Source organism: Oreochromis aureus, linkage group 9 (genome assembly GCF_013358895.1).
Source record: "Oreochromis aureus strain Israel breed Guangdong linkage group 9, ZZ_aureus, whole genome shotgun sequence".
Lineage (NCBI taxonomy): Eukaryota > Metazoa > Chordata > Actinopteri > Cichliformes > Cichlidae > Oreochromis > Oreochromis aureus.
Window position 1 is genome coordinate 12735833 of NC_052950.1, and position 72089 is coordinate 12807921.

The 72089-nt window shown below is 39.6% G+C and overlaps 3 protein-coding genes and 2 long non-coding RNA genes across 5 annotated transcripts; 2 read left to right on the plus strand and 3 right to left on the minus strand.

Moving 5' to 3' along the window:
- Nucleotides 1-27648: 27648 nt before the first annotated feature.
- On the minus strand, nucleotides 27649-29306 carry LOC120441819 (pituitary homeobox 1-like). The gene is made up of 4 exons (XM_039617266.1): nucleotides 29276-29306; nucleotides 28454-28800; nucleotides 28280-28363; nucleotides 27649-28139 (listed from the first exon to the last, which is right to left on the minus strand). Exons 1-4 carry the CDS (start codon nucleotides 29304-29306, stop codon nucleotides 27858-27860), a joined length of 744 nt encoding a protein of 247 aa, XP_039473200.1. The 3' UTR covers nucleotides 27649-27857.
- Nucleotides 29307-33575: 4269 nt separating this feature from the next.
- Nucleotides 33576-35871, plus strand: LOC120441911. The gene is made up of 3 exons (XR_005614372.1): nucleotides 33576-34371; nucleotides 34458-34527; nucleotides 35004-35871. It is a non-coding gene; the product is annotated as an uncharacterized LOC120441911 (long non-coding RNA).
- A 3343-nt stretch (nucleotides 35872-39214) lies between these two features.
- Nucleotides 39215-40451, minus strand: LOC120441820 (paired mesoderm homeobox protein 2-like). Its single transcript, XM_039617267.1, has 4 exons — nucleotides 40421-40451; nucleotides 39699-40063; nucleotides 39513-39596; nucleotides 39215-39364 (listed from the first exon to the last, which is right to left on the minus strand). The coding sequence occupies exons 1-4, from the start codon at nucleotides 40449-40451 to the stop codon at nucleotides 39215-39217; spliced, it is 630 nt and encodes a 209-aa protein (XP_039473201.1).
- Nucleotides 40452-57998: 17547 nt separating this feature from the next.
- Nucleotides 57999-59299, minus strand: LOC116311580 (paired mesoderm homeobox protein 2-like). The gene is made up of 4 exons (XM_039617268.1): nucleotides 59269-59299; nucleotides 58498-58862; nucleotides 58312-58395; nucleotides 57999-58163 (listed from the first exon to the last, which is right to left on the minus strand). Exons 1-4 carry the CDS (start codon nucleotides 59297-59299, stop codon nucleotides 57999-58001), a joined length of 645 nt encoding a protein of 214 aa, XP_039473202.1.
- Nucleotides 59300-65315: 6016 nt separating this feature from the next.
- LOC120441910 lies at nucleotides 65316-68128 on the plus strand. Its single transcript, XR_005614371.1, has 4 exons — nucleotides 65316-65461; nucleotides 65536-66962; nucleotides 67054-67137; nucleotides 67290-68128. It is a non-coding gene; the product is annotated as an uncharacterized LOC120441910 (long non-coding RNA).
- Nucleotides 68129-72089: the final 3961 nt, after the last annotated feature.

A 72089-nucleotide genomic window follows, 5' to 3' on the forward strand; every position in this document is an offset into this window, starting at 1 on the left:
ATGAGAAACAGGTTATAGGGGGAGTGAAGAGATGGCGCTTTAGTGAGGCTAACTGGGATGTATTTAGGGTAATTAACGAAAAAGAATTTCAAAAGATTGATATGGATGTAGGGGTGGACAATTTAAATGATTCAATTTGCAAAGCTATTTTAGAAGTGCTGAGCAGAGCGATCAAGAGAAAAGGGAGTAGTGGGAAAAGGAAGATTGTGCCATGGTGGACAAAGGAGTGTGATAAGGTGATTAAATATTGAAATAAGGCTTTTAAGAAATTAAAGGGAAATCTTAGTTATCAGAATCTTGTGGAATTTAAGCAGTTACAAGCCAAGGTAAGAAGAACGATTAAAAATGCAAAGAGGGACATTTGGAGGGGTTTTTGTAATTTAGTGGGGAGGGAGACAAAAATTCACAGCGTATGCGCTATGATTAGAAGGATGAATGGTTTAAAAAGGGATATGGCTATCCAATCTTGATGGACGAAGAGGTAACAGCAGTAAATGACGAGGAAAAGGTTAACATGTTGTGGAGAGGAGGAAACTTTGGAGCATGTTATTTTGCAGTGTCGGAAGTGTAAGGTAGGGAGGAGACAACTGGTCCAAAGTCTCAGTAACATTAACGCGAAATTGGATGTTATTAAGTTATTGCAAAAGAAGTCGGGGAATAAAAGTTATCGGGCTTTGTTTCAGTTTTTGAGAGAAGGAAGATTGTTTGGAGGGATATGAAGTAGGTTTTTTTTAATTGGTGGTAATGCACCATTCAGTTGTTTGCCAACCGCCAATAATACTCACAAGAAGAAGAAGTGTCAGTTGGAGCAGAGAGGATCGATGTGTGGCTTTATGTTTTGGGATTGCTGAGTTTGTGATTCTTTTGTATGCTTTACATTAGACTTGTTTCTCTTAGTTTTCTTTTATTGCTAAATATTTGAAAAAAACATTTCTGTCTCAGTGAATCACTCTTTTTGGAGAAAACATCACACAAGTATTCAGGCCCAGTCTCACCTTCTCAGCAGCTTTACATTTCTTTCTGAAGTTGCTGAAATTTGCCAAAAAATCCATCTATGGAAGAATCTCAACATGGAGCATGGCATCAAGGATGCAGAGGATTTAAGTCAGCAAATATGGATCCAGACACGGAGGTAGGCCCTGGCTCTTAAATGATTGCTGAAGTGAAGTTAGAAGCTTCATTTACTGGTGGATGTGCACAATAAGCTGCCCTGATGTTAATAGAAAGGATTTTGGATGCAGGTCCTGTTTGGGGCTGTTTGTCTGCAGGAGGATTCTTTGATGCTGATTGCTGAGTTGAATGTGCGTGGGCACAGATGATTGTATGTTTGTACTGAAATCTAGACACTGCTCTCTCCCTCAACTATTGAATAGAGTGCACTTCAATCCAGTTTGAAGAAACTAATTTAAGCTGTGGGGATGCATGAAGCAGATGGTTGGGTGTAGAGCATCTGTTCAAATCTCTTTGGCATATTTCAACACCAATAGATCCAGTCAGAGGTCAGAAGATCTTGCACATTGTAATCAGGAAACTAGCTGCTAAATCATTCAAAGGGAGACGACGGACTGTTCTGACCCTGAGGACCACCATACCCACTCTGACCTCAGTTAAAAAGGCCCTCAGCAGTCATACTGGTTTGGTCAAGAATGTGTTGAGTTTGACCCACAGGCCTTTAAAAGAGAGCTTCAGCTCTCCCTGCAAGGATCTGGTAGAAACTCTTAAAACATTACACTGTCTTCAACTCGCACTGAGCTGACATCAGTGTGGTTGTTGATGCTGCAAAACAGGATGGTTTAAACAGATGCTTCGAAGCCTCTGCAACAAACCACCTGCTCCAGCAGAGATACTTAAACCAGTTTTGTCTTTTAGTCTGTGAAGCTGGCAGACGGGTAGACCCGGATGACTTTCATCAATCTGAATTTCTCAGAATCTCAACAGGTATGTACTCAGCATTGTTGCCCAGTGAGCTAGGTTCAAGTGAAATCTGGTGGCAAATTTGACAAATGCAGCCAAAATGCAGAGTGTGTATAGGATGCTGTTCTCTATAAGAGTGAGCAATTTAGCCATTATTTAATTTTTATTTTTTTTTGTATTATTTTCTGTTCTAAAGTGACTTGTGCCAAAGCATAACAGTAAATATGCTGACCCATGTGGACCATATAGTTATGACCATTCCTTTTTTTTTCTCTCTCGTCTTTTTTCAGGTGAAGACTTGTTTTTTACAACTTTAAATGATGCAGATATTCACTGATTCTCTGTTTTCTGTTAAAATTACAATAAGATAAAGTTTACCGAAAAAAAAGCGAGACAGTACAAAACAGGAATCAAAATGTAATTCAATTGCATTCTGTTTTGTTTGTAACAAAAAAAATAGATTATTTATTTATTTATTTTAACCGCATCTTTAAGCTCCTGTATAACTTAATTCCAGCAGGTAATGGTATGGGATGAGATTCACTTTTATTAGCTGAATCAATGTTGGTTCCTATATCACCATTATTAATAATATATAAAAACAACAGTTCATGCAATTTAAAGTGGGGCTGTTTTTAGAGGTTTTTTTCGGGATAACCCTAACCCTTTGAGAGACACTTGAAAAGTCCACGTCCTTCAGATTCTTTAGCTTCACTTTCTCATACTGTGACTGTGAATATAGAGGATTGATGCTCAAGTTAACATAGACAGTTGGATGCCTGAAGTCTGAAGAATATTTGGATGTTCAGTCTCTGACAGCACATTTGGAGTCATGTAGACAGTTCAGTGTTGCAGGTGGGGGATTTGTTTTATTTCCAGCTTCTCATACACAAGGCACATCATATCCTAAAACAATCTAAATCAGGGGTCGGCAACCCTAGGCACGCGTGCCGCAGCTGGCATGCGAAGGGTTAACTGATGGCACGACCAATGCTGGACTGGCCATTGGCCCACCGAGCAAATGCCCGGTATGCCCGATGGTGATTTTTCGTTTTTGTGGGCAGATGATTTTTTTTTTTTTTTTTTTTTTTGTAACGGTATAAACAATGAAAGGTGGTGGATTGGCCAGATGCTGGCCGGTTTGTAAAAATAACTCAGTTGTTTGGTGATGGCTATCGCGGAGCTTCCACAGATTCAGTAAGCGCAAACTTGTTGAGGGCTTGGCTGTTAGTTCAGTGAGAGAGTTATTTGTAAAGAAAACAATTTTCACTAGCAGTCAAAACTAATGTGCACACTTATGTCTGCATTTTTATTTTGTTAAATATGAACAAAAGAACTGAAGGTATAGAGCCACGTGATGTGGATCGGCGCGAGCACATCACGATAATGACTGGGTAACAGACGTCTCCGAAAACGTCGGAGCACTTTTGCAAATATGCGATGTCTTGATAAACCAAATAGATATTTGAAGTTTATACGGCTACTTTCTCGCCTGAAAATATGTTAAAAGTTTATTTTGTGACGCAGAAAGATAAATAAGAGTAATATTTAAACTTAGTAGAGGCCGCCATTGTTGGAAACTGTTGCACTGAAATGTGAGATTTTTAAAAGGTGAATGTGGCTGTTTCCTGTGACTTGTTGGTTTTTGGGGATGATCCTCAGTTTGAGTTTCTTATGTTCAAATCCCAGATGAGCCCATTTGTTGTTTAAGACTTTGCCGCCTCCCTGTTGCTGTAATTTGTTACTATCAGGATGTCCTTAAAACTCCATGGAAAGCATTTAGCTTCAGAGAAAAACTGTCAGGAAACAGAAAGACAGAGCATTTTTCTCTTCTATTGACTTTTCTCCACTGGATTCCTGTTAAATCCAAAATTGAATATAAAATACTATTTTTATATGACTATTTTTACTTTTAGCTTCTACTTTTTTACATCACACTGTGCACAATCTCTATGGAATTAATCCTAGAATAAAAACTAGAATCAAACACAGAAACTTGACTTTCTGAGCTTTCAAAACAATCTTTCATACATTCTTCTTCAATTTCTTTTACTCTGATGTGTGACTTTGGGAAAATGACACAAAGAATTGTTTGGCTTGTTGGTCTAGTTTCAATGGGAGAAATGTCCCTGTCTCCCTTGAAGGGAGTCGTCCCTTGGAAGAACTCGCTACACGGGTGGAGAGTGCTCTTGAAAAGGAGCTGAGCAACAAAACCGGTGATACTTCTGAGGCTGTTTCCAGCTCTGTCTCAGAGCAGAAACAGGTTTTTGCTGTCCCAAGAAGCCAGGATGGCAACATCACTGCCACTCTGCACAATCCCAGCACTGCTCCAGAGAAACCTAAAGGAAAGGCCCGGGTGGTGTTCACAGAGAGACAGTTAAATATTCTTGTCTTTAATTTGAAACATTAGCTTGAGCCAAGAGAGATTAAATCGTTGGAAGAGATGACAGGACTGACCTACAAACAGGTGAGTGTTTTTCAGCTTACTGAACATAAGAAATTGAATTCGTGTTCAATCTTGTCTCCATTGTACTGATTAGATGTTTTCTATTTTCTTCCATCTTTGGGTAAAAACTTGGTTTCAAAACAGAAGGAGAAAGTTTAGGAGGAGTTCACATCCTCAGCATCTCAATCAGGGCGTCCCATTTCATGTAAGTATCTCCTATTATTAAACTTTGATTCAGACAGGTGGGTAATTCATTCATTAATTTCATTTGAAATGTATTGAGTATAATTTGAAACAAGAACTTTGTATTGTACTTTTACTGACTGTGCTGTCTGTGATTCAGTTTCAGGGAGAGGGACAGCCCCCACTCAAGCAGCAGTACACCCAGCACCTGGAGATCAATTTAATCAGAAGTGGTGCAAATTATCAGGCTGTGGGCAATTTTGCTGCTGGACCTCAATGGACCTTCCCCACCTCACCCCAGTTGTTTGGCTGGTCGATGCCACAAGGCAACGGCAATTATGAATTCAACCCTGTTGCCGGTATGAACAACAAAAACTTGGGTTTTCACAACACAAGTTTTGAAGGAGCAAGTGCAGTGCCTTGCCAGCAGCTAATGATCCTTTTATTACAAATATTGTAATTTATATCAGATTTTTTTGTATTAAGTTTGAATCTTCTTGTCTTCATGTAGCTCAACATAACAGAGTCTCAGATTTGATCAACAGTTTGAGCTTTGATTAGAAGATTCTTAGAAATTATTATTGAGCTCATCCTTTAAATTCTTTGAAATGATCACCTTGGGTGAATTTTCGGCCCTTTATTTTTAACCGTTGGATTTAAGAAATATTTGGATTCAGCAGACTCTGGCTATTGTAAATACATTTTAGTCGATCCAAAACACATACTGGGAAATCAGAGAGAACACATTCAGAAGTTTTGTATATAACATCAAGAGATGAATTCATGAAAATGTGTTTTGTTTCAGTTTGTTGTACTTCCAGTATTTGTAAAAAATAATGTACATGAAGAATATTATCTGCCTTGTGTTTGAGAAACTGTAAATAAAATATTCGTTTCACCAATTCAAAACTAACTTTCTACATGTCTCCAAACCTTCTGTCAGAGACTGAACATCCAAATGTTTTACAGACCTTAGACCTCTATCTTTCCATGTTAACTTGAGCTACAATCCCCTATCACAGTCAAAGTATGAGACCCCGTGTCAAGCTTGTTGTCACAGTCTACGTCTCACTATGTCTCCTGATTTATTTTTTACGAATATGTTTTACAAATAGAAAAACTCAATGTATCGACAACTGCTGCACATGTAAGATAAATCCACATAAATCAATCATCTTGCGGCCTGTCTGTTAGGGAGAGTATGAGTGTGTGTCTTTGTCACAATTGTATTTGATAATGAGGGTGGGAAGCTGCAATAATGGCCCCAGGAGCCCCAGATGGGGCTCCCCCAGACGAAGCCTGAGAATCCCAGAGAACCTCAGGCCAGGGGCAGCTGACTCCACTAGTGGCCGACCACCCCTTTGTACGAGCCTGCCCCAGGCGCCCAAGGACACCTGCCTCCATGACCATGTCCCACAGGACCCAGGCCATGAACGATCACACACAGGCTAGTCATTCTCACACACGCCCACCCACTAATGACACACAAACCGACACACACCAGGATGTAGCCTGAGCGCCCTACGAAGTGAAAGATACCCCACCACCAACTCAGTGTTAAAGGTGTTGTGTTGGGAAAAAGAGTGTTCAGATTTTCAGCTCCTTCCTCTTAGAATCAGCTGAAATCAACAAATACTGAAGGAACTGATCTCACTTAATGGATTTAAGGTGATTTTAAACTTGACTGACTTGGATGCAGCTACTTAAGCTTGCAAATGTTTGTCCTGAATATTATTACATTTGTTTCTGACATGAAACACTTTTCATCACATTCATGAAGGTTTTCATTCTTTTTAGATTCTAAAGTTTAACAAGTTTTGGTTGTTTTAGCTTCGAATTTTTATCGCCTGTGTTTAATGTACTTAATTTATATATTTGTTTGTATATATGTGTTACCAGTTTATGCAGCTTCATCGGTTGTTTTGCTTGAGGTTTTCAATCTGATGCGTTTTAATTTTCACACTTAAAATAAAATAAATAGATAAATTAAAAAATTAAAATAAATAAAATTCTTCGAGCTGACACTTCCTGTACTGTGGCATAAAGAGGAAGTGTGATGGCTCGCCTGGTAGTGGTGTGCCACACTGCAAAACATGAAATATAAATGAGTTTGTCTGAACAGCACTTTGTGCAGGGGTCTGGGTCTGTCTGAGAGGTTTCCCTCCTCACTGAGTTTGTTTTGCTGCTTTTTCTGGAAAGAAAAAACTTTTCTTTGTCGTCTCTTTTTCTTTATAAACTGGTGGTGTTGCCACAGTAGAGTGTCTCGCGGTTCGTGGGCTCATCTAAAGGTAAGCACCGAGCAAACTTTAATGTGAGTTCAGTTAATCTTGAGTTTAGCTCCTGAATGAGGTCTTCTGCTGCTCTCCTCGGTGTCTGTTCACAGTTTATTGTGAACACGTTGAGAGAAGAGTGAGCGAGTGTTTGGAGAAAAACACCAACTAATCATTAGCTCAACATGCTGGGAGAAGTTGAGCGTTTGCTCGCAGAAAGTTGGAGCAGAAAAGTCTTTTCAGCAGCCCTGCAGCTGTTTTTCTGCACGCACCAAACCTCTACAGCCTCATTTCTATTTGAAGTGATAACAGGAAATGGATCAGAGAGATCTGCTGCAGTATCAGGGTCACAATAAATTTTATTGTCCAGCTGCTGTGGATGAACACAAACGTGGAATTCAATTGATTATATTCATATCTCTGATTCCCAACGAGGATAAGGACATGACAGGATGTGGGGAATATAGACCAATGTGAAATTGAAAACTGAAAACTATTGTGCTGATGAAAAGAAGCATTACAGTTGGTTAGTTTGGGGTGTGAAACTGGAGCTTTGTGGTTTCAGTTAGTATCAAAACAAATGAAAGAAAAATCATTTTCTTCTAAACATTTGTTGGAGAATTCTTGTTGTAAAAAGTGAAAGTTATACAATCTGTAAAGGAGAATTAATTGGATGAGATTTTTGGAAAATTCTTATCAAAACTCTTAGTTGCCTCCACATTGCAGCTGCAGGCTTATTGTTCAGGAGTTGAATGTGGTTTTAACCGAGAAATATGTAAGATCTAATGTCTTCATAGAGACAGAATGCCATAGAATTACAGGCAGTTTGAAGGCCTGTAATTATCAGGCTGTACTCAAGCCCATTAATTAAATCTGAAAACTGTGCTGTGACTCCAAACCCAATTACCCTCCTGGGAAATTGTGGCTAATGTCACACTTGGATCTGCTGATAGAGAAGTGAGTCAGTGTAACCTTTATTAAATCAGGCAAAACAACACATACTTATTTACTGTGGCGGCCTGCAGAAAGCAAAGCAATAAATAAATGTGGGGAAAGGGTAAGCTGAAGCCATGTGATGTTTATGTTAATGAATATAACACACTGACACATTTTGTCTTTGTTTTTATTGTTTATTAAAATACTTTTAAATGTCTATTTTTAGTTTAAGAACCATCTAGTCCAGCAGGTGGCGGTAATGCACCTTAAAGCTCTAACCGCCAAAGAAAAACCCAAAAGAAGAAGAAGAAGCCGCAGAGTTCCCGCTTCATTGCATTTGTGTTTTAGTTTATTGTTCTTCCTCATCTAAAGTGAAGCACTAAGGTAACTTTGATCTGAGTTCAGTCAATCTTGAGTTTAGCTCCTGAGTGAAGTTTTCTGTTGCTCTCCTCGGTCTCTGTTGTCAGTTATTTGTTAACCTGTTGAAAGAAAAAGCCTCTACATCAAGTCAAGCTGCTATAAACTAATTTACAAGAAGATATCAACAAATGCTAATGAAACACAGAGAAGAAAACTGTTATTATTAGAAGAAAGCTTTTAAATTAGCTAAGTGTAACCAGAGTTTCTGTTATTTTATTAGTCTGTTACTAAGCGCTAGTTAGCATCTCTGTGTCACTGTGTGGCACCTGCACAGTTTTTGAATGCAGTGTGCTATCCAAGCTAGCTAGCTAGCCCCACCCTTCATCCATATAAGGTCACTTCCGGCTCCAAAAAAATCCCAACATGTTGGCGGTAAAAGTGCTATAATGAAATACATTTATGAGAAAGGTAAATATAAATATATTCCAGGCTAAAACAGAGCTGCCTTTGTCTTATCAGCGCGGGGACCTGTGTTCTAGTTTTATCAGATTTACTGCAGTTTTTTTAAAGCTCCAAACAAAACTGAAATGGAGGAACAAAGATATATAGAATAGAATAGAATAGAATAGAATAGTCTTTTGTACATATTCAGCTAAATTGTGGGTGCTCCACACCAACTGTGCATGGAAAACAATATAAATAGTAAGACAGTAAGAATAAATAACATATAAGAGGAGTATATACAAAGAGGAGGAAGGCACACATTAGAGGACAGGTGGACAGAATGCTTGAAAGTAGTGCAATGGACTTGATACAAGTAGAGAATCAGAGTGTGACTGAGTGATGAGGGTTACTCAGATCATGGCTCAGATTTCTACACCCACTCAGATGGGATAATCTTCCACGGCACACCTCATCATTTCTCGCGGCACACAGTGGTTGGGAAACACTGTACTCGTTTATGCAGCTCATTGATTGTTCTGTTTTCGTTCTTGGCCAGGGCCTTTTTTAAGGAGGAATTGCTCTCCTGGTACTGGTGTGCCATACTGCTGAATTTGGTATCGGTGCTCAAACCTTTTGTGTCTGTTTTAAACAAGTTGCCCACCCAAGGAAGCTAAAGTTTGTTGTTTGTGCTCTCAGATGAACATATGAGACACTTTGATTCTTCGGTGCAGTGTGGAGCCTAACAAAGTTCTGTTTTGTGTCCCAGCTGATCAGCAGGAGGAGAAGAGTCTGACGGAGCAGCAGAGGAACATTTAAGCTACTTGGACTCAGCTCAGCCACTGTGGAGAAAACAATGAGTTCGACACAGAAGGTGACAGAAACTAGTGTTAAGAAATACTCCATTAAAAGCTGAAGTACTGATATATATTTTATGCAAAACTAACTGAACCTTGTGCTATATTAATGTAATGTAATAATCATGTAATAATACAATGCCTACATTGTAGAGGGTGACTTTGCCTCTAAAGAGGAAAATGGGCAGGGAAGAGGATAAGTGGGATTCAGCAGGTGAGAACCCTAAAATCAGCTGTAGTGGCTCAGTGTGGGGAAAAGAGTCACAGCTCACAATCATTTCTATTGAGAGCTCCAGTAGATTTTCTTAATGTACAGGCTGTGATCAGCTGACCTGCTGCTCTCTGTGGATGTACACAACTGAATTCAACCAGATGTCTGCAGATGTTTGATGAGTTGTCCTGGCTGATTTCCATCCTCTACACCAGGGGTGTCAAACTCAATTGCACAGGGGGCCAAAACTCAAGGCACACTTTAGGTCGCGGGCCAAACAAGATAAACATTTATTGAACACACTAAAACAATATTTTTTAAACATAAATATGAATAAAAACAGACAGGAATATTATTCCAGAATAAATAAACCTAAAAAAATAAACTTTAACTTTAAATGTTTTGATCTTCATAAAAATATATCCTGTCAAAATTATGCAAGTTAGAAATATGAACATGCTGCCAAAAACCCAGAAAAAATAAATGAAAACATACACAAGGTTCGAGCAGCTTGTAGACGGAGCTGGGGCATTGCTGCAGGAATGGAACTAATAAACTGTGCGGGCCATTCAGTGTCGTACTTTGCCTTGAGTGTACCATTACACTGCAGCTCCATCTGAATCTGCACAGGTGCAGTTTCCACGTAAATGGGTTGCGAAGCAGCTCGAAATTCTCTTTTTGTGCTTCACAGTCACCAAAGCGCCGTGCGAACTCAGTGCGCTCAGTTTATCAGCAAAGTGCGCCGACTTGGTTCAACATTACTTGGCAACAGGGAAAGTGAGGCAGGTTGCACTGGCGCATTTGTGACAGCTTCACTTGAAATGCCTTCACCGCATCATACATGCCATGTCCATGAACTGACAGATTTCCTTGCTGAGCTCCAGAGTTTTCCCCAACTCAGCCAAAGGACCTCTGTATGATAAGGAATGTCGGCGAACTCTGAATCTATTTCCCACATAGAAGGATGAAATTGACGGTGATTTAAACCTTTAAACTCAGATAAAATTTACAGTTTGCGTTACGGTGATCGTTACATGCTCCATTTTTAGGACTTTACCACACAGCGTTTCTTGGTGTATGATGCAGGATTGGATTTCATGTGTTACTGTTTAGGCTCAAATCAATTTGATCGTTGTTGCCCGCAGTGATGAAATAACTCCCCTCAAATGCCTTAAACCAGAAGTAACAAGCCTGTTTTGAAAATGTAAGGAGTAGAAAATACAGATATATTTTTTTAATGTAACGAGTAAAAGTTAAAAAACCCTTCAGGTTACAATCAGACTCTGACATCATCCTTCACTGAACCAAGCTAGTAACTGTTACATTTGATTTATTATCATTTAATAAATTAGACAATTATAGAAATATAAAATAGGAAACAGCAACAGGAAATACAAAAAAGTACAGACCTGGTAAACATTTATTACTATTCTGAGTGTGTTAGCATTAATATTTGTGTACAAGCAGGAGGGATGGGCATGATTTTAGAGTGTTTGAACAGTGATTAATTATTTTTAACACCAGGTTGGATGTAATGTGTTACTACGACCAGTAGGTGGGGATAAGAGACCTTTAAGGTGTTTAGTGCCACACTCCACCTTCAGGTTTAAAACTAGTGTTAATGGAGGGAGTTTGAAGCTTCAGTTTGTTCAATGAATGCATTTCACTCACTGCCTCTGTTTGTATCTCTGTCACTGCAGGACCAACATGGACCGAGAAGTCAGCGCTCTCAGGAGGCCGACAAACCTCACAGAAGAAAGAGAGATAAAAAATACACCTGTGACGAGTGTGGGAAGGATTTTACAAGGAAGTCTGAACTAAAACAACATCAGCTCATCCACACTGGAGAGAGACCGTTCAGCTGTGACTTGTGTGGAAAGTCGTTTTCCTGGAAGAAAGTCCTAAAAACACATCAAGTCGTCCACAGTGGAGTTAAAGCTTACAGCTGTGATCAGTGTGGCAGAGCTTTTACTCGAAGTAGCCACTTACAGAGACATCTAGTTACCCACTCTGGAATTAAGGCATACAGCTGTGACATCTGTGGAAAAACTTTCAGCCGGCTATGGAGCCGAAATATACACCTACGCATTCACTCCGGAGAAAATGTGTACTGGTGTGATCAGTGTGGCAAATACTTTACAATAGACGCACAGTTACAAAGCCACATGTTTACCCACACTGAAGAGAGACCTTATCAATGCGACCTGTGTGAGAAGACTTTTAAAGCTCCGCGTCACCTGAGACGACACCAACAGATCCACACCAGAAAGAGACTCTACAAGTGCAGTTACTGTGAGGTATGTATTTATATTTTTATCTTGTAATTTCAGTCTGACTGTTTGGAACAAGTCTGCTCATTAAATTGTGTTAGCATGTTAGCACTTCTACTGCACCGAAGAGTAGCTCTGAGCCATTATTCAGATTTTCATTTCAGTTATGATTTTTGTTTACATAATCATGAAAAACTAAAAATGCTGATATGATGCTGTTATTTAATCTTCAGGCAGCTTCGTGTTATATCATGGTGTTGTTATTTCTGCATAAATGGCCTTTGGTTTACAGCGGCTCATTCCTCTGTCAGGTGTAAATGGAATAAAATAAAACATAAAATAAGTACAAAACCAAACCATTCAGTAATCTTCTCTTATGGTTAACGAAGTTGTATCGTTATGTAATGATATTGTAGTATTGTAGCTGTAGTATCATTGCTTCCTTATAGTTTTAGTACTTTTAAACATTAGTGTTAAAATATCCATTTAATGTTATAATTGCAGTGTCATTGGAGGTAATAGTGTTTTTCTTGTATCCCGGTCAGCTGAGTGTTATAACTGCACAATTACAGTGTTATTAATGCAGTGTTAAATTAGTATTATTGCAGTGTTACAGTAGTTTAGCATATGTACCCTAAAAACAGTAGCGTGGTAGTACTTGAGTGTAAGTGAGATGTTACTGTAATATTAAATAAGTATTACTGTAGTATTATGGTGGTAGTATTGTACTTATTGTAGCCCAGTAAACTGAGTGTGTTAATTGAAACAGTAAAATGTAATTGGACGTCTGCAGAGATGCTCTTCATTTCAGGCGATGTTCAGGATAAAAGTGTTGAAGGACTGACTTACACTGTCTTTGTGTCTTTGTTTAGAAGCAGAGCGACACAGATGGATCCACTTCTCAACCCTGTCATCGCTGTGGTGGTGGGAAAGACTTCCGTTGTGACATCTGTGGAAAAACTTTCAGTCGGCAAGCCGGCCTAAAAATACATCAACGTAAACACACTGGAGACAAACTGAAATACTGCAAAGAATGTGGGAGAAGCTTCCCCACATCACGTGAGTTAAAACAACATGAACTCTTTCACAGTGGGGTTAAAAAGCACCTCTGTGATCAGTGTGGGTCATCGTTCACCACTGCGGGTGACCTTAAAACACACAAACGAGTCCACACAGGAGAGAAACCTTACAAGTGCAGACACTGTGACAAAAGCTTCTCATGTTCAAGTAATCGTAACGAGCATGAACGTACACACATGGAAGGAAACTACAGCTGTGAGCAGTGTGACAAGAGCTTCAGTAATCTCAGTTCATACTCCGCACACAAACGATCCCACGTTACTAATAAACTGTTTCACTGTTACCAATGTGCCAAAACATTCACTTCATTATCTGCTCTGTGCAAACATCAGCGTGATCACGCAGGGCTGAAATCGTTCCCATCACAGGATGACAGCGAATCTGAAGAGAGAGAAACATCCTCTTCTGGTTTCAGAGTCCAACTTAAAACCCTGGAGATCAGGCTCCACAGAGTTCAGATCGGCTCTCCTTAAAGATCTAATGAGGCTATGAATCAAACTGTTCCTGTAGTTCCATTTTAATCTTTATAAACTGTTGTTCTGTAGTGTTTGTGTTCAGTGGTTACCTTTTTTTTTTTTTTTTTTTTTTCAGTGGTTGGATGAAAAATCAGTTTCCTGTCGTTCAAGTTTCTATTGAATGTATTTTATTAAAGTTCTTAAAGTTCTTTTTGAGTTTTTTTTGTTTAAGTTCTTAAATAAAGTTAAAAAAATGTTAAATAAAGAATTGGTTTAACGACAAAGATTTTGAGCCATGATGTCATTTCCTGTATTTCAGAGTAAAGACTGAAGTGACAAATGGAAACACGTTTACAGTCATGGAATAAACACCGATGGGTCACATGTAGGAAGTACTATTGCTGACCTGATAGACTCGACCTTGTTTACAAAGAAAGGAACTGATTACATGTGTCAGCAGAGGCTTTCAGGGTTGTTTAGAGTAGAGCTGATAGTCTTAAAGAGAACACGGGGATTATGACAATTTAACACAATGATCTGAGAAAAATCTGTTTCTTTCATTTTCACTGTATTCTGATCAAATTTCCAACATTCTTTTAACATTTCAAAAGAAACCTGCAAACCTTCCACTTTCACTCTGCTCTCCTACACTGACGCCTGACTGCTCGGGTGGATTCATTTAACCAGGGCTGTGGAATACGTTTTGGGCGCCTGGTTTTTAATGTGTTCACAGTGTTTAGGGTCTGAGTACAGGTTTCCTGGAACTGCGAAAGCAGCTCATCTGGGGTGGGCCCAATAAGTAATGTCAGGGTCAGTAAAGATTTTCTTTGTAAAAGTGGAGGAGAAGAGAGCAGCGGCGGGGTGGAGCTCGAGCTTTAAACTCATGCAAGAGAAACAAGAGAAACAGGTTTGTGATTAGAGAACACTGAATCCCCAATTTCCAAATTAAAAACAGATAAACCATATGATAACACCAGGTCAAGAGTGTGCTCCTGCTGGTGTGTAGGGCCTTCTACAGACTGTACAAGGTCAAAACACTGAATAAGATTTAAAAACTCCTGAGCAAGCAGCAACAGACATGAATATTAAACTCACCAACTATTATAATCTGATCCTATTTAGGCACAATTTCAGCCAAAAAACATGAAAAGTCATTTAAAAAATCTTTGTTAAACTTAGGCACCGATAGATTACTGCACACACAACCGGTTGAGACCGTCCCAGTTCAAATATGAGAAGTTCAAAGCTGGAGGGGAAACCAGTACATGGAGTTGTTTGTAGTGAAAGTTTTTTCTTAAAAACAGTCAGTATTCCTCCTCCTCTACCTGATCTCCTTGGAGCATTAAGAAATGAGCAGTCGGAGGGTAACGGTTCAGAAATAATGCTAGGCTCACCAACTCTCATCTGTGTCTCAGTCACAAACAGGAGATCCAATCCACTGGAAGAAAGAAAATCATTTATAAAACCACACATTTATCAGAGTCATCCCTGTTGGAGCTGGAGCCTGGGTAGAAGTTGTCTGTGTAGCCCACGTTAATGGGCGCAAATTCAAAAAGTTTATTCCACAACCCCTGTTACACCCCAGTCTAGGGGTACAGGAACATAACATAAGGGTTAGAAAGGAAGTGACCCCGCCCTGGTCCCCAAAACCACACCCAGAAGCCAATTTCTTAAGTGAAAGGTGATTTATTGTCTAAACTGAAGCTGAACTCTGGGGTGAACAAAAGCCAAAATTACAAACAAAAGCCTATGTGAAAGAAAAACCAAACAAAAGACAAATGCTACACCTAACTCTCTAACTGAAATAAACAGGAGAAAACAGTACAAGAAAATAATAAGGCAGCTCACCCCTTCTGCATCAGTGCCTATTTACAATGTACTATTTACAAGTGAAAATGTATCTACACACTATGTACAAAGCTCAGTAGGTCTCAAGAATCACACAGACAAACGTCACAGGGTTTGGAGGCCAAGGATGGGTCTGCTGCTGTCGGTTGCTGCCGCTGACAACTACTGGTGAGGGATCTTTTAAAACAGCCACCTGATGAGGGGACCAATCAGCCGTCGCCAGCTCTTCAATCAGGAAGGACCTGTAGATTCTTAAAGACACAGACAGAAACAAATTCTAGATGCCAGGGCTGTAACACCCCCAAGATGCAAAAACCAGTAGCTGGAGGCACTGAAACTCACCTGCTGTTTATATTTTAATGATGTAAGACCAAATGTCTGTCATCATATTATATAAGTATTCCTCACATATCAGCCATATGCTGTTTTTATACATTCTGACTGTAAACAGCTTGTACAGCTTTGATATTCTTTGACACCAGATGTGAGGTGATGGGACTGAATTTAAAGGTTTCTATGTCCCAATGAGACATTTACACTAACCAGTGACAGTATAACTGTAATATGTTTGTAATTTACATCCAAAATTTCTGAGAGAAATAACTGAATTTAAAAAATGGCAGACCTCAAGCCAGATTTAATTGATATAGATATATGCATGCATCATTAAATGTATGTATCCCAGATAATTGGTTTTCATCTTGTCATGGGAGACCCACCCCTTCCTCCCAAGTTAACTGCAGCCAAAGCTAACTAGTGGGGGTATTTACACACTCACAACCAGTGGGGTAAAAACAGCAACCAAGAAACTGGCAGCCTGCACGGCCACTGATGTGCTAGAAGCTCAAGAAACTAAGAGGGGACAGGAAGTTACATGACTACAAAGATCAAATCATAAAAGCCACCAGTACCCACACTGGAGTTCCCTGACACAAGAGCTCAATGACCATTAATGTGTACGTCCTCATCATTGAAAGAGTGGCCACTGACCTGTAGAATCAACTTTTTGGGATTTCCTTACCTGGATGATTGAGCACGCATCAAGGTATTTAAAGAAGCTACAGATTCTATTGAATTCTAATATTATCAGAATTCTAATTCTGATAATACCTTTATCAACATCCTTGTTTCCCATGACATGACTGGAAGCAGCAACTATGGGTTTCATTAAATTCACGACTTGATAGAGATAATAAATAAATAAATAAAAACATTTAAGAAAAAAAAGTGTAATTAAAAATATTTTTTAAAATTTAGGGACAAAATGCACAATGTGAGGAAGTTCAAGATTTACATCAGAGCATGTCAAAGTTTCTGCATGTGTTGGATTGTAAGAATAAATGATTTAACATATAATAAAAGAAATGATTAGTCGGAAGTTTTTCCTTTCAAAGCATCTTTCTAAACATGTGAACAGCTGCTCTTTAATAATCAATGTGAATCGAAGGCTTCTTTCAACACAAAATAAATGTAAGGAAACACACTTTACTGTTTCTACAGTTGACAACGAGCTTGGACCACAGTGATCTAAACTCATCCTCTACATTGGAAATGTAAACAGATGTAAATGTGGTTTTGACTGTACCAGAGCAGGGCTGTGTGTGTAGAGCACAGCCAGGCAGCTGAACACTGTATTGTTCTCTTCTTGGTCCTCTTTGAGTGGGAGACGAGCCACCAAAGCTGGCAACACCTGTCAGTGAACACTTTGCTAAAATGAAATACTTTCTCCATTTTTCACTTTTCTTGAGTCTCAAATATATTTGATATTAAAAAGTGAAATGAAATCTTGTGTTTAGTTTCTCATCACAGGTGGGTGTGTGCTTTCTCCTACACACATCAGCCAAGGTGGAGCGCCTTACCAACAACTAATGCTCAATATCACAGATATTGTAAATAGCAGCTAGTATCAATGACTGAGCTGACAGGATATCAGGATTCTGATCTGTTTTCTGTACTTTTAGTAAACGATGGGCATGGGGTGAATATTAGACCCTTTATCATAAAACCTGTTGATAAGAGAAATATTAGAATTCAATAGAATCTGTGGCTTCTGTAAATACCTTGATGCGTGCTCAATCATCCAGGTAAGGAAATCCCCAAAAGTTGATTCTGTTCATCTGGACGTAGCGTTTTCAGTAGGACAAACGTTTACAGAAACACGTACAGGTCAGTGGCCACTCTTTCAATGATGAGGACGTACACATTAATGGTCATTGATCAATGGTTGTTGATCAATGGTCATGACAATTTGCATATTAAGGATCAAGAAATTTACCTCACAGCCTTTGTTCACCAGTGATGGTAGTTTCAGTCATTATGCAAATGTACTGTTTAAATAGGTTGGGGAAACCTGCAGTCGACTGAATCTGTGGATTTTCTAAAACTTGAACTTGGTACTTGTGTCATACACTTGGAATATCACACTGAAGTTGATGAAGTGTTTTTATCATGTAAATAATTTGATTGTTTTAGAATATGATGTGCCTTGTGTATGAGAAGCTGAAAATAAAACACAAATCCCCCACCAGCAACACTGAACTGTCTACATGACTCCAAATGTGCTGTCAGAGAATGAACATCCAAATATTCTTCAGACTTCATGCATCCAACTTTCTATGTTAACTTGAGCATCAATCCTCTATATTCACACTCATAATATGAAAAGTTAAGCTAAATAATCTGAAGGACGTGGACTTTTCAAGTGGCCCTCAAAATAACGAAAAAGCCTCTAAAAACAGCCCCACTTTAATCACTTGAACTGTTGTCTTTATTAATTATTAAATAATGATGATATAGGAACCAACATCGATTCAGCTAATAAAAGTGAATCTCATCCCATACCATTACCTGCTGGAATTAAGTTACACAGGAGCTTAAAAATGTTTTAAAAATATAAATGATCTAATTATTTTAACAAACAAAACAGAATGCAATTCAATTACATTCTGATTCCTGTTTAACTAATATTTGCATCACAGAGTTTTCCTGTAATATAAGTTCAAAGATGACAGTATTAAAAGTGCAGAACTGTAATTTTGGGTGGACATTGCTGTAATTTTTTCAGAAACTGTACAATTCTGTGAGCAACAGCAGTTAATGATGGTCCATTTGAAGCTGAAGCTCCGGCACATGTGTCAAAGATAGCATCAGAGTGCTGCAGAAGCACTGTGTCGAGGCTTGGTACGTCTGTCCAGAGACCAGAGATCAGTGACGTCTGAAGTTTCATTCATTACTTCACTGCTTCAGTCCTTGATTCAATGGTTTATAAGTGAATCACTGGTGGGATTTGTGGTGTGTTTTACTGATTTTTTTTTTGCAAGAGATAAGTGTGCAACATATTGACAGATATGGAGTCAGCGAGGAAGAAAGGATGTTCTGCCCATTCCCAAATAAAATAGAATAAACTTATATGCTTTGTTTATATGTTACCAGTTCATAGGAATTTTCACAACCGAATTTATAAGCAATTCAATCTCCAAGGTCAAAAATATACATCAGGAACACACTATACATACAAGTTATGATATATTTTGTATAAACAAACTGGTCCATTGGTGAATTACATAAGCATGTGGGGAAGCGGCCTCACGGCGGTAGCATACTCCCAGCCTATAATAGGATTGTATATTATTATATATAATTTTTTTTTTTTGGTCTATTATGTTTACAAATGTCAAGAAGTCACAAGTGAAGGGAGACCACACCATGGCTCATGTTTAAACAAATTTACTCATCAAATTTATTCATGAAACAGACATAACATTGTGTCACACAGAAAATACAGGTTCAAAGCACCACAACGTTAGCCTGATATCAGACAGAATTATCACATGATATTAAACAGAAGCTGTGACTGGGCAATGATAATGAAGCAGTTCATTTCAAGTTGTAGATTCAAGCTGCTCTTCATACTTCTGGCCAATACAAGCTTCAACACTTCAGAAAGCTTCATTTGGCCATCAGTAACAGCAGTACTTTAGTCTACTTATACTCCAGACTACGAGTGCAATCAAATACACCTGCCGTCAATGAACCCAGCCCAATCACAGCCACTGGCTCACAGCAGTTGTGAAACAAACCCGCTCACACATCAGTGGCCATTTCCCACAGTAAATGTGGAGGTGAGTTAATATGCAGGTGATACCAGTCTACCATCTTACACAGCTGATTACAAATTTATAAATGAACTCTTGCAGCTCTCACTTTGACATCACTGTTATATAGAAATTGAAAACCTTCCACCCAATACTACAAACAGGTCATTATCTGTGAGATTACACTTTCTTTTCTTGAGACGTCAGTGGTTAAAATGAAAAACAGCAGACTTCCAATGATGAATATTTAGAAAAATAAGGTTTAAAGGTTTTAGTAGAGCTCATTTACTTGACTACTTGCTGAGTGCTTTTTTCAGTTTTCTAAATGATGAATCAACGAATGGGATCAATGAGGGGGGAGAAAAAAAAAAAAAAAAAAAAAAAAAAAAAAAAAGATTCTTTCAGTCCTGTGCATTCTTGTCTACACCAACTCTAGGCCTTAAAATCCACTCAGCAGTTTACCCTGGTATAATTGGCTTTTCTAAAGTGACTCATGGCAACACAGATGAGCTGAGCCATGTGGACCATATAGACTTGTGGATTTCTGGCAGCAGCCTTGAAGGGAGTCTTCCCATGGAAGAACTTGCTGCCTGGGTGGAGAGTGCTCTTGAAAAGGAGACGAGGAACAACATGTTTGAGACTGCTGAAGCTGTTTCCAGCTCTCTCACGGAGGAGGAACTGGGTTTTGCTGTCCCAAGAAACCAGGATGGCAGCAACACTGTCACAAGTACTACATGTGAGAAGGAAGAAAAGGCCAAGGTGCTCAAAGGAAGGACCCCGGGGCTGTTCTCAGACAGCCAGTTAAAAACGTCTATCACTTTAATCAGAAACATTACCCTGAGACATGGGAGATGACAGAGATGGCAGAGTTGACAGGACTGACCTACAAACAGGTGAGTGTTTTTCAAGGTTACTAGAACATAAGAAACTGAATTCATTTTGAATTTTGGGTCTATTGTACTCATTAAATTTCTTCCGTTTTCTTCCATCTTTACGTAAAGACTTTGTTTCAAAACAGAAGAAGAAAGTTTAGGAGGAGTTCAGATTCTCAGCATCTCAATCAGGGCGTCCCACTTCATGCAAGTATCTCCAATCATTAAACAGAACCGTTTCTAATTCAGTCATTATCTTGGGAATTCATTTAATTTGGTGAAATGTATTGACTATAGTTCCAAACAAGAACTCTGTATTTTGGTTTTACTGACTCTGTATCTGTCTGTGATTCAGTTTCAGGGAGAGGGACAGCCCCGACTCAGGGAGTACACCCAGCACCTGGAGATGAAGTTAATCACAAATGCTGCAAATTATCAGGCCCCCTATCATCATGTTGTGGGCAATTTTGCGGCTGGACCTCAATGGACCTTCCCCACCTTACCCCAGATGTTTGGCTGGCAATGGACATTATGAATTCAACCCTGTTGCTGGTATGAATGTACAACACAACTCCGGGCTTCACAATACAAGTTTTGAAGGAGCAAGTGGAGAGTCTTTCCAACACCTAATGCTCATTTAATTACAAATATTGTAATGTAGATCAGCTTTTTTGTATTAAGTTTTAATCTTCATGCAGCTCAACATATTAGAGTCTCAGATTTGATCTCTTTCAGTAAATTAAAGAAACAGGGTGAATTTTTGGCCCTTTAATTTTTAATCCATTGGATTTTAGAAATATTCGAATTCAGTCGACTCTGGCTATTGTAAATACATACTGGGAAATCAGAGGACACCATCAGAAGTTTTGTATATAACATTAAGAGATGAGTTCATGAAAATATTTTGTTTCATTTTGTTGCATCTTCCAATAATTGTAAAAATAATGTACATTATGATTGCAACACCAGTGTCTTCAGCACTGCATGGAATGTAAACAACCCCGGACTTCACAGTGCAAGTTTTTACAGAGAAAGTGGAGAACCTTGCTAACAGCTAAAGATGGCTGTAGCTACTGTTACTGCCCCCTTTTATTTGTGAATTATCATTCTGAAGCACAAGATGAGGATTTTTGCCATACTGGTCTCAAAAACAACATGGCAGAAATATGATGTGTGGAGGTCTGATTTTGAAACCACATGCTGGTGGTTTCCAGAGAAATTTAAAGAACTTCCACATCATCTGTTTTTCCAACATGGAATCTAGCTGGCACTGGCAGCATATCAGGTTTGCTGCGAATTTTATCTGATGGCTATTTTAAGTATTCTGTTCATGTTTGTTGACATGACAGAGGCTGTATTTGAAAGAGCACACATGTCTTAATTACACCTGTTAATATTTTTATGCTTAACATGTTTTAAGGCTGGAGGTTAGTCCAGGGTTTTTAATAAATATTTTAAGCAAAATGATCTAGACCTGCATCTTTTCTGCTATAAATATTGACTTTGTTAAATGAAGCACTGCCTGTTTCTCTACTGCCACCTTTTCTAGTCCCAAGTATTATTGAAATGCATTAATTTGTTAAAACTCTGAAATCTGGTGCAGTGTCTACACCTGCCAACTACAAAGAAGCATGAAGCCTGTCATGAAGTCAAGCTTCTTGTTCAAAGCCTTTACGTGCTTCCTCCAGGACACTGATATGGTTAACAGATGTAGTTCAGTGGAAAGAAAAGAATTCCTACAAGGTCAGTAGATCTGTAACAGTCTGGATTTCTTTAGAATGGAAACATTACTTTTCAGAGACACAGAGCTCAGAGAAAACTACAAAAGTGGGTTGCCCATACCAAAATAATCTAGATGGATAAACGGCACCAAAGGTAAGAGGAGAAAATATTGACAGTACTGTGCAATATTGGACGTCTACGACTTCAGCTACACCAGCACAAGGGAGGAGGTGGCCTTTCTGTACTCCCCCACCCTCTTTAACTGACCCAGTGTTTGGATACAAACAGGAAGCTCCATCACTGACAAAGGTGTTCAGGTAAGGCAGGACCTGCTCCTGTCGAGCCACAGTGCTGAAATTTCTCTACATCGTGTGCTGGTTTTCCTAAACTTCCTCCTTCAGTTCTGAAAACAAGTCTTCACCTGAAAAAAGACAAGAAAAAAAAAAAAAAAGGGATGGTTATGACTAGATGGTCATCATGGGTCAGCATATTTACTGTTATGCTTTGGCAGAAGTCCCTTTAGAACAGAAAATGATACCAAAAAAGTTATTAAATAATGACTAAATTGCTCACTCTTATACAGAATAGTATCCCTCAAACACTCTGCATTTTGGCTGCATTCCTCAAATTTAACACTAGATTTCACTTGAACCTAGCTCACTGGGCAACAATGCTGAGTACATACCTGTTGAAATTCTGAGAGATTCAGATTGATGAAAGTCATCCAAGTCTTCCACTCAGCCATTTTTGCAGCTTCACAGACTAAAAGATAAAACTGGTTTAAGTATCTCTGCTGGAGCAGGTGGTTTGTTGCAGAGGCTTCGAAGCATCTGTTTAAACCATCCTGTTTTGCAGCATCAACAACCACACTGATGTCAGCTCAGTGCGAGTTGAAGACATGATAACCAGTCATGTGTTCATAAACTGCATTAGGATGTGCCTGTTCAACTTCACCCACCTGAACCCAGGGGAGTGGGCACTGGAAAATCTCTTCTGGCCAGATTCTGTGGCCATAGAGCAGCTCTTGATGAGGGTGTGCGCCTTCCTTGTGAGGTGCTGTGGAGAGAAACAGAAATTGACAAAGAAAGTAGGCTTTAAGAAAACAACCATCCCAAAAACCAATGTGAATATACACTGTTCAAAAAAAAAAATAAAGGGAACACAAAAAGATGACATCCCAGACCTGAATGAAAGAAATATTCATATTAAGTACTTTGTTCTTCACATAGCTGAATGTGTTAACAACAAAAATCACAAAAACTATCAATGGCAATCAAATGAAACAACCCATGGAGATGAGAAATTTAAAAAAAAAAAAAAAAAAAAGGACATCAGTGTAATGTTTTAAGAGTTTCTACTGGGTTCTTGCAGGGAGAGCTGAAGCTCTTTTGAAGGCCTGTGGGTCAATCTCAACACATTCTTGACTAAACCAGTGACTGCTGAGGGCCTTTTTAACTGATTGAGGTCAGAGTGGGTGCAATCTGCAAGATCTTCATCTGACTGGATCTATACCAGATTGATGTTGAAATGTGCCAAAGAGATTTGAACAGATGCTCTACACCCAACCATCTGCTTCATACTTCCCAACAGCTTAAACCAGTTTCTTCAAACTGGACTGAAGTGGACTCCCTGTTCAACAGTGGAGGGAGAGAGCAGTGTCCATATTTCAGTACAAACATGCAATCGAATGTACCCACGCGCATTCAACTCTCAGCAATCAGCATCAAAGAATCCTCCTGCAGACAAACAGCCCCAAACAGGACATATATGCCAAATCTCATCTATTAACAACAGGGCAGCTTATTGTGCACATCCACCAGTAAATGAAGCATCTAACTTCAGTTCAGCAATCATTTAACAGCCAGGGCCTACCTCCGTGTCTGGATCCATATTTGCTGACTTAAATCCTCTGCATCCTTGATGCCATGCTCCATGTTGAGATTCTTCCATAGATGGATTTTTGTTGGCAAATTTCAGCAACTTCAGGAACAAATGAAAAGCTGCTAAGAACGTGAGACTGGACCTGAATACTTGTGTGACGCCTTCTCCAAAAACAGTGATTCTCCAAGATCTTAAATGTTTAGCAACAAAAGAAATCTACAGGGGGAAAAAAATCTAAAGCAACGCACACAAAAGAACCAAAAACTCAGCAACCCCCAAACATAAAGCCACACATCAATCCTCTCTGCTCCAACTGGCACTACTTCTTCTTTTACGTATTATTGGCGGTTGGCAAACAACTGCATGGTGCATTACCGCCACCACTGGTATGGAGTGTGGACAGAAATCACGCTCAAAACAAACAAACAAACAAACAAAAAACCCCACTTCATATCCTCCAAAACAACCTTCCTTCTCTCAAAAACTGAAACAATGCCTGATAACATTTATCCCACGACTCCTTCTGTAGCAACCCTACAAGATCAAGTTTCATAGCAATGCTACTGAGATTTTGGACCATCCAACCTACACTGCATGAACAGGTGCCTAAAATAGGCAATCAATACCGCCCCAATCACGTGACCCACCATAAACTATCACAAAATACTTTCAATACAAACCTCTTAAACATAACCATCAGAAATCACACAGTTAACAACAGCATGAAATCTGTATATTAAGTTCAGACAGGCCTCTTACAATCATAATCTACAATATTTGGTGGGATTGTTAAAAAGTGAGTGAATCTTTCAGAAATCTTGCTGCCATGTTCTTCTTCTTTGGGTTTGGCAGGCTAGATGCATCAGTGGTGTGTTACTGCCATCTACTGTTCATTATTTCCCAGGTCAGTCTTCTTCTGATTAAACAGGCTGGATTCGAGCTAGAAGCACAAAGTCAGCCTCAGATCCCTACATTGTCTTATATAGACTAGCACTGTGTAGATATTGTAACTGTGTCTTTGTTTTAGTGCAGCAGTCCAGGTTCAGAAGTGTGTGCATGTTGAACACAGTTTCTTCAGCTGATCCAAGCTCTCTGAACAACTTTCTTCATTGATGGAAATACTTCTTTCCTGACTGTATTGGTGCTGCCACAGTCACATTTGCCATCTAGGTGTTTTCCTGTGAGAGCCAGTCCACTCACGAATCCACGGTAGCCAGGTCTGATAAATATAAGTGTCTCTTCTTTTGCCAATAAACAACATTCAAAGTGTGATCTTGAGAGAACATTTAGGGCCTTAAGATTCTCTGCAGGAGAATGATAGACTGCTTTGAATTGAAAGAAAGCAACAGAAACTACAATAACTACTTTTATAACTGAGGTGTGCAGGAGAGCATCTTTGAATGCACATCAGCAAGATGCAGCAGAAAAACCAAACCAAGTACCACTTCTGTCAGCTAAATACAGGAAACTGAAGCTACAGTTCAAACAAACTTTGAAAGTTGGACAACAGAAGATTGGAGAAATGTTTTCTGGTGCGATGAGTTTCCATTTCTGATGGGACATTTGAAAGGTCAGAACTGTGTACCATCTTCTGATGACTGCTTCAAGTAGGATAAGTCATGTCACAAAGCTTTGACCATCTAGACCTGGTTTCTTCAACATCGCAATGACTTCACTGCACTCAAATACAATGGTGCAGCTTTAAGATGTGGCGTAACAGAAGTTTCACACGACTGATGTGCAGCCAACTAATTTGCAGCAACTGTGCCTTGTTGTCATGTCAACAAGGATCAAAATGTCTGAGGAGTGTTTTCAGCTTGTTGTTGGATGTAAATTATGATGAATCAAAGAAGATCTGAAGGCAAAAGAAGATCCAACCTGGTGCTACCAAAGTGTGACTAATAAATTTCCGAGACCATGTTCTGTATAACATTTCTTGAAAATGTGACATCATCAGCAGGAATTCCTGCTGTAATTTCTTCAGTGGCTGACGGCACTGTAGTTGAGTATACCAAGTTTTTTTTTGGTAACATTTAGATAAATAAACTCAAAGTATTTTAGCAGGCATGAATGACTTCCTGCCTGTCATAGTTTCAGATATACAGTGTTAGATTGGGTTGGGTACCTCTGGTGTATTATCATCATCTAAAAGCTGAATGTACAATATCAATCCACGTTCATTCAGTTAATGATTTATTCATTAATTTGTATTCACTTTGTATTTGTATTTTGCTCACATTCAGGAGAAACACCTTATGGCATAATGCTTTTTGGAAACTCTCAAAGGCAACATTACATGGATTATTAGACTCAGTGCTGCTCATTTATTGACTTGATTTTTCATTCTTGCAACTTCGCTGCTCTGACAGCTACACTCAGGCTCTGCTGGCCACCACCGTGCTCCTGCTGCATGGTGCCTGGTTGCCAGTGTTGGGGAGTAACGGAATACATGTACCGCCGTTACGTATTCAGAATACAAAATATGAGTAACTGTATTCCGTTACAGTTACCGTTTAAAAAGGTGGTATTCAGAATACAGTTACTTTGTTGAAATAAATGGAATACACGGCGGTACTTCCCTGTTTCATATTGTCGCAGGTCAGGACTGTTTGGGTTTGTTTGACAGCTACGTTCTGTTGTTCCAGGCGGCAGCGTTACGGTTGCCATGGTTACAGGGTGACGCGCTCTCTCTGCGTGTTTCCTGGGTGAGAGAGCGCTTTTTGTTGTTGTTGTTGTGCTAAGCTAAAGGCAGAATGCTACAGGCATAGCTCTAAAGCATGTAGCCTGATGGGCAGTGTAGTCCGTGCTGCAGGGAGATGGACTACCATAAGTCCGAGCTGTCACGGAGCAAAAACGGGAGCTGGAAGCATGTAAATATAATAATAACCACAGCAGCCAAGAAGAGTGCCTGACGAGCCCATTTGTAAGTAAGCTATTAAGACTCAACTGTACAGTGTGTTCGTGTTTTCCTCCGGAAAAAATAAGTTCTGTTGGAGCAGCCTTTCAACGCCTCTCTCTGTCTCCCGCAAGCAAAGTTGACCCAGACAACAAAGTAAAGCTAGTTTTCGGCTACCAGCCCGACACGAACCCACCGTATTAGCCAGAGGTCCCTTTACTACGTTTCGGAGCCGCGGACCTTCAGTAACAGTAATAAATCACAGCAATAGGACATTCATGTAGTTGTAAACAGCATGATAATATATTAAGTATTCCAAAGTATTCAGAATAGGTTACTCTCATTGAGTAACGTAACGGAATACGTTACAGAATACATTTTGGGGCATGTATTCAGTATTCTGTAGTGGAATACATTTTAAAAGTAACCTTCCCAACACTGCTGGTTGCTGGTATGCTTCCCGGTCATGATCATTGGTGGCATTGTGAGCAAGAACCTGGCAACCTCCAGCCACCATGCCCCATCCATAACATCCCTTGACAGACCCCAACACAGCCATGATACAAACATACATGGCCATCAGCAGCATCCTACACTTTAATTGAGCTGACTTCAGGTGTTCAGTAAGGGGATTTTAAACCATTGCACGTTTCATTTCAAGACTTCAGTTTCATAGGGCAGAGAGTAGAAAAGGTGACAATAAAATGTTTATTTTGGGGCTTTACCCCCAACATCAGACTTGTGAACAATTAAAAGCAAACCCAACATTTAGAGTCTTAGGCAGATAATCACAGAGGCAGAAACTTTTCAACGTATTGTAGCGGGCCAGGGCTGTTCGGGGTTTGTTCTGTTATTACAGTTATGAGTTTGTTGTCATGTTGTTATGGGGACGAGTGATGCGCTCTCTCGGCGACTGTGTTTCCGGTGAGAGAGCGCCTTTTCTTGTTGTTTATGTTGTTGCCGCGCTGAGGAGGGAGGTAGCGGCAGTGTTCTGGGCCGGTTATAAAATAAACGGGTGCTCCCAAAGAAACCTTTGTCTCCTCCGTGACTGAGCTCGCCACAGTATTATCTCAGGTTTCTTAAGATGAAGTATTCAAAGCTAGGGCTTTGAGCTAGGGATGTTATTTGAGGTATTCCTGGGAAAATCTTTGAGATCCATTTGAAAGCTCCAGATTCTTTAGATTATCTGTCTCATACTTCCAGCCTCCTTTATTGCCGTTGCCTGGTGGCATTGACCAGCCAAAGATCTGGGGCGAGTTGGGGAAGGTCCATTGAGGTCCAGCCGCAAAATTGCCCACAGCATGATGATAGGGGGCCTGATAATTTGCACCATTTGTGATTAACTTCATCTCTAGGTGCTGAGTGTACGACTCCCTGAGTGGGGGCTGTCCCTCTCCCTGAAACTGAATCACAGACAGGTGGATGGTCAGTAAAACCAGAATACTTCTTTAAATTATTGACGTTACATTTCATTAAATACAATCAATTCCCCGGATAATGACAGAATCAGAAACAGGGCTTTTTAATAATAGGAGATACTTACATGAAGTGGGACGCCCTGATTCACATGCTGAGGATGTGAACTCCTCCTAAACTTACTCCGTCTGTTTTGAAACCAAGTTCTTACCTAAAGATGGAAGAAAACAGCAAACATTTCATGAGTACAATGGACCCAAAATTCAATTTCTTATATTCTAGTAGGTTGAAAAACACTCACCTGTTTGTAGGTCAGTCCTGTCATCTCTGCCAGCTGTTTCATCTCCCTTGGGTCATAGTAACGTTTCGCATTAAAGTGATGGACAAGAATATTCAACTGTCTCTCTGTGAACACCATCCGGGCCTTTCCTTTAGGTTTCTCTGGAGCAGTGCTGGGATCGTGCAGAGTGGCAGTGATGTTGCCATCCTGGCTTCTTGGGACAGCAAAATCTTGTTTCTGCTCTGAGACAGCCTCAGACGTATCAGTAGTTTTGTTGTTCAGCTCCTTTTCAAGAGCACTCTCTGCCCATGTAGCGAGTTCTTCCAAGGACAGACTCCCTTCAGGGTCGCTGTCGTAACTCCACGAGTCTGTGAGGGTAAAGAGACAGAGGATAGTAAGCACAAGTCTATATGGTCCACATGGGTCAGTTGCTGATATGTTTTGGCACGACTGACTTTCAAACTGAAAAAATAAACAAAGGTTAAATTGATGAGTCTTGAATCCCAAAAGGTCTCAGACTGAAGAAGTCACTCATATATGAGTGACAAAACATTTCTCCCATTGAAAACATTACATCCAGATGAACGGAATCAACCTTTAGGGATTTGCTTACCTGATGATTGAACATGCATCAACACAATGAGTCTTAAACACAAAGTTTCCCACAAAGTAGGAAAAAAAGAGGTGGGATATTTGTACATTCTTTAAAACCAAAAAGCATTTAAAGTGGACTCTGATCAGCTGTGGAGGGAGAAACGGTGACTTCTGCCATCAGGACTTACAACACAGAGTGAAAGAGTATTTTTGCTCAAAGCTCACTAGGCAACAATGCTGAGTACATACCTGGAGAAAAGTGCATCCCATAATCTTCCATCTTTGAAATCCCAGTGATTAAAACAGGAAAGCTGGAATAAATATTTCTGCTGAAAGTGCTCCAAACCAAGCAGGAAGGTGCTGTGTGTCCTAAGGCTGACTTAAGAGCAATTCTCCTGGGCTTTTAAGGAGGTTTGTGGGTGTGGGCAGGAATGTGGGGGGTTGAGCTTCTTCTTTTGTGAGTTGCTTTACAAAGCTGTCAGGCTGTTACTACCAACTGGCATCATTTACATTTCTTTAAAATGCTGTTTCTCAGGTCTGAAAAAATAAAGTGCAGTTAGAAAGCAGCCGTACAAATGAGCTTTACCAAATCTTTCCAGCTCACACTTTATAAAATATGAAACACTTAATGCCTAAAATTACTTTATCGTTTTAATCACTGATACTTCAAGAAATGACAAAGTGTGATCTCCAACCGGGTCCAGAATATCTACTCAAGCTGACTTGAAGTGTGGGGTGAGGGGCTGATGACTCCTGACTCCTTGTAAATAAGTCTCTACAGTAAATTGGAACAAGATGGACTTGTGATGTATTTCTCAGAGTAACAAACGTTTTCCTCAGCTGCAAAGTCTCTTTTATTACTTTTATTAACATTAACGTTTTCTTTCTACTGAACTACATCCACCAGCTGTATCAGTGTGCAGGAGGAAGCACACATCAGGCTGTGATGAGAGACTTGAGCTCAAAATATGTCAAACACTTCCTTTGGGTAGTGGGTGTGACATGACACAGCGAGATTTCTGAGTCTTTTTTAACAGTATTTAACAGAAGCAATCCTCCTTTAATTGACCTAAACTGCCACACTGTTTTCACACATAAACATGTTAAAACTGCTCACAAGAACTATTTTGTGAGGACATCACTGGCTCCCTCACTGGTGTGCTCATGTCTGAGCAGCACTTAGCAGCTAATTACTGTAATGTACTTACTCCATGTTTGCATCAATTGACGCAGTATTAGATCACCCAAAGAACTTTCCACTCACATAGAGCATTTTTGCAAATGCATCCTCACGTTAATTTGACCTGCAGGCGTTCAGTTGCACCTCTGTGTAAACCCCCACAGTAGCTTGTTGAGGCCAAAACAAGGTTTTCACACTTGGAAAAACCATCAAAAAAATCCGACACCAAATATCACGATGACCGCTGACCACTCGTTTTGTCTTTATTAACTTTATTAAATGAAACAGTTTGAAAGTGGCAACTGAAATTAAATCAATTAAACAAACTCTGCATCTTTAATCGTGTGTTTGAAATACATGATGGACTATATAATGTGAAAAATTCTCATTTAGTAAAGAAAACCAAACCTGATGAGTTGCTGACTGTGAGCTGCAGCTGGTGTAAATCATGCTTTTTATGGATATTTCTCACTGGTGAGTTGAGAACAGTTTAGCCTGTTCTGCTTTCATGTCAACTAGATCTGTGTTAGATGATTTTGATTTAACTTCCTGCTCTGGTTGTTTCAGACAAGACACCAGTTTGATCTTTGCACTGATTATTAATTTACTTTCTATTATCAGAAGATTTGTGCACATAGTTTATAATTTCAAATGTATCAGAGCAAATACAGCTCCTCTTTAAATATATTTTGCATGGAATCTGCATTATTTCAGTGAGTATTGAAACCTGATATGTATAAAATGTTTTAAAATAAGTCAAATTTTACAAATATTACATACAAATAATGACTTACACCTCTAATTTAGATCTTTGTGATCATGTGGAGAACATTACTGAGTTTATAAGGTAGCAAATGGCAGCTTTGCCCTTCTTTGAAATGCACCTCTACATTGTAAAAGTCTCTGACACTAAAACACCCACATAAGTCAATGTAAACACTAGCAAGGCTAACGATCCACACCAACGCCCGTCATAAAGCCCACAGACACATGCATCTGGCCCCCTCTGGCTCATTCAGAATTAGAGACGCACCCAATTCAGCCAGTGACCACTAAACATACTCTAATGTGTCTTTTAGAGTTCCTGTATCACATCCTGCTACCTCTGATTAATTATCAAGTCAATGCAGACAGATGGCACCAGGGCCATGAGGTAAATGAGGGTGAAGGTGTTTGTGTTCACGTGTCTTAATTTGAAGTAATTTCAAAGAGACAGAAGTCATATTGTTTGCAGATGACACAAAGTTATTGTGGAAGTAACTTGGAACAACTTTTGAATGAACTAGAAAATGAATTTAACAAATTGAACACTTGTTTTTTATAATCAGTTAACACTGAATCTGAGCAAAACAAAACTCATACTGTTTGGGAGTCGTACAAATTCTATCATTAATAAACTGATGATAAATAACAGAGAATTAAAAGTATCTGAAATAAAACTCATTGCAGTGATAATACATCACAAACTATTGTGGATACTCCACATTATGAATATATCAGTCACCTATAAAACACACACTCATGTTTAATCACTACTGACACTTACTGACACTGTCACTTTATCAATGCTGGCATCATGCCCTTTGCTGCTAAAAGTATTTATTTATACCCATATTTATACCTACACTCTATACCCATACTCCATACTGGTACTCAGGTTGTTGCACTCTACTTATTGCATTATTTATCGTATTTATTTTATTACTTGTTATTCTGTCTTGTTATTCCTAACCACCCTAAATTCTGTATCTTTATTATCTGTATTAATTTGTTTCTTTTTGCTCTGGGACCGTGTGTACATAATTTCGTTCCACCTCATGTTAACATGTGATGCGAATGACAATAAAGCTCCTTGAATCCTTGAATGTTTTGAACAAAAAAGAGTAATAAGGATCATAAACAAAACCACTTCAAAGGAACCACCAAATCCACTTTTTAGCCTTTTTATTAAATACTCTTAAATGTAAAGACTTGGTTGACCTCAGAACTCTACACATAATTTATAAAGCAACAAACAAATCTTTGTCCCACAAAATTTAGAACTTGATCAGGATAAAGACCAAATCATGATGACCTGAGAGAAATCCTTATGTTCAGCAAGCTGGTAGTAAGTACTAATGTAAAATATCAAGTCTTTTTGACGTTGATAAATTGATGTGGTTTAAAAAGTCATGAAACATGACTTAAACCCCCAAATTCTTGCCCACCTCCACAAAACTCTTCACAAGCTGACTCAGGAGTATTGTTCTTAAGTCACTCTAATGATGTTACTGGCGTTAAACACAGCTCTGGTTTACAACATGTGTAATAATTTATCATTAAACAGAATTTTGGTGTTTTTCTAGATGATGATTTATGTTCTGATTCTAGAGTTGTGCTGGTTTGATTTTGTATTACGGGTTACATTCTTTCAAGTCTGTCTGTCTGTGTCAAGTGTGCGTCTTTGTAAATTGTTTCTTCTTTCCTGTTTTATTTTGATAGTTCCACTCCTTTGTCAGTGTATTCAGTTTTACCTCCCCCTGTCTTGTTAGCCCTAATTTCTCCTAGCTGTGTCTCCCACCTGTTTTCCATTCCCTGATTACTCCATTGTGTATTTAAGCCCCGTGTTTGTCTTTGTCGTGTCGTACTTTCTACATGCTGTGTGTTTGTCGTGTTCCATTGTTTCAGTTCCAAGTTTTGGTTTTGTGAGAGTTATTTTTAAGGAGATTTTTCCAGCATTAAAGCTGTGTTTTGAGTTCCAGTCCCGTCTTTGAGAGTCCTGCATTTTGGGTCCTTTTTCCTGCCTGCCACACAGCCTCTCATGACAGAATGATGCGACCGCTACATGGACCCCGCAGCGTCTGATGAGCTTCGGGTGGACATAATTTATTCTGTGAATAAGTTATGTGACCTGTGGCTGGATCATCCGGAAGAAGAGTTTCAGTGTGCTGTAGCTGACTGGCTACAGTGACTGGTTTCCGGTCTCCCGTGGTTTCTGGACTCGCTTCACCCACTCATACAGGATTTTTTTCCTTAATGAGCTCTTCATCTTCATCCCCCAGCTGCTACCGCTTACCTACTCAGCTCGGCGAAGGATGTGCCGCCCGGCCCGCCGGACTTGGAGTTGCTTGACCCATCGACCACCGGCGCGTCACCCCACAGCCGGACTTCAGGATGTCAAAGCAGCCGGCTGTGGAGAGTGAAAAGGACACTTTTTCTGTTTCTTTGGACCTTGGGACTGTTTATTCTGGGGCTATGTGTTTTTTGCGTCAGCTGCCCAGCCAGAAGCTGCGTCAGCTGCCCAGCCAGAAGCTGCGTCAGCTGCCCAGCCAGAAGCTGCGTCAGCTGCCCAGCCAGAAGCTGCGTCAGCTGCCCAGCCAGAAGCTGCGTCAGCTGCCCAGCCAGAAGCTGCGTCAGCTGCCCAGCCAGAAGCTGCGTCAGCTGCCCAGCCAGAAGCTGCGTTTTCATCACAGCCACCAGTCCAGCCAGCTGTTCAGTCGCCCTCAGCAGCCCAGTCTCCTGTGTTGCCACTAGTCCAGCCATTAGCGCGGCCTGCACCTCAGCCATTAGCGTGGCTGGCAGTTCAGTTAACTACACAGGTTGCAGCTCAACAGTCTATTCAGCCACTATGTCCACCCACTCATTCTAAGGAGGAGGATAGCCCTGCTAAGACTTTTGTTGTTCCTCTAGACCTGGCCTATTTAGAGACTGTTACTCTCTCCAGGGTGTCCCCAGAGGCTGAAGCCCTCAGTTAACTCTGGACACGAAGAAGCCAGCGCAACCTGTTTCTCCTGGGAACTCATTCGGGTTGTCTCAGTGACTGGTCCCTGCTGAGAGGTCAGGGGAGTTAACTCTGCCACCGTTCTATGCTGGAAGCTCTAGTGAGCTCATTCGGCCAGCTAAGGACTGCATCCTGCTGTTACTGCCTGAGCAGAGCCTCTGTCCTGCGCAGCTCCAATCAGCTTCATCTCTGTTCCCCGTGGTCGGCCTCCAGACCTCTCTCGTCTCTGTCACTGGCCTCCGCGTCGGCCTCCTGAATGGTCTCATGACAGCTTTCAAATGAACCTTAAAGATTTTCCCAGGAATACCTCAAATAACAACCGTACCTCAGACTTCATTTTAAGAAAATTTAAATGATACAGTGGAAAGTTTCTGCCTCTGTGATTATCTGCCTAAGACTGTAAATGTTGGGTTTGATTTTAATTGTTAACAAGTCTGATGTTGACTACTTGGTAGTGATGCTAAAAAAAACCCCAATCATTTTATTTTCAGCTTTTCTACCATCACCTGAAGAACACCTGAAGTCAGATCAATTAAAGTGTAGGATGCTGCTGATGGCCACGTATGTTTGTATCAGGGCTGTGTTGGGATCTGTTAGGGGATGTTACGAATGGGGCATGGTGGCTGGAAGTTGCCAGGTTCTTGCAATATTCTTACAATAAGAATAATAAATACGATAAAATAATAAACATAGCAAAAACAATAAAATATAAGTAAATACAAGTCAGTTAAGTCAATTCAGATTGATGAAAGTCTGACTTTCATCAATCTGAATCTCTCAGAATCTCAACAGGTATGTACTCAGCATTGTTGCCCAGTGAGCTAGGTTCAAGTGAAATCTGGTGTCAAATTTGAGGAATGCAGCCAAAATGCAGAGTGTTTGAGGGATACTATTCTGTATAAGAGTGAGCAATTTAGCCATTATATTTTTTGGTATCATTTTCTGTTGTAAAGTGACTTGTGCCAAAGCATAACAGTAAATATTCTGACCCATGTGGACCATATAATCATTCCTTTTTTCTCTCATCTTTTTTTCAGGTGAAGACTTGTTTTCAGAACTGAAGGAGGAAGTTTAGGAAAACCAGCACATGATGTAGAGAAATTTCAGCACTGTGGCTCGACAGGAGCAGGTCCTGCCTTACCTGAACACCTTTGTCAGTGATGGAGCTTCCTGTTTGTATCCAAACACTGGGTCAGTTAAAGAGGGTGGGGCAGTACAGAAAGGCCACTTCCTCCCTTGTGTTGGTGTAGCTGAAGTCGTAGACATCCGATATTGCACAGTACTGTGTCAATATTTTTCCTCTTGCCTTTGGTGCCGTTTATCCATCTAGATTATTTTGGTATGGGCAACCCACTTTTGTAGTTTTCTCTGAGCTCTGTGTCTCTGAAAAGTAATGTTTCCATTCTAAAGAAATCCAGACTGTTACAGATCTACTGACCTTGTAGGAATTCTTTTCTTTCCACTGAACTACATCTGCTAACCATATCAGTGTCCTGGAGGAAGCACGTAAAGGCTTTGAACAAGAAGCTTGACTTCATGACAGGCTTTATGCTTCTTTGTAGTTGGCAGGTGTAGACACTGCACCAGATTTCTGAGTTTTAACAAATTCATGCATTTCAACAATACTTTGAACTAGAAAGGTGGCAGTCAAGAAACAGGCAGTGCTTCATTTAACAAAGTCAATATTTATAGCAGAGGAGATGCAGGTCTAGATCATTGGACTTAAAATATTTATTAAAAACCCTGGACTAACCTCCAGCCGTGAAACATGTTTAGCATAAAAATATTAACAGGTGTAATTAAGACATGTGTGCACAAAGTCTTTCAAATACAGCCTCTGTCATGTCAACAAACATGAACAGAACATTTAAAATGGCCGTCAGATAAAATTCACAGAAAACCTGGAGCAGCAGCAGTTGTTGCCATCCTGGTTTCTTGGGACAGCAAAACCCTGTTCCTCCTCTGAGACTGAGCTGGAAACAGCTTCAGCAGTCTCAAAGATGATGTTGCTCGTCTCCTTATTAAGAGCACTCTCCACCCATGCAGTGAGGTCTGCCATGGGGAGACTCCCTTCAAGGCTGCTGCCAGAACTCCACAAGTCTATATGGTCCACATGGGTCAGCTCATCTGTGTTGCCATGAGTCACTTTAAAAAATTTATACCAGGGTAAACTGCTGAGTGGCTTTTAAGGCCTAGAGTTGGTGTAGACAAGAATGCACAGGACTGAAAGAATCATTTGTTTTTCCCCTCATTGATCCATCATTTAGAAAACTGAAAAAAGCATTTAGAAAGTGGTCAAGTAAATGAGCTCTACTAAAACTTTCCACTTTATTTTTCTGAATATTCATCGTTATCTGCAATTGATCATTTTAACCACTGATGTCTGAAGGAAAAAAAAGTGTAATCTCACAGATAATGACCTGTTTGTAGTCTTGGGTGGCAGGTTTTCCATTTCTTTATACCAGTGATATCAAAGTGAGAGCTGCAAGAGGTCGTTTATAAATTTGTAATCAGCTGTGTAAGATGGTAGACTGGTATCACCTGCATATTAACTCACCTCCACATTTACTGTGGGAAATGGCCACTGATGTGTGAGTGGGTTTTTTTCACAACTGCTGTGAGCCAGTGGCTGTGATTGGCCTGGGTTCATTGAAGGCAGGTGTATTTGATTGCACTCTAGTCTACTTATACTCCAGACTACAAGTACTGCTGTTACTGATGGCCAAATGAAGCTTTCTGAAGTGTTGAAGCTTGTATTGGCCAGAAGTATGAAGAGCAGCTTGAATCTACAACTTGAAATGAACTGCTTCATTATCATTGCCCAGTCACAGCTTCTGTTTAATATCATGTGATAATTCTGTCTGATATCAGGCTAACGTTGTGGTGCTTTGAACCTGTATTTTCTGTGTGACACAATGTTATGTCTGTTTCATGAATAAATTTGATGAATAAACTTGTTTAAACATGGGCCATGGTGTGGTCTCCCTTCACTTGTGACTTCTTGACATTTGTAAACATAACAGACCAAAAAAATACATTGTGTCATACACTATTATATATAATCCTATTATAGGGTTGGGAGTAGGCTACCGCTGTGAGGCCGCTTCCTTATGTATATTTTTGACCTTGGAGATCGAATTGCCTATAAATTAGGTGGTGAAAATTCCTATGAACTGGTAACATATAAACAAAGTATATAAGGTTATTCTGTTTTATTTGGTAATGGGCAGAACATCCTTTCTTCCTCGCTGACTCCATATCTGTCAATATGTTTCACACTGATCTCTTGCAAAAAAATCAGTAAAACACACCACAAATCCCACCAGTGATTCACTTCTTTATAAACCATTGAATCAAGGACTGAAGCAGTGACGTACTGAATGAAACTTCAGACGTCACTGATCTCTGGTCTCTGGACAGACGTACCAAGCCTCGACACAGTGCTTCTGCAGCACAGTGATGGTATCTTTGACACGTGCTGGATTTTCAGCTTCAAACGGACCATCATAAACTGATATTACAGGAAAACCCTGTGATGCAAATATTAGTTAAACAGAAATCAAAATGTAATTGAATTGCATTCTGTTTTGTTTGTTAAAATAATTAGATCAGTTATATTTTTAAAACATTTTTAAGCTCCTGTATAACTTAATTCCAGCAGGTAATGGTATGGGATGAGATTCACTTTTATTAGCTGAATCAATTTTGGTTCCTATATCATCACTATTTAAAAATAAATAAAAACAACAACAGCAACAACAGTTCAAGTGATTAAAGTGGGGCTGCTTTTGGAGGCTTTTTTGTATCTTTGAGGGCCACTTGAGTCCACGTCCTTCAGATTATTTAGCTTAACTTTTCATATGAGTGTGAATATAGAGGATTGATGCTCAAGTTAACATAGAAAGTTGGATGCATGAAGTCTGAAGAATATTTGGATGTTCAGTCTCTGAGAACACATTTGGAGTCATGTAGACAGTTCAGTGTTGCCGGTGGGGGATTTGTTTTATTTCCAGCTTCTCATACACAAGGCACATCATATTCTAAAACAATCAAATTATTTACATGATAAAACACTTCATCAACTTCAGTGTGATATTCCAAGTGTATGACACAAGTACCAAGTTCAAGTTTTAGAAAATCCACAGATTCAGTCGATTGCAGGTTTCCCCAACCTATTTAAACAGTACATTTGCATAATGACTGAAACTACCATCACTGGTGAACAAAGGCTGTGAGGTAAATTTCTTGATCCTTAATATGCAAATTTTCGTGACCATTGATCAACAACCATTGATCAATGAGTATTAATGTGTACGTACTCATCATTGAAAGAGTGGCCACTGACCTGTACGTGTTTCTGAAAACGCTACGTCCAGATGAACAGAATCAACTTTTGGGGATTTCCTTACCTGGATAATTGAGCACGCATCAAGGTATTTACAGAAGCCACAGATTCTATTGAATTCTAATATTTCTCAAATCAACAGGTTTTAAGATAAAGGGCCTAATATTCACCCCATGCCCATCGTTGACTAAAAGTACAGAAAACAGATCAGAATCCTGATATCCTGTCAGCTCAGTCATTGATACTAGCTGCTATTTACAATATCTGTGATATTGAGCATTAGCTGTTGGTAAGGCTCTCCACCTTGGCTGATGAGTGTAGGACAAAGCACACACCCACCTGTGATGAGAAACCAAACACAAGATTTCATTACACTTTTTAACACCAAATATTTATAATATATTAATATATTTAATATATTAATACCAGTATTTCATTCTAGCAAAGTCCTCCTTTATTGGAAGAAAAATCATTACAGATTCATGTTGACTTTCCAACAGTTACACCATATAAAAAGTGGACTTTATCAATCACTTACACAAGCCTTATCTACCCCACCAACTTCGACCAAGCAAATTGTTGTATTTTCTTATTTTGTAAAACTGTAAATGATGCAGAAGTTCACTGAGTCTTATCAAACCTGCCTCTGCTTTAACTTTTAATTAACTTAATAAACTTGATAATTAAAATAAAATCCTGAAAAAATAAAATTATTGTCCAGTATATCAGAAATGTTCATCTTAAGGCTTCAGAATGATAGTTGAGAAATGAAAGAGAGATGTAACAGTAGCTACAGCCATATTTAACTGTTAGCAAGGCTCTCCACTTTCTCTGTAAAAACTTGCACAGTGAAGTCCGGGGTTGTTCACATTCCATGCAGTGCTGAAGACACTGGTGTTGCAATCATAATGTCAGTTGCCTGGTGGCATCTGGGGTGAGTTGTGGAGGGTCCATTGAGGTCCAGGGACAACATTGCCCACAGCATGAGGAAAGTGGGCCCATTCTCATGAAGCTGATGTCCAGTTGCTCGCTGAGTGAGGACGCTCCCTGAAACTGAATCACAGACACATGCACAGTCAGTAAAACCAAAATACAGAGCCCTTGTTTTAAATTATAATCAATACATTTCATCAAATTAAATGAATTCCCCAGATAATGACTGAATTAAAAACAGTTCTGTTTAATAATTGGAGATACTTACATGAAGTGGGACGCCCTGATTGAGATGCTGAGAATCTGGACTCCTCCTAAACTTTCTCCTTCGGTTTTGAAACCAAGTCTTCACCTAAAGATGGAAGAAAACGGAAGAAATTTAATGAGTACAATAAACCCAAAATTCAAAATTAATTCAGTTTCTTATGTTCTAGTAACCTTGAAAGACACTCACCTGTTTGTAGGTCAGTCCTGTCAACTCTGCCAACTCTGTCATCTCCCGTGGGTCAGGGTAAAATTTCTGATTAAAGTGATTGACAAGAGTTTTTAACTGGCTGTCTGAGAACAGCCCCCGGATCCTTCCTTTGAGCACCTTGGCCTTTTCTTCCTTCTCATGCGTAGTACTTGTGACAGTGCTGCTGCCATCCTGGTTTCGTGGGGCAGCAAAAACCAGTTCCTCCTCCGTGAGAGAGCTGGAAACAGCTTCAGCAGTCTCAAACATGTTGTTGCTCATCTCCTTAGCGAGAGCTGCCTCAGCCCATGCAGCGAGTTCTTCCAAGGGAAGACTCCCTTCAAGGCTGCTGCCAGAAATCCACAAGTCTGTGAGGATAGAAAGACAGAGGCCAAGTAAGCACAAGTATATATGGTCCACAGGGGTCACCGTGGCTACTGATATGTTTTGGCACAGTTGAGTTTTTTAACAGAAAACAATACAAAAAGGATAAACTGATGAGCCTCACACAAACTTGGAAAAAAACAAGTGGTGGGATATTTGTGCATTCTTTAAAACCAAAAAGGATTTAAAGTGGACTCTGTTCAGCTGTGGAGGGAGAAATGGTGACTTCTGCCATCAGGACTTATAACACAGAGTGAAAGAGTATTTTTGCTCAGAGTTGTCTTAGAGGTTAGCCAACTCTGTTCATATTAGCTCACTACGCAACAATGCTGAGTACATACCTGGAGAAAAGTGCATCCCATAATCTTCCATCTTTTAAATCCCAGTGATTAAAACAGGAAAGCTGGAATAAGTATCTCTGCTGAAAGAGCTCCAAACCAAGCAGGATAGTGCTATGTGTCCCAAGACCAACTTAAGAGCAATTCTCCTGGGCTTTTAAGGAGGCTTGTGGGTGTGGGCAGGAATGTGGGGGGTTGAGCTTCTTCTTTTGTGAGTTGCTTTACAAAACAGTCAGGCAGTTTCTACCAACTGGCATCATTTACATTTCTTTAAAATGCTGTTTCTCAGGTCTGAAAAAAGAAAGGACAATTAAAATTGTAGCCATACAAATGAGCTTTACCAAATCATTCCAACTCAAACTTTATAAAATATGAAACACTTAATGCCTAGAGTTACTTTATCTTTTTGATCAGTGATGCTTCAAGAAACGACAAAGTGTGATCTCACACTCAGATTCTTGGTGTCATGGCTGTTTGGGGAATTTTGTTATTCTAAACCAGAGCTGTGTTTAACTCCAGTAACATCATTAGTGACTTAAGAACAATTCTCCTGAGTCAGCTTGTGAAGAGTTTTGTGGATGAACAATTTATGGGTTTAAGTAATTTTTCATGACCTTTTAAAGAACATCAATTTATCAAAGTCAAAACGACTTGATATTTTACATTAGTCCTTACTACCAGCTTGCTGAACATAAGGATTCCTTTCAGGTCGTCATGATTTGGTCTTGTTCTGATCAACTCCTAAATGTTATGTGTCAAAGATTTGTTTGTTGCTTTAGTCATTATTTGTGTACTTCTTATGTCTTATCAGATCTTTAAATGTAAGAGTATTTAATTTCATACAAAGTGAATTTGATGGTTCTGTTGAAGTAGGTTTTATTTTTGATCCTTGTCCTCTTTTTTACAGAATGTATTTAGCACTGGTGTGTTTCATTGTTTTTTTTCTACATTTCTGTACACTATATCATATAAGGAAATATGATGGAAAAATACAAAGTATGTAATGATGTTTGATTTATGAAGTCACTTTCACTTTATAAAGATTTGGAACACATTTTGATATTTTGACTTTACTGTTATTTCTGGACTTTATGCTTTAAGTTAGACATGTCAACACAAACACCTTTACCCACATTTATCTCTCATGGCCCTGGTGCCATCTGTCTGCATTGATTTGATAATTAATCAGAGGTAGCAGGATGTGATACAGGAACTCTAAAAGACACATTAGCGTATGTTTAGTGGTCACTGGCTGAACTGGGTGTGTCTCTGATTACGAATGAGCCAGAGGGGGCCAGATGTATGTGTCTGTGGGGTTTATGGGCGGCGTTGGTGTGGAGCGTTAACCTTGCTATTGTTTACATTGACTTATGTGGGTGTTTTATAATTTCAGACACTTTTACAATATAGAGGTGCTTTTCAAAGAAGGTGAAAGCTACCATAAAACTCTAGAAAATTCTCCAAATGACCTGCAGCAAATAGATCTATAGATCTAATAGAAAGTGAAGTACAGATCAGTGTTCAGATCAGAGATTAGTTTTGACCAGGAACATAAATGTAGTTTGCATGAAACATGTCAACAGATGTGGTTGACATGAAAGCAGAACAGGCTGAACTCAAGTATCATTTGTTATTACAGTGAGTGAAAGAAGTGGGTCAGTGAGAAATATCCATAAAGAGCATGATTTAGCACTAGCTGCAGCTCACAGTCAGCAACTCATCAGTTGTGTTGATTATAATAAATGAGAATTTCCTCTTCAGGCTCACAGCTCACAGAACTGTACAGTTTCTGAGAAAAGTCCAGATTACAGTACTGTACTTCTAATACTGTCATCTTTGAACTGATATTACAGGAAAACTCTTAGAAGTGATGCAAATATTAGTTAAACAAGAATCAAAATGTAATTGAATTACATTCTGTTTTGTTTGGTGAAAAACAGATAAGAAGTTTAAAAAGTCACATTTTTTAAACTCCTATATAAGTTAGTTCCAGCAGGAAACTATATGGGACTTTTATTGGCTGAAACAATTTTGGGTTAATTCTATAGGACTAGATTGAGCTACATGAAGAGAAGAACGATTTCTTTTTACTAAAAACTCACAGAAAACCTGATATGCTGTCAGTTCAATCGTTGTTTCTCCCTGGCATCATTTACATTAGCCGTTATTAAAGGAGCATTAGCTGTTGGCAACACTCTCCACTTTCTATTTCCAAACTTGCACTGTGAAGCCCAGTGTTGTTCACATTGATAGCAGCTCTGAAGACGCTCGGGTTTAATTCATGATGGCCGAGGCCTGGTGACATGGACCAGCCAAACATCTGGGCGAGTTGGGGAAGCTTGACTGTGATTCGGGCACAATGTTTCCCACAGTGTACAGATAGAGGGGATGATTATATTGTGGGTTTTGATAAAGGTTAAGATTAAAGTGATGGAGAAGAATTTTTTCATCTATGTGAGAAAATCCCCTTGGCCTTTCCTTCATCCTCAAACATAGTGCTTGACATCTGTGGAGTATGCAGAGTGACAGTGTTGTTGCCATAATGGTTACTTGAGGCTTTTCCCCTCCTCTATTTATTGCTGAAGACTTAAAAAATAAGTAGTAAGTTTAAAAGAAGTAACAAAGATGCCAGCTTGTGCTGAGAGCATGGGCTTATTCCTGTATCTGGATCCATATTTGCTCACTTTTTCCTCTCCAGCCTTGATGTGATGCTCGACGTAGAGATGCTTCCTCAAATGGGTTTTTGTTAGCAAATTGGAGCAACTTCAAGAACGAACTAAACGTCTCTGAGAAGCTGAGACTGGGCCAGCATACTTGTGTGGAACCTTCTTTAAGTCTCAGTGATTCACTGAGATAGAAAACAACTTGAAAGAGTGAGTGATGAATGAAAGCAAAGAAATTAAACAAACTTCATGCTTCATGCTGATAGGAAGGCAGCAGAGACTAAAAATAACCACACATTAAAAGCAAACTGTACAGAAGACCATCTCTGAGAGCACAACATGTCAGAACTTGAAGCACATGGACTAGAAGCAGCAGAAGACCACACTGGCTACAACAATTGTCAGCAAAGAAAAGCAAACTGAGGAAACAGACTCACAAATAGTATGGAATTTGCTTTGTTGAGATTCAGTGTTAATTGATTATTTAAAAAAAACAACTCTTCAATTTTTTTAAAATTCATTTTCTAGTTCATTCAAAAGTTGTTCCAAGTTACTTCCACAATAACTTTGTGTCATCTGCAAACAATATGACTTCTGTCTCTTTGAAATTACTTCAAATTAAGACACGTGAACACAAACACCTTCACCCTCATTGATCTCTCATGGCCCTGGTGCCATCTGTCTGCATTGACTTGATAATTAATCAGAGGTAGCAGGATGTGATACAGGAACTCTAAGAGACACATTAGCGTATGTTTAGTGGTCACTGGCTGAACTGGGTGCGTCTCTAATTCTGAATGAGCCAGAGGGGGCCAGATGCATGTGTCTGTGGGTTTATGACGGGCGTTGATGTGGATCGTTAGACTTGCTGTTGTTTACATTGACTTATGTGGGTGTTTTAGTGTCAGAGACTTTTTACAATGTAGAGGTGCATTTCAAAGAAGGTGAAAGCTGCCATTTGTTACCATATAAACTTATAAATGTTCTCCGCATGATCAAAAATATCTAAATTAGAGGTGTAAGTCATTATTTGTATGTAATATTGGTATAATTTGGCTTATTTTAAAACATTTTACACATATCAGGTTTCAATACTCACTGAAATAATACAGATTTCATGCAAAATATATTTAAAGAGGAGCTGTATTTGCTGTGAGACATTTGAAATTATAAACTATGTGCACAAATCTTCTGATAATAGAAAGAAACAACCAGAGCAGGAAGTTAAATCAAAATCATCTAATCTTCTTATATATGTTGTTATAACTCTTTTAAAGTCACGAATGCATTTATCTGCAATGAATTTTCCTCCAATGAGGACAGTGGTAGAATGAAATGCTGCTTCTGTTAAATGCTGTTAAAAAAAGACTCAGAAATCTCGCTGTGTCATGTCACACCCACCAACCAAAGGAAGAGTTTGACCTGTTTTGAGCTCAAGTTTCTCATTACAGCCTGATGTGTGCTTCCTCCTGCACACTGATACAGCTGGTGGATGTAGTTCAGTAGAAAGGAACAAGTTCCCACATTAAAATGTTAATAAAAGTTTGTGGATTTCTTTTTGAGTCAGGCGTGATTTCTAAAAAGAGACTTTGCTGCTGAGGAAAACTTTTGTTACTCTGAGAAACACATCACAAGTCCATCTTGTTCCAATTTACTGTAGAGACTTATTTACAAACCTGGGCAACAATCTAGATGGATAAACAGAACTACAGTACTACTTCAGGACTCTAAAAATGTCACCAAACAAAACTGAATCCATTTCACTGACATTACAATTCCTGTTGAAAAGCCAGGATGGCTAAACTTAAGCTTAATCTTGAATTATCAGGGATTAAAATGATAATTTATTTTATTTTATTTTAGGCATTAAGTGTTTCATATTTTATAAAGTGTGAGTTGGAAGGATTTGGTAAAGCTCATTTGTATGGCTGCTTTCTAACTGCACTTTCTTCTTTCAGACCTGAGAAACAGCATTTTAAAGAAATGTAAATGATGCCAGTTGGTAGAAACAGCCCGACTGCTTTGTAAAGCAACTCACAAAAGAAGAAGCTCAACCCCCCACATTCCTGCCAACACCCACAAACCTCCTTAAAAGCCCAGGAGAATTGCTCTTAAGTCAGTCTTAGGACACACAGCACCTTCCTGCCTGGTTTGGAGCTCTTTCGGCAGAAATACTTATTCCAGCTTTCCTGTTTTAATCACTGGGATTTCAAAGATGGAAGATTATGGAATGCACTTTTCTCCAGGTATGTACTCAGCATTGTTGCCTAGTGAGCTAATATGAACAGAGTTGGCTAACCTCTAAGACAACTTTGAGCAAAAATACTCTTTCACTCTGTGTTGTAAGTCCTGATGGCAGAAGTCACCATTTCTCCCTCCACAGCTGAACAGAGTCCACTTTAAATCCTTTTTGGTTTTAAAGAATGTACAATTATCCCACCACTTTTTTCCCCCAAGTTTGTGTGACTCATTGTCTTGATGCATGCTCAATCATCAGGTAAGTAAATCCCAAAAGGTTGATCTAGTTCATCTGGACGTAATGATTTAAGATTCATCAATTTAGCCCTTTTTATTTTTTCTGTTAAAAAGTCAGTCATGCCAACACATATCAGTAATTGACCCATGTGGACTTGCTTACCTCCTTACTTGGCCTCTGTCTCTTTACCCTCACAGACTCGTGGAGTTCTGGCAGCGGCCTTAAAGGGAGTCTTCCCTTCGAAGAACTCGCTACATGGGTGGAGAGTGCTCTTCAAATGGAGCTGAGCAACAAAACTACTGATACGTCTGAGGCTGTCTCAGAGCAGAAACAAGATTCTGCTGTCCCAAGAAGCCAGGATGGCAACATCACTGCCATTCTGCACGATCCCAGCACTGCTCCAGAGAAACCTAAAGGAAAGGCCCGGGTGGTGTTCACAGAGAGACAGTTAAATATTCTTGTCCATCAGTTTAATGTGAAACATTACTATGACCCAAGGGAGATGAAACAGCTGGCAGAGATGACAGGACTGACCTACAAACAGGTGAGTGTTTTTCAAATCAATAGAACATAAAAAATTGAATTTTGGCTTCATTGTACTGATTAAATGTTTTCTGTTTTCTTCCATCTTTAGGTAAAAACTTGGTTTCAAAACAGACGGCATAAGTTTAGGAGGAGTTCACATCCACAGCATGTGAATCAGGGCGTCCCACTTCATGTAAGTATCTCCTATTATTAAAAAGCACTGTTTCTGATTCTGTCATTATCTGGGGAATTGATTGTATTTAATGAAATGTAATGACAATAATTTAAAACAAGTATTGTCGTTTTACTGATGGTCCACCTGTCTATGATTCAGTTTCAGGGAGAGGGACAGCCCCCACTCAGGGAGTGGTACACCCAGCACCTGGAGATGAGCGTCATCAGAGATAGTTCAAATGATCAGAACCACTATCCTCATCCTGTGGACAATTTTCCGGTTGGACCTCAATTGACCTTCCCCACCTCGCCCCAGACGTTTGGCTGGTCGATGGCAACAGGCAACAACCAGTATGAATTCAACCCTGTTGCAAGTATGAATGTACAACGCAACAACTCCGGACCTCACAATGCATATGGAGCATGTGGAGATCCTTGCCAACAGCCAATGCTTTTGCAGATGTTGTAGCTGTAACCAGCTTGAATTTATTTTATCTTCTAATAATTGTAATGCCATCTACATGATTTAGACTGCCTTGTGTATGTGAAGCTGTAAATGCTAGCCCCTTCAAAACTGAACTTTCTACATGTCTCCAAATCTTCTGTCAGAGACTGAACATCCAAATGTTTTAGAGACTTTAGACCTCTATCTTTCCATGTTAACTTGAGCTACAATCCTCTATATTCACAATCAAAGTATGAGACAGAAAATCTAAAGGATCTGGAGCTTTCAAATGGACCTCAAAGATTTTCCCAGGAATACCTCAAATAACAACCCTACCTCAGACTTTGAATTGCTTTTAATTGTTAACAAGTCTGATGTTGATTACTTGGGAGTAAAGTTCCAAAAAAAAAAAAAAAAATTTTATTGTCACCTTTTCTACTCTCTGCTCTGTGACTACAGAGTCTTGAAATAAAACATGCAATGTTATTAAATCTTCCCCTTACTGAACACCTGAAGTCAGCTCAATTAAAGTGTAAGATGCTGCTGATGGCCATGTATGTTTGTACCAGGGCTGTGTTGGGATCTGTCAGGGGATGTTACGGATGGGGCATGGTGGCTGGAGGTTGCCAGGTTCTTGCTCACAATGCCACCGATGATCATGACTGGGAAGCATACCAGCAACCAGGCGTCTTGCAGCAGGAGCACGGTGGTGTCCAGCAGAGCCTGAGTGGAGCTGTCAGAACAGCGAAGCTGCAGGAATGAAAAATCAAGTCAGTAAATGAGCAGCACTGAGTCTAATAATCCATGTAATGTTGCCTTTGAGAGTTTCTAAAAATTATTATGTTATAAGGTGCTTTTCAGTCTCCTGAATGTGAGCAAAGAATTACAAAGTGAATATAGATGAATGAATAAATCGTTAACTGAGTGAACATTCAGCAATTGGATAAAACAATAATACACTACGCGCAATACAATTTTGATACGCACAATGATATGCGGATCAATACTGAAATATCGATTCCTCTGATACCAGTCATTTATGTTCTAGAATCGATTCTCATATCAAAATATCAATATTTCAGTAATTTAGGGTAAATTTGTAGTTTATTATTAACAGGAACACAGTGGAAAGAAACTATATCATTCAGATTTGTCTACATTGGAAGGAACTACTTCCTCTTCTGCCTTTCATAGTCATGTGCGATATACGGCTGTATAAATGTGTTGCAGCCCCTGGCGTGCGCACTCACAACAATGGCTGAGCGTAATTGGAGTCGTGTGCGGACGTATTTTACCTCCACAAACAGCTGAGATGTGGTTTTCGATACATGTGGCAAGAAAATGAGGTGTTGTGGCAACACCACTAACCTCGTCAAACACCTCAGAGTCAATCATATCACAGAACATGATGAGCGTATGTTGAGGCAAACTGAAGAGGAGGAGTGGACAGGGACAGGTGCTGCTAGGGCGAGACAGACGTCTCTCGCGGAGTCCATTAGTGCTGCAGGCAGGCAAGGTGTTCAAATAGCGCACAACTTCAGTTTTTTATTACTATATGATGAATTCTTGATTATTAAGTGATAAGAACAAGTAATCTGATGTCCTGTAATCTATATGACGCTATAATTTGAGATACAATAAAAGATAGAATAAAATGCATTTTTGTACAAACTACTTTGAGTTTATAACCTAAATATTACAGTAAATATTGGTGTGTTCAGCTACAGTGCCGTCAGCCACTGAAGAAATTACAGCCAGAATTCCTGCTGATGATGTCACATTTTCAAGAAAATAACTTTTATACAGAACATGGTCTGGCAACTTTATTAGTCACACTTTGGTATCACCAGGTTGGATCTTCTTTTGCCTTCAGATCTTGGACACTCGTCACACCAGAAAACATTTGTTCAATCTTCTGTTGTTCAACTTTGGTGAGTCTGTGTGAACTGTAGCTTCAGCTTCCTGTGTTTAGCTGACAGGAGTGGTACTTGGTGTGGTCTTCTGCTGCATCTTGTTGATGTGCATTCAAAGATGCTCTCCTGCACACCTCCGTTGTAAAAAGCAGTTATTGTAGTTTCTGTTGCCTGTTGTAGTTTCAGAGAGCTTGGATAAGCTGGAGAAACTGTTTTCAACATGCACACACTTCTGAACCTGGACTGCTGCACTAAAACAAAGACACAGTTACAATATCTACACAGTGCTAGTCTATATAAGACAATGTAGGGATCTGAGGCTGACTTTGTGCTTCTAGCTTGAGTCCAGCCTGTTTAATCAGAAGAAGACTGACTTGGGAAATAATGAACAGTAGATGGCAGTAACACACCACTGATGCATTTAGCCTGCCAAACACAAAGAAGAAGAACATGGCAGCAAGATTTCTGAAAGATTCACTCACTTTTTAACAATCCCACCAAATATTGTAGATTATGATTGTAAGAGGCCTGTCTGAACTTAATATACAGATTTCATGCTGTTGTTAACTGTGTGATTTCTGATGGTTATGTTTAAGAGGTTTGTATTGAAAGTATTTTGTGATAGTTTATGGTGGGCCACGTGATTTATTGATTGCCTATTTTAGGCACCTGTTCATGCAGTGTCAGTTGGAAACAGATTGGACAGCAAATACAGTGACTTTTTACAGGTTTATACAGATGGGTCAAAAGATCCTACGACTGAAGCGACTAGTGTAGCAGTGGTAATTCCAGAGTTAAATATCAAGATTGCGAAAAAAACGTCAACTCGTCTGGGTGTATATGCGGTTGAATTGTATGCCATACTGCTGGCTCTAGAATGGGTGGAAGACAGCAGAGTCTCCAACGTACTGATATGCAGTGATTCATTGTCCGCATTATTGAGTATTGAACAAGGATACACAACTACCCATCAGCAAATTCTGTATGACATTCTTTTTGCTCATCATAGACTGTCAGACCAAAATAAACATGTGGTAATAATATGGACTCCGGCTCATGTGGGTGTTTTGGGTAATGAAAGCGCAGATAGGTTGGCCAAAGCAGCTGTTAAAAGAATCGGCATAGATGTACAGTTACCATTGTCAAAATCTAAAGGGAAAAGTATAGTTTGGACAGAAAGTAAGAACTTCTGGCAAATGGCATGGGATAATGAAACAAAAGGGAGACATTTATATAGGGTGCAAAACACGATAGAAGCTAAGAGGAGTGGCGGATTAATGAGACGAGAGGAGGTTGTTATCAGCAGAATACGGACGGGCCACTGTTTTTTAAATGGTACTCTTTTTAGGATAGGTAAACATCCGACTGGGTTGTGTGATGGGTGCACTGATATGGAGACGGTTGAGCATGTACTCCTTAGTTGTAGGAAGTATGCAAGTCACAGGAGGGTGATGTGGGGTGAAATGAGTGGTGGAAGGGGCCTTACGTTTGAACAACTGGTTAATAAGTTAAGTCATGGTGAAGGGAAAGTGGTGGTTTTTCATTTTTTGAGAAATACTGGTCTCATCAAGAGGATCTGAGGATTGAGGAGTGACGGACGGTTAACAGCCAGGAGATGGCAGTAATGCAACAGTTTTGGATGCAAGCTGCCGTTAAACTTGACTGAAGAAGAAGAAGAAGTGTCAGTTGGAGTAGAGAAGATTGATGTGTGACTTTATGTTTTGGGATTGCTGAGTATTTGGTTCTTTTGTGTGTTTTGCTTTAGTTTGTTTCCCTTAGTTCTCTTTTGTTGCTAAACATTTAAAGTTCTTTTTTGTCTCAGTGAATCACTGTTTTTGGAGATGGCATCACACAAGTGTTCAGGTCCAGTCTCAGCTCCTCAGCAGCTTTTCATTTGTTTCTGAAGTTGCTAAAATTTGCCAACAAAAATCCATCTATGGAAGAATCTCTAGATGGAGCATGGCATCAAGGATGGAGCAGGAGTAAAGTCAGCAGAAATGGATCCAGACACGGAGGTAGGCCCTGGCTGTTAAATGATTGCTGAAGTGAAGTTAGATGCTTCATTTACTGGTGGATGTGCACAACAAGCTGCCCTGATGTTAATAGATGAGATTTGGCATATATGTCCTGTTTGGGGCTGTTTGTCTGCAGGAGGATTCTTTGATGCTGATTGCTGAGAGTTGAATGCGCGTGGGCACAGATGATTGTGTGTGTACTGAAATATGGACACTGCTCTCTCCTTCCACTGTTGAACAGGGAGTCCACTTCAGTCCAGTTTGAAGAAACTGGTTTAAGCTGTTGGGAAGCATGAAGCAGATGGTTGGGTGTAGAGCATCTGTTCAAATCTCATTGGCACATTTCAACACCAATCTGGTATAGATCCAGTCAGATGAAGATCTTGCAGATTGCACCCACTCTGACCTCAATCAGTTAAAAAGGCCCTCAGCAGTCACTGGTTTAGTCAAGAATGTGTTGAGATTGACCCACAGGCCTTCCAAAGAGAGCTTCAGCTCTCCCTGCAAGAACCCAGTAGAAACTCTTAAAACATTACACTGATGTCCTTTTTTTTTTTTTCTTAAACATCTCCATGGGTTGTTTCATTTGATTGCCATTGACAATTTTTGTGATTTTTGTTGTTAACACATTAAGCTATGTAAAGAACAAAGTACTTAATATGAATATTTCATTCATTCAGATCTGGGATGTCATCTTTTTGTGTTCCCTTTATTTTTTTTTTTTGGAGCAGTGTATATTTACATTGGTTATTTGGGGGTTATTTTTGGCTTTTGGGACGGTTGTTTTCTTAAAGCCTACTTTCTTTGTCAATTTCTGTTTCTCTCCACAGCACCTCACAAGGAAGGCGCACACCCTCATCAAGAGCTGCTCTATGGCCACAGAATCTGGCCAGAAGAGATTTTCCAGTGCCCACTCCCCTGGGTTCAGGTGGGTGAAGTTGAACAGGTACATCCTAATGCAGTTTATGAACACATGACTGGTTATCATGTCTTCAACTCACACTGAGCTGACATCAGTGTGGTTGTTGATCCTGCAAAACAGGATGGTTTAAACAGATGCTTTGAAGCCTCTGCAACAAACCACCTGCTCCAGCAGAGATGCTTAAACCAGTTTTGTCCCTGACGATGCAAAAATGGCAGACTGGGAGACTCATCAATCTGAATCTCAACAGGTATGTACTCAGCACTGTTGCCCAGTGAGCTAGGTTCAAGTGAAATCTGGTGCCAAATTTTAGGAATGCAGCCAAAATGCAGAGTGTGTATAGGATGCTATTCTGTATAAGATTATTTAATTACTTTTTTTGGTATCATTTTCTGTTCTAAAGTGACTTCTGCCAAAGCATAACAGTAAATATGCTGACCATCTAGTCATAACCATCCCTTTTTCTTTCTCGTCTTTTTTCAGGTGAAGACTTGTTTTCAGAACTGAAGGAGGAAGTTTAGGAAAACCAGCACATGATGTAGAGAAATTTCAGCACTGTGGCTCGACAGGAGCAGGTCCTGCCTTACCTGAACACCTTTGTCAGTGATGGAGCTTCCTGTTTGTATCCAAACACTGGGTCAGTTAAAGAGGGTGGGGCAGTACAGAAAGGCCACCTCCTCCCTTGTGTTGGTGTAGCTGAAGTCGTAGACATCCGATATTGCACAGTACTGTCAATATTTTTCCTCTTGCCTTTGGTGCCGTTTATCCATCTAGATTATTTTGGTATGGGCAACCCACTTTTGTAGTTTTCTCTGAGCTCTGTGTCTCTGAAAAGTAATGTTTCCATTCTAAAGAAATCCAGACTGTTACAGATCTACTGACCTTGTAGGAATTCTTTTCTTTCCACTGAACTACATCTGCTAACCATATCAGTGTCCTGGAGGAAGCACGTAAAGGCTTTGAACAAGAAGCTTGACTTCATGACAGGCTTCATGCTTCTCTGTAGTTTGCAGGTGTAGACACTGCACCAGATTTCTGAGTTTTAACAAAGTCAATATTTATAGCAGAAAAGATGCAGGTCTAGATCATTTTGCTTAAAATATTTATTAAAAACCCTGGACTAACCTCCAGCATTAAAACATGTTTTAAGCATAAAAATATTAACAGGTGTAATTAAGACATGTGTGCACAAAGTCTTTCAAATACAGCCTCTGTCATGTCAACAAACATGAACAGAATACTTAAAATGGCCGTCAGATAAAATTCACAGCAAACCTGATATGCTGCCAGTGCCAGCTAGAATCCATGTTGGAAAAACATAGATGATGTGGAAGTGCTTTAAATTTGTCTGAAAACCACCAGCATGTGGTTTCAAAATCAGACCTCCACGCATCATATTTCTGCCATGTTGTTTTTGAGACCAGTATGGCAAAAATCCTCATTTTGTGCTTCAGAATGATAATTCACAAATAAAAGAGGGCTGTAACAGTAGCTACAGCCATCTTTATGCTGTCTAGGCTAAAACCTGATGCTATCAGCTCAATCATCATTATTAGAAGGCATCATTTAGAACATCTGGTAACAAAGGAGCATTAGCTGTTAGCAAGGCTCTCCACATGCTCCTTCAAGACTTGTTTTTTGAAGCCCGGAGTTGTTTACATTCATACCAGTGTTTAAAACAACAGGGTTGAAATCATGTCTATTGGCATCGACCAGCCAAACATCTAAGGCAGGGGTCGGCAACCTGCGGCTCCGGAGCCGCATGCGGCTCTTTAGTCCTTATACTGCGGCTCCGCGTGGTTTGGGCAAGTAAATTAGAAGTATTTAGCTGAAGTGTATTTTATTTATGTTAGTTCTTTTTAACTCGTAGTTCTAAATTGGAAGATTATTGTGATATTAAAATATAACAATAAAATTATATTCTATTATTTTTTCATCGCTCAAAATAAGCGTCACACTCGCGGAAGCCGGTATACCCGCAGAAACGCCGTGCATTTATCGAGACTTTCAACCCCAGGTAGGCCAATTACGGATCTTCGGATCCACATTACGTCAGCAGCTGTTCTCCACCGTGAACTATGTTAAAGACAAACACCGTTCACGCCTGACAGATGACAGCTTACAGTCCTGCGTAAACTGACTTCGTATAGCCCCGATTTGCGGACACTGTGCGCAGAGGTTCAGGAGCAGAAGTCCCATTGTAAACAAATCACGGCAGACCCGACGATGTTTCCATGAACATGCTTTTGAGCATCTCTTTATTGAGCACTTTTCACACACGGTTGCTGTACGCATACAGCCGGCTGTAGCTTTTCAGCTCACAGCCCGACATACACCACCAACAACACAACAGCACAGATAGCGCAGACGTAAAGGCAGCGAGGCGTGATTGCGGGTGTCGCTCAGGTGCGTCCGCCTCCCCTGCAGCGGCGCTGCAAACCACGCCCCGCCGCACGCATTAATTAGGCAGAATTTTGCAAATATCTATTTTTCATTTTTCAGCAGCATAGTGCTTTTTTCCAATTATTTTTTAAGAGTCAGGCCAAGGCTCCAACAGCCCAAAGGCGATATAAGGGTGGCGGCTGACAACAGTTTTTGTTTGCTACATGGATCATTTTAGTTCAGGTTGGTGTCTTTCCTTTTGTTATATTTCTTTAAGAGTTCAAAATGTGTTGATTATATAAATATAATTTAATTTTCTCTGTAGCACTTCATGGATTTCATAAGCAACACACCTTAGTTGTTCACACAAAGCATAAAGATAAAAAACAATATATACAGTGTTATCTTCATTTTAGATGTCAAAAAGTATTTGCGGCTCCCAGTGTTTTCTTTTGCGTGGAAACCGGGTCCAAGTGGCTCTTTGGGTGTAAAAGGTTGCAGACCCCTGATCTAAGGCAAGTTGTGGAAGCTCCATTGAGGTCCAGGCACAACGTTGCCCACAAAATTCATTCAGTTCATGTTCTAGTAACCTTGAGAAACACTCACCTGTTTGTAGGTCAGTCCTGTCAACTCTGCCAACTCTGTCATCTCCCGTGGGTCAGGGTAATGTTTCTGATTAAACTGATTGACAAGAGTTTTTAACTGGCTGAGAACAGCCCCCGGGTCCTTGCTTGGAGCACCTTGGCCTTTTCTTCCTTCTCACATGTAGTGCTTGTGATAGTGTTGCTGCCACCCTGGTTTCTTGGGGCAGCAAAACCCTGTTCCTCCTGTGTGACAGAGCTGAAAACGGCTTCAGCAGTCTCAAAGATGATGTTGCTCGTCTCCTTATTAAGAGCACTCTCCACCCATGCAGTATGCAGTGAGGTCTGCCATGGGGAGACTCCCTTCAAGGCTGCTGCCAGAACTCCACAAGTCTATATGGTCCACATGGCTCAGCTCATCTGTGTTGCCATGAGTCACTTTAGAAAATCACTCCCCCTTCATTGATCCCCATTCATTGATCCATCATTTAGAAAACTGAAAAAAGCACTTAGAAGGTCGTCAAGTAAATGAGCTCTACTAAAAGTTTCCAGCTTACTTTGCTAAATGTTCATCCCTGGAATTCTGCAATTTATCACTTTCTTTTCTGAAGTCTCAAGAAAAAGTGTAATCTCACAGATAATGACCTGTTTGTAGTCTTGGGTGGCAGGTTTTCCATTTCTTTATACCAGTGATATCAAACTGAGAGCTGCAAGAGGTCGTTTATAAATTTGTAATCAGCTGTGTAAGATGGTAGACTGGTATCACCTGCATATTAACTCACCTCCACATTTACTGTGGGAAATGGCCACTAATGTGTGAGTGGGTTTGTTTCACAACTGCTGTGAGCCAGTGGCTGTGATTGGCCTGGGTTCATTGAAGGCAGGTGTATTTGATTGCACTCTAGTCTACTTATACTCCAGACTACAAGTACTGCTGTTACTGATGGCCAAATGAAGCTTTCTGAAGTGTTGAAGCTTGTATTGGCCAGAAGTATGAAGAGCAGCTTGAATCTACAACTTGAAATGAACTGCTTCATTATCATTGCCCAGTCACAGCTTCTGTTTAATATCATGTGATAATTCTGTCTGATATCAGGCTAACGTTCTGGTGCTTTGAACCTGTATTTTCTGTGTGACACAATGTTATGTCTGTTTCATGAATAAACTTGTTTAAACATGAGCCATGGTGTGGTCTCCCTTCACTTGTGACTTCTTGACATTTGTAAACATAACAGACCAAAAAAATACATTGTGTCATACACTATTATATATAATCCTATTATAGGGCTGGGAGTAGGCTACTGCCGTGAGGCTGCTTCCTTATGTATATTTTTGACCTTGGAGATCGAATTGCCTATAAATTAGGTGGTGAAAATTCCTATGAACTGGTAACATATAAACAAAGTATATAAGTTTATTCTATTTTATTTGGTAATGGGCAGAACATCCTTTCTTCCTCGCTGACTCCATATCTGTCAATATGTTGCACACTGATCTCTTGCAAAAAAAATCAGTAAAACACACCACAAATCCCACCAGTGATTCACTTCTTTATAAACCATTGAATCAAGGACTGAAGCAGTGACGTACTGAATGAAACTTCAGATGTCACTGATCTCTGGTCTCTGGACAGACGTACCAAGCCTCGACACAGTGCTTCTGCAGCACTCTGATGCTATCTTTGACACGTGCTGGATTTTCAGCTTCAAACGGACCATCATAAATTGATATTACAGGAAAACCCTGTGATGCAAATATTAGTTAAACAGAAATCAAAATGTAATTGAATTGCATTCTGTTTTGTTTTGTTAAAATAATTAGATCAGTTATATTTTTAAAACATTTTTAAGCTCCTGTATAACTTAATTCCAGCAGGTAATGGTATGGGATGAGATTCACTTTTATTAGCTGAATCAATTTTGGTTCCTATATCATCATTATTTAAAAATAAATAAAAACAACAACAGCAACAACAGTTCAAGTGATTAAAGTGGGGCTGCTTTTGGAGGCTTTTTCGTATCTTTGAGGGCCACTTGAAAAGTCCACGTCCTTCAGATTATTTAGCTTAACTTTTTATATTATGAGTGTGAATATAGAGGATTGATGCTCAAGTTAACATAGAAAGTTGGATGCATGAAGTCTGAAGAATATTTGGATGTTCATTCTCTGACAGCACATTTGGAGTCATGTAGACAGTTCAGTGTTGCCGGTGGGGGATTTGTATTTTATTTCCAGCTTCTCATACACAAGGCACATCATATTCTAAAACAATCAAATTATTTACATGATAAAACACTTCATCAACTTCAGTGTGATATTCCAAGTGTATGACACATGTACCAAGTTCAAGTTTTAGAAAATCCACAGATTCAGTCGACTGCAGGTTTCCCCAACCTATTTAAACAGTACATTTGCATAATGACTGAAACTACCATCACTGGTGAACAAAGGCTGTGAGGTAAATTTCTTGATCCTTAATATGCAAATTGTCATGACCATTGATCAATGACCATTGATCAATGAGTATTAATGTGTACGTACTCATCATTGAAAGAGTGGCCACTGACCTGTACGTGTTTCTGTAAACATTTGTCCTACTGAAAACGTTACGTCCAGATGAACAGAATCCACTTTTGGGGATTTCCTTACCTGGATGATTGAGCACGCGTCAAGGTATTTACAGAAGCCACAGATTCTATTGAATTCTAATATTTCTCAAATCAACAGGTTTTAAGATAAAGGGCCTAATATTCACCCCATGCCCATCGTTTACTAAAAGTACAGAAAACAGATCAGAATCCTGATATCCTGTCAGCTCAGTCATTGATACTAGCTGCTATTTACAATATCTGTGATATTGAGCATTAGCTGTTGGTAAGGCTGTCCACCTTGGCTGATGTGTGTAGGACAAAGCACACACTCACCTGTGATGAGAAACCAAACACAAGATTTCATTACACTTTTTAACATCAAATATTTTTGAGACGCAATAACAATTAAACATGGAGGCAGTATTTCATTCTAGCAAAGTCCTCATTTATTGGAAGAAAAATCATTACAGATTCATGTTGACTTTCCAACAGTTACACCATATAAAAAGTGGACTTTATCAATCACTTACACAAGCCTTAATCTACCCCACCAACTATGACCAAGCAAATTTTTGTATTTTCTTATTTTGTAAAACTGTAAATGATGCAGAAGTTCACTGAGTCTTATCAAACCTGCCTCTGCTTTAACTTTTAATTAACTTAATAAACTTGATAATTAAAATAAAATCATGAAAAAATAAAATTATTGTCCAGTATATCAGAAATGTTCATCTTAAGGCTTCAGAATGATAGTTGAGAAATGAAAGAGATGTAACAGTAGCTACAGCCATATTTAACTGTTAGCAAGGCTCTCCACTTTCTCTGTAAAAACTTGCACTGTGAAGTCCGGGGCTGTTCAAATTCCATGGAGTGCTGAAGACACTGGTGTTGCAATCATAATGTCCGTTGCCTGGTGGCATCGACCAGCCAAACATCTGGGATGAGTTGTGGAGGGTCCATTGAGGTCCAGGGACAACATTGCCCACAGCATGAGGAAAGTGGGCCCATTCTCATGAAGCTGATGTCCAGTTGCTCGCTGAGTGAGGATGCTCCCTGAAACTGAATCACAGACACATGCACAGTCAGTAAAACCAAAATACAGAGTTCTTGTTTTAAATTATAATCAATACATTTCATCAAATTAAATGAATTCCCCAGATAATGACTGAATTAAAAACAGTTCTGTTTAATAATTGGAGATACTTACATGAAGTGGGACGCCCTGATTGAGATGCTGAGAATCTGGACTCCTCCTAAACTTTCTCCTTCGGTTTTGAAACCAAGTCTTCACCTAAAGATGGAAGAAAACGGAAGAAATTTAATGAGTACAATAGACCCAAAATTCAAAATTAATTCAGTTTCTTATGTTCTAGTAACCTTGAAAGACACTCACCTGTTTGTAGGTCAGTCCTGTCAACTCTGCCAACTCTGTCATCTCCCGTGGATCAGGGTAAATTTTCTGATTAAAGTGATTGACAAGAGTTTTTAACTGGCTGTCTGAGAACAGCCCCCGGATCCTTCCTTTGAGCACCTTGGCCTTTTCTTCCTTCTCATGCGTAGTACTTGTGACAGTGCTGCTGCCATCCTGGTTTCGTGGGGCAGCAAAAACCAGTTCCTCCTCTGTGAGAGAGCTGGAAACAGCTTCAGCAGTCTCAAACATGTTGTTGCTCATCTCCTTAGCGAGAGCTGCCTCAGCCCATGCAGCGAGTTCTTCCAAGGGAAGACTCCCTTCAAGGCTGCTGCCAGAAAACCACAAGTCTGTGAGGATAGAAAGACAGAGGCCAAGTAAGCACAAGTATATATGGTCCACAGGGGTCACCGTGGCTACTGATATGGTTTGGCACAGTTGAGTTTTTTAACAGAAAACAATACAAAAAGGATAAACTGATGAGCCTTAATCAGAACAATTTCCCACACACACAATTCCACTTGCTGAATTATTAAAATATGGCACCAGATGTCACCAATGAGAAAGTTTAAAAAGTGGCTGAAAGCCTGGATGATCCTGAAGTGGACTCTCCGATCAGCTGTGGAGGGAGAAATGGTGACTTCTGCCATCAGGACTTACAACACAGAGTGAAAGAGTATTTTTGCTCAGAGTTATCTTAGAGGTTAGCCAACTCTGTTCATATTAGCTCACTACGCAACAATGCTGAGTACATACCTGGAGAAAAGTGCATCCCATAATCTTCCATCTTTGAAATCCCAGTGATTAAAACAGGAAAGCTAGAATAAGTATCTCTGCTGAAAGAGCTCCAAACCAAGCAGGATAGTGCTGTGTGTCCTAAGACTGACTTAAGAGCAATTCTCCTGGGCTTTTAAGGAGGCTTGTGGGTGTGGGCAGGAATGTGGGGGGTTGAGCTTCTTCTTTTGTGAGTTGCTTTACAAAGCAGTCAGGCAGTTTCTACCAACTGGCATCATTTACATTTCTTTAAAATGCTGTTTCTCAGGTCTTAAAACAGAAAGGACAATTAAAATTACAGCCATACAAATGAGCTTTACCAAATCATTCCAACTCAAACTTTATAAAATATGAAACACTTAATGCCTAAAATTACTTTATCTTTTTGATCAGTGATGCTTCAAGAAACGACAAAGTGTGATCTCACACTCAGATTCTTGGTGTCATGGCTGTTTGGGGAATTTTGTTATTCTAAACCAGAGCTGTGTTTAACTCCAGTAACATCATTAGTGACTTAAGAACAATTCTCCTGAGTCAGCTTGTGAAGAGTTTTGTGGATGAACAATTTATGGGTTTAAGTCATTTTTCACGACTTTTTAAAGAACATCAATTTATCAAAGTCAAAACGACTTGATATTTTACATTAGTCCTTACTACCAGCTTGCTGAACATAAGGATTCCTTTCAGGTCGTCATGATTTGGTCTTGTTCTGATCAACTCCTAAATGTTATGTGTCAAAGATTTGTTTGTTGCTTTAGTCATTATTTGTGTACTTCTTATGTCTTATCAGATCTTTAAATTTAAGAGTATTTAATTTCATACAAAGTGAATTTGATGGTTCTGTTGAAGTAGGTTTTATTTTTGATCCTTGTCCTCTTTTTTACAGAATGTATTTAGCACTGGTGTGTTTCATTGTTTTTTTCCACATTTCTATACACTATATCATATAAGGAAATATGATGGAAAAATACAAAGTATGTAATGATGTTTGATTTATGAAGTCACTCTATAAAGATTTGGAACACATTTTGATATTTTGCCTTTACTGTAAGTAATGTGAGTCATCCAGGATACTTTGTGATGTGTTATCACTCCAAGAAGTTTTCTTTCAGATATTTTTTTTTATTTTTATTTTTTTATTTATTTTTTAAATTTTTTGCAAAGGCCCAAATATTGTAAATTTATTATATTTAATTAATTATAGTTAAAACAAATGTTCAGAGATTACTCTCACAGCAGAGCACTTTATGGTTTGATGATAAATCCAAAGAAGAGAAGAAGTCTAAATGGAGGCAAATCCACTCACTTTGTTGTTTGTGTTTGTCTGCAAACATGGTTTAAAAATACATTTAGCTGCTTCATTTCTGGACTTTATGCTTTAAGTTAGACATGTCAACACAAACACCTTTACCCACATTTATCTCTCATGGCCCTGGTGCCATCTGTCTGCATTGATTTGATAATTAATCAGAGGTAGCAGGATATGATACAGGAACTCTAAAAGACACATTACCATATGTTTAGTGGTCACTGGCTGAACTGGGTGTGTCTCTGATTATGAATGAGCCAGAGGGGGCCAGATGTATGTGTCTGTGGGGTTTATGGGCGGCGTTGGTGTGGAGCGTTAACCTTGCTATTGTTTACATTGACTTATGTGGGTGTTTTATAATTTCAGACACTTTTACAATATAGAGGTGCTTTTCAAAGAAGGTGAAAGCTACCATAAAACTCTAGAAAATTCTCCAAATGACCTGCAGCAAAGAGATCTATAGATCTAATAGAAAGTGAAGTACAGATCAGTGCTCAGATCAGAGATTAGTTTTGACCAGGAACATAAATGTAGTTTGCATGAAACATGTCAACAGATGTGGTTGACATGAAAGTAGAACAGGCTGAACTCAAGTATCATTTGTTATTACAGTGAGTGAAAGAAGTGGGTCAGTGAGAAATATCCATAAAGAGCATGATTTAGCACTAGCTGCAGCTCACAGTCAGCAACTCGTCAGTTGTGTTGATTATAATAAATGAGAATTTCCTCTTCAGGCTCACAGCTCACAGAACTGTACAGTTTCTGAGAAAAGTCCAGATTACAGTACTGTACTTCTAATACTGTCATCTTTGAACTGATATTACAGGAAAACTCTTAGAAGTGATGCAAATATTAGTTAAACAAGAATCAAAATGTAATTGAATTACATTCTGTTTTGTTTGGTGAAAATAGATAAGAAGTTTAAAAGTCACATTTTTAAACTCCTATATAAGTTAGTTCCAGCAGGAAACTGTATGGGACTTTTACTGGCTGAATCAATTTTGGGTTAATTCTATAGGACTAGATTGAGCTACATGAAGAGAAGAACGATTTCTTTTTACTAAAAACTCACAGAAAACCTGATATGCTGTCAGTTCAATCGTTGTTTCTCCCTGGCATCATTTACATTAGCCGTTATTAAAGGAGCATTAGCTGTTGGCAACACTCTCCACTTTCTATTTCCAAACTTGCACTGTGAAGCCCAGTGTTGTTCACATTGATAGCAGCTAAAGGATCGGGTCTCCCGACACAAACAGAGTAACATAGTGTACGCTGTTAAGTGCCAGGAGGATTGCCAGGATTTATACATCGGGGAAACCAAACAACCTCTAGCGAAGCGGATGGCACAACACAGAAGAGCTACCTCGTCAGGCCAGGACTCTGCAGTCTATTTACACCTACAGGCCAGTGGACACTCTTTCAACGATGAGGATGTACACATCCTGGACAGGGAAGAACGCTGGTTTGAGCGCGGAGTCAAGGAGGCCATTTACGTGAAAAGGGAAAGACCATCTCTGAATCGAGGAGGGGGCCTAAGGGTACATCTTTCGCCATCTTACAATGCTGTGATTGCAGCCATTCCCCAACTCTCTGTGAATGGTACTCATGGCCATTGATCAGTGTTCTTTGATCAGTGGGTTTTGGTCAGTGATTGTTGATCAATGGTCATGGGAATTTGCATAATTATGATTAAGGAACTGACCTCACAGCCCATTGTTCCTTCAGTGGGCTGGTTTCAGTCATTATGCAAATGTACTGTTCTACCCGAAAGACAAAACTCCAAAACACAGACTTAACAATGTGGTGTATGCTGTACAGTGCAGCGAGGAATGCCCAGACCTCTACATTGGAGAGACCAAACAGCCACTTCACAAGCGTATGGCACAACATAGAAGAGCCACCTCCACAGGACAAGACTCAGCAGTCCATCTGCATCTTAAGGATAAAGGTCACTCTTTCGAGGATGCCAATGTTCACATTTTGGACAGAGAGGACAGATGGTTTGAAAGAGGAGTGAAAGAGGCCAACTATGTCCACTGTGAGCGACCATCTTTGAACAGAGGCGGTGGTTTACGACACCAACTGTCTGCCATCTATAATCCAGTTTTGAGTTCCCTCCCCAGACGCCTTAACGCCCACTCACATCCTGGGCCATCTGACCTCAGGAATTCACATGACAAGGTGGGGCCAGGTTTCACAATGGGCTCACCCGAAACCCTGGCTGATTAGGTCCCACACCCGCTTTCATACCTGGGCGCATGTGATTAGAGGATCACCAGGGGGTCCTTTGTCCCTCCTTGGGGGGATACTCCCACTGGGTTTAAATCTGGGACTCTCGACCATTTGACCTTAGAACTGAAGAAGCTTCGTGGATGAGAGGTGAAACGTCTTAAAGCAACTTAAAGAAGTCCAGACGCTTTTCTTTGCAAACTCCTTTGACTACGATGACCTGGATGACTGAGAACCTTCACAGACATACTGTTTATAAGGTTTGGGGAAACCTGCAGTCAGCTGAGACTGAAGAAGTTACTTGGATGAGTGACGAAACGTTTCTCCCACCAAACGCTACGTCCAGATGAACAGATTCAACTTTTGGAGATCTGTTATTTATCATCAGTTTATTAATGATAGAAATTGTTTGACTCCCAAATAGTATGAGTTTTGTTTTGGTCAGATTCAGTGTTAATTGATTATTAAAAAACAACTCTTCAATTGTTTTAAAATTCATTTTCTAGTTCATTCAGAAGTTGTTCCAAGTTACTTCCACAATAAATTTGTGTCATCTGCAAACAATATGACTTCTATGTCTTTGAAATTACTTCAAATTAAGACATGTTAACACAAACACCTTCACCCTCATTTACCTCATGGCCCTGGTGCCATCTGTCTGCATTGATTTGATAATTAATCAGAGGTAGCAGGATGTGATACAGGAACTCTAAGAGACACATTAGCGTATGTTTAGTGGTCACTGGCTGAACTGGGTGTGTCTCGAATTCTGAATGAGCCAGAGGGGGCCAGATGCATGTGTCTGTGGGTTTATGACGGGCGTTGATGTGGATCGTTAGCCTTGCTATTGTTTACATTGACTTATGTGGGTGTTTTATAATTTCAGACACTTTTACAATGTAGAAGGTGAAACTACCATTTGCTACCTTATAAACTCAGTAATGTTCTTCACATGATCACAAAGATCTAAATTAGAGGTGTAAGTCATTATTTGTATGTAATATTGGTATAATTTGGCTTATTTTAAAACATTTTACACATATCAGGTTTCAATACTCACTGAAATAATGCAGATTTCATGCAAAATATATTTAAAGAGGACCTGTGTTTGCTCTGATACATTTGAAATATGTGCACAAATCTTCTGATAATAGAAAGTAAATCAAACTGGTGTCTTGTCTGAAACAACCAGAGCAGGAAGTTAAATCAAAATCATCTAACACAGATCTAGTTGACATGAAAGCAGAACAGGCTAAACTGTTCTCAACTCACCAGTGAGAAATATCCATAAAAATCAAGATTTACACCAGCTGCAGCTCACAGTCAGCAACTCATCAGGTTTGGTTTTCTTTACTAAATGAGAATTTTTCACATTATATAGTCCATCATGTATTTCAAACACACAAATAAAGATGCAGAGTTTATTTAATTGATTTAATTTCAGTTGCCACTTTCAAACTGTTTCATTTAATAAAGTTAATAAAGACAAAACGAGTGGTCAGCGGTCATCGTGATATTCAGTGTCAGAGTTTTTTTAATGGTCTGTCCAAGTGTGAAAACCTTGTTTTTGCCTCAACAAGCTGCTGTGGGGGTTTACACAGAGGTGCAACTGAACACCTGCAGGTCAAATTAACGTGAGGATGCATTTGCAAAAATGCTCTATGTGAGTGGAAAGTTCTTTGGGTGATCTAATACTGCATTAATTGATGCAAACATGGAGTAAGTACATTTCAGTAATTAGCTGCTAAGTGCTGCTCAAACATGAGCACACCAGTGAGGGAGCCAGTGATGTCCTCACCAAAATAATTCTTGTGAGCAGTTTTAACATGTTTATGTGTGAAAACAGTGTGGCAGTTTAGGTCAATTAAAGGAGGCTGAAGAGGAATCAGTGTGGTTTTCTGAGGGTGGTGTGGTAGAGGACTTCATGTGTAGCTGACTGATAAAGTCCACTTCTTATATATGTTGTTATAACTCTTTCAAAGTCACCAATGCATTTATCTGCAATGAATTTTCCTTTAATGAGGACAGTGGTAGAATGAAATACTGCTTCTGTTAAATGCTGTTAAAAAAGACTCAGAAATCTCGCTGTGTCATGTCACACCCACCAACCAAAGGAAGAGTTTGACCTGTTTTGAGCTCAAGTCTCTCATCACAGGCTGATGTGTGCTTCCTCCTGCACACTGATACAGCTGGTGGATGTAGTTCAGTAGAAAGAAAACAGTTCCTACATTAAAATGTTAATAAAAGTTTGTGGATTTCATTTTGAGTCAGGCGTGATTTCTAAAAACAGACTTTGCTGCTGAGGAAAACTTTTGTTACTCTGAGAAACACATCACAAGTCCATCTTGTTCCGATTTACTGTCGAGACTTATTTACAAAACTGGGTGTGGCTGGATGAATGTTATCCCTCGGTCCAACCCACTTTCAGCCTGGCGCATTAGGGGGCGCTAGTATAAATAGTGGCCATTTGAGCGTCCCTGGATCGCTTACCTGTGATCTCCTTTTTGGTCACCAGACTTCCCTTTGGTGTTGTAGAGATCATTTGCGGGTTACTCTTCAGAAGCCTCCATCGCGGCTGGTCGTAGCTGTAGAAGCCTCTGAGCCATTCTGCTCACGTTTTATGACACGGCTTACTCGGTACGTAATCAACTTTTACTACGCTCTCTGCCTTCTATTGTTCTTTTATAGTAATTATTTATTATACTTTGCAGGAAGTGTGGGCCTTAGTTTTGCGCCAAGCTACGCAAACTGAAGTGCTGCTGCTTTGCTTTGCTTTGCTGTGCTTTTACCGTCTGTTCCCGTTGCGAGATTTCTTTTCCTGCTGCTGCCAGCTTTTACAGTGGACGTCGGCGTGGACAGCAGCCATATGCCTGCCGGTTATGGGAGTCAGCTGGCGTGCATATTGATTGACCGTTAACTTGTAGTCGTGCAGACGGCAAGTTGGAGCAATACGGCGATTCCGTTTGCTTCAGATTTTAAAGTTTTATCCAGATTGTATGTTGGTTTTCTGTTTTGATTTGCAGTTTGGATTTTTGTTACGCCACTGGTGGGAGGCCCTTTTTCTAGCTGCAGATCACCAGTGTGGTCTTGCAGTTGGGTTATCCCCCAGCGCTACATATTAGTTTTGTTGTAATATATTAAAATTTCCTTTGTTTCTTTTATTCAGATGCGGAGTGCCGACGTGGAGGAGACTAGGGTGCCTTGGTGGTGGGACCCTTTGCATGTACACACCTGCCTTGTTTGGTTTATTAGTGTGAGTGTGTGATTGTGTGCTGCACTTGTGTCTTGGTGTGTTTTCTTTTTTTGTTTGTGTGTGGCATCCCTGCCCCTCCACTGGTAAGCCTCAGCTCTGAATACCTTTTTAAGCATATTTGTACATGAATATTTATGATTGTGCTTTTATATGGTGTTTTAAATAATTATTAATAAATTGTCAAGTTGTTTATCATTGAACCTCGTCTCTGTACTGAGTATAGCGAACCTAAGTGCCTTTTTGGTGATTTAGTGTTACTTCCAGTATTCTCTGGGTGAAATTCCCAGGGTGGTGTTGTCTTTTAAAACTGTGAAAAGTATTTACTTTCTTTCCACCTCGTGCTGCCACATGGGCAACAATCTAGATAAACAGAACTACAGTACTACTTCAGGACTCCAAAAAGTCACCAAACAAAACTGAATCTATTTCACTGACATTACAATTCCTGTGGACGGCTAAACTTAAGCTTAAGTCGGTTATTGTGTTCTTGGGGGGCTCTGTTACTTTTCCCTCTCCACAGATGGAGCAGAGAAGAAGAAAAAGCAGCTCAGGAGTCATCAGCCCCTCACCCCACACTTAAAGCCAGCTTGAGTAGATATTCTGTAAAAAGAGCTGTGTGATAAAACCAATGATACTTCTGAGGCAGTTTCCAGCTCAGTCTCAGAGGAGAAACAAGATTTTGCTGTCCCAAGAAGCCAGGATGGTAACATCACTGCCACTCTGCACGATCCCAGCACTGCTCCAGAGAAACCTAAAGGAAAGGCCTGGGTGGTGTTCACAGAGAGACAGTTGAATATTCTTGTCCATCAGTTTAATTTGAAACATTACTGTGACCCAAGAGAGATGAAACAGCTGGCAGAGATGACAGGACTGACTTATAAACAGGTGAGTGTTTTTCAACTTACTACAACAGAAGAAAAATAAATTTTGGCTCCATTGTACTGATTAAATGTTTTCTGTTTTCTTCCATCTTTAGGTAAAAACTTGGTTTCAAAACAGACGGAGTAAGTTTAGGAGGAGGTCACATCCTCAGCATGTGAATCAGGGCGTCCCACTTCATGTAAGTATCTCCTATAATTAAAAAGCACTGTTTCTGATTCTGTCATTATCTGGGGAATTGATTGTATTTACTGAAATGTAATGGCAATAATTTAAAACAAGAATTTTAGAAGTATTCTCGTTTTACTGACAGTCCACCTGTCTGTGATTCAGTTTCAGGGAGAGGGACAGCCCCCACTCAGGCAGGAGTACACCCAGCACCTGGATGTAAACTTAATCACAAATGGTGCAAATTATCAGGGCCCCTATCCTCATCTTGTGGATAATTTTGTGGCTGGACCTCAATGGACCTTCCCCACCTCACCACAGACGCTTGGCTGGTCGATGCCACCAGGCAACCGCAATTATGAATTCAACCCCGGTGTATGAATGCACAACACAACAACTCCGGGCTTCACAATACAAGTTTTGAAGGAGCAAGTGGAGAGCCTTGCCAGCAGCTAATGATCCTTTAACTACAAATATTGTCATTTATATCAGCATTCTTTGTATTACATTTTAATCTTCTTTTTTTCATGTAGCTCAACATAACAGTCTCTTTCAGTAAATGAAAGGAACATGGTGAATTTTCGGCCCTTTATTTTTAATCATCGGACTAAAAAAAAAATTGAATTCAGTCGACTTTGGCTATTGTAAATACATTTTAGTCTATCCAAAAATATTAAGAGATGAAGTCATGAAAATTTGTTTTGTTTCAGTTGTATCTTCCAGTATTTGTAAAAAAATAATGGACATGAAGGATATTATCTGCCTTGTGTATGAGAAACTGTAAATACAATATTAGTTTCACCAATTCAAAACTTTCTACATGTCTCAAATCCTTCTGTCAGAGACTGAACATCCAAATGTTTTAGAGACTTTAGACCTCTATCTTTCCATGTTAACTTGAGCTACAATCCTCGATATTCACAATCACAGTATGAGACACCATGTCAAGCTCACAGTCTACGCCTCACTATGTCTCCTGATTTATTTATTTTTACAAATAACCACTGCACATGAGGATAAATCCACAGATGCATAATCCTGCAATCATCTTGTGGTGTGTCTTTTAGAGAGAGTGTGTGTGTGTTTCTTTGTCACAGTTGTACTTGATTATGAAGGGAAGAGTAACAAAGACCTGAGGCCACACATCTCAGCGACATCCACCTGTCCATCCCAGCAGGAGAAGCACCAGATGGGGCTCCCCCAGATGGAGGCTGAGAATCCTGTATGAGTTTGTCTGAAAAGTACTTTGTGCAGGGGTCTGGGTCTGTCTGAGAAGTTTCCCTCTTCCTCACTGAGTTTGTTTTGCTGCTCTTTCTGGGAAAAAATAAAAACTTTTCTTTGTCGTCTCTTTTTCTTTATAAACTGGTGGTGTTGCCACAGTAGAGTATCTCTCGGTTCGTGGGCTCATCTAAAGGTAACCACCGAGCAAACTTTAATGTGAGTTCAGTTAATCTTGAGTTTAGCTCCTGAATGAGGTCTTCTGCTGCTCTACTCGGTGATGTTCACAGTTTAATGTGAACACGTTGAGAGAAGAGTGAGAGTGTTTGGAGAAAAACACCAACTAATCATTAGCTCAACACGCTGGGAGAAGTTGAGTGTTTCCTCACAGAAAGTTGGACAATAAACTTTAAAAGTGACAGTCATACAATCTGTAAAGGCGAATTAATTGGATGAGATTTTTGGAAAGTTCTTATCAAATCAATTAGTTGCCTCGACAAAGCCGGTGCAGACTTATTGTTAAAGAGTTGAATGTGGTTCAAATGGCACCTGACCTAGAAACATGTAAGATTTAATGTCTTCATAGAGTTTATATAACACCACATGGGCTCGTCTGGGAGTTGAACCCGGGACCTCTCACCTGAAGCGAGAATCATTCCCCTTGACCAAAATGCAACACGGGAGTAGAATGTATGAAAGATTGTGTTGAAAGCTGACTGAATGTCCTGCAGCTGTATGTGAGGCACTCAGGGAACACTGCTCATTTAGAAATCTGTTTCAAAAGTGTTACAAATGCATACAGTATGATCCACAAGTGCAAACTAAGATTTAAAAGTCTTCATCTTCAGTGAGTGTTGTGTAACTTTTGAGGACTCACAAGTGTGCGCTTCAATCCGAACACAAAAATAAAATGTGACCACACGTAAAACTGGGGCCTGTTCTTCGTACCTCGCTAAGCAAGTTAGCCGGATTTGAATGTTGACGATTTGGCGTGATCTTGGATCGTTCGGTTCTCCGAAGCTCATCTGGGGCTTGCTGTCATAGCAACAGATCCGTAAAAGTAAGCCTGCTCGGGAGCAGGTTTACTTTATGTAAACAGGATTAGATCGCGGCCTCTCAGGTATGTCCGCTGCAGTTATATGAAAGCAAGAGCGATATTTCGCCACTGTTTTACCATAAATAAATATTATCAATGTAACTAAAGATAATGTATTTGATTCTTTTATTGATTTCATACAGATACATACAGGTCATTTCCGAAAAAAAGGGAAATGTACTATTAATCATTCTATTACATGTAGTAGATCATGTCAGATGTAATTCATATTTTAGAGTAGTAATAGTAAATTACTACGTGCAATCAAGATGAGAGACCACGGCTAAAAAGCGAAGGTGGATTTGGGAAGTCTGTCGCAGCCATGTCCTGTCCGTTTGTACGCGAGCAAGGAAGGTGCAAGATTGATAAGGAGAGTTTACAGAATTTAGCGTATATTGCGGGATAGACAGGATCCTTTAGCTCGGCGCGACGGTGTGCTCATAGAGATATCGATTCTCCCGTGAGGTTATTATTTACTTTCTCTCTCTCTCTCTCTCTCTCTCTCTCCAAATATATATATATATATATATATATATATATATATATATATATATATATATATATATATACTTACTGTACTGTATATACTTACTCCCGACTTACTGTGCATGCTTCAGTCACCCCTTGCATGGGAACAGGTAAAAGTGATGGAGTGTTATTCAAACTACACACATAAAACCCACAATGTCAATAAATGTCACAGTACAAAAAGGGTGTGACGAGGGGTGCAGGACCACCACCTGTCTTTATTTGCTCTGCCCTTTTCTTGGTTGCTGTTATAAACAAACAGATTATTCCAGGGTCTCTTGTCATAGACTAAAAGCAATATAAGTGATAAATATTACCATTCTGTAGAATATTCTTATATTTCACTTTTACTTTTTCCCATGTTCTAGTGGGTCCTGTTGTGGCTCTAATGTGAAAGAGGATATGATGTAATATAATATAATGTGGAATAAAATAATATCACATGATATAATGTAATATCATGGATCACTTACGAGTTTAATTTGTCAGCAACTTTCTGCCAGCCCTCTCTCCTTGCTTTTGCAGCCTTTGCAGTGTTCCCCTGCGTTTTAATTAAACTCTGAAACTCCTGATATCCCTCAATCAAGAGTTCTTGGTCTGCTGCCGTGAGATACTGCGCGCGCTCCTTCGACATCTTCGCCGACCAATCACAGGGTTGCCGATCAATGTTTCTACTATCGATGCGTAGCCCCTTTTAAGCCACCCAGTGATCTCAGATTACTTCAGCCAGCTATACTAATCGTCAACAACAGGTGCGTTCGGACAACCGGATTAGCGAGCTCACGGTTAGCGCGATGATTTGATCTTGGATGTGTCATTTGATCTTGGATGTAGTAAGCGAGGTACGAAGAACATCCCCCTGTTTGACAAATTCTATGAAACATTCACGCTCCAGTGGATGCATCAGAAAGCAACTTGGGATTAGTATCTTGGCCAACTATATGTGGCTTGCAAACTGGAGCAGCCAGGGATCAAACCACAAAGCTTCTGATCAGAAGGTGACTTGTGCTAAATCTTGAGCAACAACCACACTGGGATGAGCCAGTTTAGACATCCAAGATAAAATGTCACATTGGTTAATTAAAGATTTAGAGATTGTTACATGGAAGACAAAAGAAATGTTCCTGTCTCATGTGTCTTCGTTATCCAGAGATTTCATGGCTTCATGGTGCAGTTGAATGACTTTTTGCACCAACCAAGCCGAGTATATCTGCAAAGCGACACAAGTTATTTTGAGGTTCATCAATCAACTAGTAAAAGATCTAATCTTATTCAGTGGGAACAAGTATCAATCTATACTTCTCCTATGAAAAACCTTCTAAAGCTGTCTATAATTTTACCTCCAAAGTTCATCAGCAAACAGTCTGAATGCCTGTAATTTTCAGGCTGTACTCAAACCCATTAATTGAACCTGAAAACTTGCTGTGACTCCAAACCCAAGTAAATTATGGCTAAATGTCACACTTGGATCTGGTGATAGAGAAGTGAGTCAGTGTAACCTTTATTAAATCAGGCAAAACAACACATTCATATACGCTGTGGCGGCCTGCAGAAAGCAAAACCTCTTAAAGAAATGGAGCTAAGGGTAAGCTGAAGCCATCTGATGATTATGTTAATGAATAAAACACACTGACACATTTTGTCTTAGTTTTTATTGTTTATTAAAATACTTTTAAATCTCTAGTTTTAGCTCACAAAGAGTGAGACTCAATTATTTTTTTTCTTTCATGAGAAATAGTTTAAGCCATAAAAAAGGAATGATGACATTTAGGATATTAACCATCTAGTCCAGCAGGTGGCGGTAATGCACCTTAAAGCTCTAACCGCCAAAGAAAAACCCAAAAGAAGAAGAAGCCGCAGAGTTCCCGCTTCATTGCGTTTGTGTTTTAGTTCATTGTTCTGGCTCATCTAAAGTGAAGCACTAAGGTAACTTTAATGTGAGTTCAGTCAATCTTGAGTTTAGCTCCTGAGTGAAGTTTTCTGTTGCTCTCCTCGGTCTCTGTTGTCAGTCATTTGTGAACCCTTTGAAAGAAAAAACCTCTACATCAAGTCAAGCTGCTATAAACTAATTTACAAGAAAATATCAACAAATGCTAATGAAACACAGAGAAGAAAACAGTGTT

Bases quoted from the DNA above. Each gene is read 5' to 3' on its own strand.
- LOC116311580 (XM_039617268.1), bottom strand. From the start codon at position 59,299: ATGGAAGATTATGGGATGCACTTTTCTCCAG. The intron at 58,863-59,268 runs GTATGTACTCAG...CTATCCTCACAG, and splicing joins TGGGATGCACTTTTCTCCAG to ACTTGTGGTTTTCTGGCAGC. The intron at 58,164-58,311 runs GTAAGTATCTCC...TCTGTGATTCAG, and splicing joins ATCAGGGCGTCCCACTTCAT to TTTCAGGGAGCATCCTCACT.
- LOC120441820 (XM_039617267.1), bottom strand. From the start codon at position 40,451: ATGGAAGATTATGGGATGCACTTTTCTCCAG. The intron at 40,064-40,420 runs GTATGTACTCAG...CTATCCTCACAG, and splicing joins TGGGATGCACTTTTCTCCAG to ACTTGTGGATTTCTGGCAGC. The intron at 39,597-39,698 runs GTGAGTGTCTTT...TTCCATCTTTAG, and splicing joins CAGGACTGACCTACAAACAG to GTGAAGACTTGGTTTCAAAA.
- LOC120441819 (XM_039617266.1), bottom strand. From the start codon at position 29,306: ATGGAAGATTATGGGATGCACTTTTCTCCAG. The intron at 28,801-29,275 runs GTATGTACTCAG...TTACCCTCACAG, and splicing joins TGGGATGCACTTTTCTCCAG to ACTCGTGGAGTTACGACAGC. The intron at 28,364-28,453 runs GTGAGTGTTTTT...TTCCATCTTTAG, and splicing joins CAGGACTGACCTACAAACAG to GTAAGAACTTGGTTTCAAAA.